The sequence below is a fragment of the Solanum lycopersicum genome, chromosome 9 (assembly GCF_036512215.1).
Source record: "Solanum lycopersicum chromosome 9, SLM_r2.1".
NCBI lineage: Eukaryota > Viridiplantae > Streptophyta > Magnoliopsida > Solanales > Solanaceae > Solanum > Solanum lycopersicum.
This window is the reverse complement of record NC_090808.1, coordinates 68132762-68188175: the sequence shown is the minus strand read 5'-3', so window position 1 is coordinate 68188175 and position 55414 is coordinate 68132762. Positions and strand designations below refer to the sequence as shown.

Below are 55414 nucleotides of genomic sequence, written 5' to 3'. Positions count from 1 at the left end.
TTCTTGACTAACGAGCATCCCACTCTATACAACAAAACTACACGTAAAGCCCCAAAAAGGGTTAAAACCATATAAATTTATTATATATATCTATATACACACGTATTATTATCCTACATTTATGCGAATTAAATTCATGACCTCTTCATCACACATTTAACAACTTTATTTCAAAAGTAACTTACACCTAAATAGATCTAATGAAATAAACTTTCAAAAACCATATTACAATCATTTTTATTATTTTTTAGATACAATCATAAAAAGGGTGATAAGAAAAGAAAAAAGAAAAATATTAGTACTAACTTTAACTTAAGCAGTTAGTGGCGGTTACTAAAGTGGTTAGAGGTTAGGTTAAAATGACAATTTAACCTTAGGACAGAAAAAAAAAACCAAACCACTAACCATTTAACCATAGTTAAAGTAAAGGTGATTTTAGTTGATAAACGGCCGTTAAATTTAACGTTTTCTGTTAACAGCCTCTATATAAACCACCTTCAGAGGCCGTTACGTTGGGCTCAGTGCAACCTTCTTCTCTTTCTTCTTCTTCCTCTGACTCTCTCTTCCTTTTTTTTTTTTGAAAGAGGAAAAATGGCAATGGCTTCGAAGAAATGGCTTTCGTTTAGCTTCAGTTTTCTGCTGATTTTGTTGCTTCTCGTCGGAGTTTACGCCGCCGGTGTGCAGCAGAGCAACGACGGTTCCGACACTAGGTTTGTTCGAATTTCTCTGGGAAAAAAAAGTATAGATATTCGCTTTTTTGTACAGTGTTTGAAGCTTTGTTGGAGTTTTAACAGTGAATTTTAGCTTCTCTGCTACAAAATTCATCTGCATTTTCGGGAAATTTTAACAAAAGTTGTGTTTCAAGGTTTTGTAAGAGTTTTAGCTGTGAAATTCTAGTTGAAGAAGAGTGTGTTATGGCTTTTCTGCTACAAAATTCATCTGCATTTTCGAATTTTTTTAAAATGTTATGTTTCATGGCTTCTTTACAAAGTTCTTCGAATTCCAGCTCGTTAGACTCTCTCCATAGAAATTTTGGCAGATTTCTAGAGAATTCTGCGAAGTTTACTGTTTTCGAGCTTTGATTTCGTAACTTTGAGAACATTTTCTTCGTTTAGAATCTTCTAGAAACACTTTTTTTTGCAGAATTCTTAGATATTTCTACGAGGTGTTCTAAACCACTACATTACACACAAAAACACTACAGTTTAAGCTTTTTCAAGCTGAAATTTCTCTACATTTTACCTAACGAAACGCTACATTTTGGTTTTGGTTAAACAGGACTGTTGAAAAAGAGCAGTTGCTGAGCTCTGAAAACTCAACAATGGCGGTGAGGTATGCAGAAACAATCTTAGCCGTTAGTTTTTCGTTCCAAATGTATTTATTAAATATCCACCGTCGGATCTCACTGTTCTGATCCAAAAGTACTTTGTATTAGAATCAATCTCAACCGTTGAGATCCTTTCTTCCATTAGATCTGAACCGTTTAATTCGTTAAAAACATTCATTCCCCCCACTCTCATTGGATTCCTTCTGCTCTTCTACCAGAAAATCTTCATTGGTTCCTTAACTCCCAAAACTACCCCTGTAAAACTCCTTAATTTACAGATTTTACAAACCAAACAGTTGTATATTTAATGGGTATTTTAGTCATTTTACTCCCTGCTTAACGATTCGCCTCATCTCACAGTTTTTCAGTTGCGGTTTTATGTATAAAAAAATATATACGTATAGAGAGAGAGAGAGAGTGTATGTATAGGTTTATACTGTATCGAGCAGTGTAAAGAAAAGAAAACACACAGTGAAAGTGTAATGTGTGTTACTTTTTTGCTGCGTGAAATAGTGGATAAATGTCGGTTGCTGCCTGAAATTACCAATATACCCCTGTTTTTTTGTTTTTTTTTTAAAATTTAATTATTTTTTTTTAGTTTGGAAGATGTTGAGGAGAAATTAAGCAAACATGCAGTGGATGATCCTGAAGAAGTTGTTGCCATGGTTGCACAGTGAGTTACCTTTTTTTTCTCTCTCAATTTTTTTTTTATTAACGTGCGAAAATGGATCGGGAGACGAAGAAAATAAAAAGTTTGTATTAATAGTGCAGAAACTGATCGGGATACGAAGAATATAAAAAGTTTGCATTAACTCATAATTGGTTTTGGTTGTTAGGAGTAGCTTGTTTTTTGTGGTCCTATTAAACGGCTCCTCTATGGCAGCAGACCTACTCAATCCCCCACATGGTCCAAACATCTCTTGCATTCTCTACCCCAACCACCCCTTCCCTTTTCTGTGGGGTGAATCTATATTTGTGTGTATGTGCTATTTATTGTGTTGGCTAATTTTAGTACTTGTTGGTTCTTGTTTGATTATTAAAAAAATGTAGAGAGACCCCCCTAGTAAGATCTCTACTGTCTCCTTCGTCCTTTTTTTCTATTTCTAATGAAAAAAAACTAATAGTTTCTATTTTGTCCTTTAAAGACAATGAAAAAGGTTTGGGTGGTATTGTTATTTGTGATCTGTGGAAAGTCATTAATTGACTGGTTACACATGGGGGAGTAGTGAGTTTGTGACAGTTTTTGATAGTGCATGTGCATGCAAGAAAAGATATATCAAAATGACAGAGCAAACTGAATGGTGTAATGCCTACTAAAATGCAATTGGATTATAGTCACTCAGATTATACTGTTTCCTTTACATGATTCTTTATATTCTTTTTTTATTTTCATGTGGCAGCAATGCATCACCATTCACCTATGTCCTTGGCTTTTTAAACTTTAGTGACTACAATTATTATTGGTTTGCTTATTTTACCAAGAAAACAAACAACCCAAACCTGTAAAGACCAAAATAGTCCTTGTAGGATGACAAAATCCTTTAATGCATTTTCACTGGCTCCAAACTTATGGTCCCTACACTTGTAGCTATTGCTAGTTATTCCCACCGACACTCTTCAAAGTAATCACAAACACAGTATTTTGAATTTGACTATCTCCTATGAATGAATGAATTCCCCTGTTGTTAAGACACAATAATTTTACTGTAAAGAAAAGAAAGTGACATGTTCCTAAGAAACTGTTCAAAGAATTTACTGTCAATGTGTGAAAATGACTTTGTTTCTTTGGATGCTAAACAGGAGCATTAGGAACAGCACTGAGAGGCGAAAACTAGGATATTTTTCATGTGGGACAGGAAATCCTATTGATGACTGCTGGAGATGTGATCCCAACTGGCAAAAGAACCGCAAGCGTCTTGCAGATTGTGGCATTGGATTTGGGCGCAATGCTATTGGTGGTCGTGATGGTCGTTACTATGTTGTCACTGATAATCGTGACGATGACCCTGTGAACCCCAGGCCTGGTACTATTCGTCATGCTGTTATCCAGGAGGAACCCCTATGGATTGTGTTCAGTCGCGACATGGTCATACAGTTGAAACAGGAGCTCATTATGAACAGTTTCAAGACAATTGATGCACGTGGCTACAATGTTCACATTGCCAATGGAGCTTGTCTCACGATTCAGTTTGTTACCAATATTATTATCCATGGCCTACACATCCATGACTGCAAACCAACTGGAAATGCCATGGTGAGGAGTTCAACAACCCATTTTGGCTGGAGGACAATGGCTGATGGTGATGCCATTTCTATCTTTGGCTCAAGCCACGTATGGGTTGATCATAACTCACTCTCTCACTGTGCTGATGGTCTTGTTGATGCTGTAATGGGATCAACTGCCATTACTATTTCTAACAATCATTTCGCCCATCATAATGAGGTGCTTTTAATTCTTGAAACTAATTTTTAGATTTTTATCTCTGATTTTCAGAGCTGTGGAGCTAACTTCAGGAGCTCTTTTGTTATTGCAAACAGGTCATGCTATTGGGCCACAGTGACTCCTACACTAAAGACAAGCAGATGCAAGTGACAATTGCATACAACCACTTTGGAGAGGGTCTCATTCAAAGAATGCCTAGGTAATTTCTTTTCTTGGACTTCAAAACCCGAACATGTTGAAATTGGCTATATAACTATCCTTCCTTGTCAAACAGAAGATCAGAAGTAAGCATATTGATGTTGAGGCTTTATTTAAAAATTGCAGGTGCAGACATGGCTACTTCCATGTAGTGAACAATGACTACACTCACTGGGAGATGTATGCTATCGGTGGAAGCGCTAACCCCACCATCAACAGCCAAGGAAACAGATACCTCGCCCCAGCTAATCGTTTTGCCAAGGAGGTAACTTAAAAGCCAAAAAGAACTATAGATGATTGCTACTTCATGATGTAGTGAATTTAACAGATATCAATTGAAACACAGGTAACGAAAAGGGTTGACACAGCAGCAGGTCAGTGGAAGGGCTGGAACTGGAGATCATCGGGAGACTTGATGCTTAATGGTGCCTATTTCACTCCATCAGGTGCTGGAGCTTCAGCAAGCTACGCAAGAGCTTCAAGCTTAGGTGCCAAGTCCTCCTCGATGGTTGGTGCCATTACTTCAAGTGCGGGTCCCCTTGCCTGTCGTAGAAGCCGCACTTGCTAGTACAGCCAGCTTCACTCTACTCTATCATTTATACAGATTTACCAAAAGAAAGTGTCCCTTTTTCCTTATTCCACTGTTAGATTTCCATTCTTACTACTAAAAAACACTACCCTATAGTCCTCCCAAATCAAAGTTACATCCCATTGTTTGTCAATCAGTCCATTCCTCTTGGCAAGTGTACATTTTTTACACTGTCAATTCATCAGTTCCTATCTCAAAGCGTTGTGCAACCTCGGCCTGATTTCAATTCAAGAAAAGCCAATGTCTGTTCTTGAAGCAGGTGCAGAAGCGTTGTCCATGCCCATTTTCTTGTTTTCTTTTTTTTCTCGATCTCAAGAGTGCTCGTCTTCCTCATCCATTAGTTTCTTCTAACCACCCACCACCCCCATTCTATCTTTGTGATGCTGTCTTGAGTCTTTTTAGTCTGCTATATTGTGCTTTTGGCTATTGTGTTTTTTTTTTTCCTTTTTATTACTATAGGAGTGAATGATTTTGTTAAGTTTTTTCTTAGCTTTTTTTGAGTCATACAAGCTATATAGTGTGAATTGTCAAGAAAAATGTTATTGGAAGGGAAAGAAAAGAAAGAACCTTTCTGTTTGAAATGATGCAAAGCTACTTACTACCTTTACTTATTACTACCTTTTACTTTCTTGCTTTGTCATTTGTCAATGCAAACATTAATATCATCTTGGTTGTGCCCGTTTTCTATGTTAATTTAATATCAATTACACTTGTCCAAGTTTTTTGCTTTTCATCCTCTTGGTAGTTGCCATAATGGTGATAGCATGTGCTTAAAAATTGCTAAAGAGTGTAAAACTAACTTTAGTAATTACTAATGAGTATGTCTTTTGAAGTAATGAGACACTGTTAAACACTCCACTTAAGCATAATCTAATATTTAATGATGTTCCATCACATGGGGTTACATTTCTTAATTCTCTTTAATTTTGGCAAATCACCAGATAGTTGGAGAGATGATGATGATGTGTCATTTTGGATAAAATTAACTATTGCATTGTTAATATCGAATAACTATTAGTTCGCATCGCCTATATGAAAACTGACTCTTATTGTGTATACGTCGTTCTATTCAAGCTCATCTCAGTCCAATATAATTCGATAAAAAGGAAAACAACTTTTAATTGTTAGTGTGAAAGGAACATAAGTGAATATAGGTGGTGCACCTAACATATATTGCTCCATTAACTTGATAGGACAATAAGCTAAAGCGTCTCAATTTCACATTATGAGGGGAAGAAAAGAATTAAGATATGCATGTGAGGATGGACCCTATAGTTGCATGTGACCTATTCTTTAATTTTGCCCCAATTGAAAACATTGCTTTTGTAGTGTTTGAAAGAGGGGTGGGTGTCTTTCAATATATTATTCTTAATGAGATAACCAACTTACCACATGTATACCCATGTTACATGTTATAGGTAGATTGGAAAAAACATAAAAAAGTTATAAAACCCTAATTTGGAGTTGTCACATTCAATACAATTAAATTCATGGTTGTTCATGTTAATATGTGATACAATTGATTGATTTGAGTTCAAGTGGTATAATTAGTTTCCATCCTTTTTTTATGATAAAAGGCAATATTTATTGATATTAGAAAATATACAAGATCAAATTTGGTTAAACCACAATGATTATGTTGGTGAGTCTATTCTAGCATGAGAGCAAAATGATAAGTAATTGTCATAATTGATAACATAACTAATCATTGGATGCCTTTCAACTTTTGTACAATATGGTACCAATTGTTTTAATTATAGTTTCTTAAACAACACTACTCTTTTCTATGCTATGACAAGAAAGGTCATCTAGACAGGAAAAAAAAAAATTTGTTGTCCAGAGAACATGATCTTGGATGATTTCCGACCTCATAAGCTTAGCTTTTAGGTTGAGTTAGATGTCAGATACAATTTCCTAAGATCGTATCAAGTTAGATCTGTTCATGGTTTACTCAATGTTCACTCCAGATGTCCAGTCCTGAACGTTGCAAGGGAGAATATATGTTGGTTATCAACCTCATATGGTAGGGAGCGATTATCATTTCCTGTTAGCTTCTGGGATTGAGTTAGATCAAATATTCATGTTCCTGAGTCTACCCCATACCAAATGAAACTTGAAATAAAAAGAGAAGATGTGCTAGATCGTAAATTATATAAGCAATAATCATAAGTTCTAAAAATTTCACGTATCTCATCCTTCACGATATTTTATATAGGAGAATAAAAGAAGCTTACATTGTCATCAATTATAGCTCTTGAGCAAGAACATGAAGATCATGTCACTACCGAGGCATAGATTGTAGTCTTAGGTAGTGGAGTCGGTCTGGAAAGTGTATCGAGCCTCAGCAAAGTGTAACTTCACTAGTTCAAGAGCTTTACCTCGGTGAGAAATCTTGTGCTTTTCTTCATTGGGCATCTCAGCGTAACTACAACACAGTTATATAAGTTAGTACTGTCTTCATATCAGATGTTCTTACGTTTCAATAGGAAAACATTCTCAAGGGGGGAGGATTTACGTCTGGTCATAGCCATGAGGTTGAAATATCGGATCCCATCCGAAATCATTGGGTCCCCTAGCTGGTACTATCCTTCCCTGAAGAGCCATGTTCGCAATGTTAGTTCTATTGTTCACATAGTTCAACAAAGAAACATTAAGCAAAAAATCTATCAAGTTTCATGAGTTCCTCATTTTAGGATAGGTTCCAAAATATGTTAATGCAGGGAATTTTCGAATTATACGCTAAAGTATATAAACAGCGGTAACATTGCAAGAAATTCACCGAAAGCTCAAAAATTGAGAGCTTACAGACATGCCTATCTCCTAGAACTATTTTTCGTCGAAAAATCAAGAAGAGAAACCACTTTCACGAAGAATATCGTATATCTCTGGAGTTCTCTTAGTTGAGTGAAAACTAAACTAAGTTCTCTGTGTTGATTTTATGGTGGCGCTGACAGAAAAAGAAGCACCATTGCAAAAATATGGAACTACTTTCCATTTCTCTTCATGATAAAGAAATAACCGGAACTTTGATACTTAATATAAATGAAATAACCGCCAAGGACCATTCTAGTTTGCAACATAGCCCTGATCAACAGAGATAATAATGGAAAAAATTGACCACAAAGTCTAAAGGAAGTATTCATGGATTACAGAAGCAAATACTACCTGCGTTTTTCCTACAAAAGTCATTGGCTCTGCATTTGGCCCAAGAGCTAGAGAAAAGATACACATGGCATATGCTGTTTTATCCTCATAAGCCATCAATAAGTTGTTGAGACCTAGAAAATGTCCGGAAAAAATTTAGAAGCAGAACAGAAAAATAGAGTGATTAACCGAAAAGGAGGACATCAAAGAAGAAGTTCAAGGCAATTGTATATGAGGAAAAACAAGCTTAGCAATTACCTTCATGACCGATCTTCTGCAAAAACCACTTGCTGCAGAACATAATATGGCAAGCAATCCCAGACATAAAGCAACAATTACCAAAGTATATTATGTCAATGGAAAAAGAGAATAATTAACAAGAATTGGAAAATAACAACATAAACAAAATATACAAAAATTTGACATGTCCGCCAAAAGGGAGTTAGGCCGCGTTTTATTAAAATTTAGATTGAATATGATCCAAGAAGGTAAGTTAAATCATTGGAAAGAATTCCAACCTCTTATAAATTCACCTAAATTCGTTAATGCCCAACATTCTCTCCATTTTAAGCGTCAAACTTTGACTGGCCTGAGGTATTAATGTAAGGTTTTAACTTTTATTTAAGTAGTAAAATAAGGGTTAAAAGAATTGGAAATAAAAGAGAAATTTCTAAGAGTAGAATTGCCTCTCATGGCGTGTTTACATTATCAGGATAGCATAAAAAGTGCAGGAAAAAAGTTCTCCATCTAGGTAAATGATATGAGCAGGGTACATTCTCAAAGGTAAGTTCCACAATTTCGCGTGCCACCCACTGTCATAACCAATTTCAATGCGAAAGGGTACCTAAAATCCAATTATTAAAACAAGATTCTGTCCATTAAACAGTGACTAGCGATTGCAACAAATTTATTTTCTTCCTCACAGTTATGCAGTTTTAAGTTCATCCAACAAGCACTCCTTGTTGGACAACAATTGATCTAGAAAACAGTTTCTACCTGTTTGGATTGGCTTTTGGCTTATGACTAATAGAATTTCTAACTTATGACTTTGGCTTATTTTTGTTGTTTTGGCTTTAAAATAGGTGCTTATAAGCATTTTTTAACTTTACCCAAACACTTCAAAACTGCTTGAAAGCTATTTTGGCTTTAAAACACCTCAAATAAGCCAATCCAAACGGGCACTAAGTAAACACTGAAATTTGACTATTGGTCATTTGGTTGAAATAAGTTGAAGTGTTGAACAAGAGTTAACAATTGTAATGACTCACACACATCAATGTAAGTCAGTTTTCCCTATTTGGTGTAAAAAAATCCATCACAAAACATTATCAACAATTTAACACAACCAAACAGTAGAAAATTGTTTCATCAAGGGAAACACTTGTTGTTAGAAAGTATCTTAAAGCATACCAAACACAACTTATAATTCTGAGAACACTTAACTTTATAAACCACATGCCTCGAGGAAGGAAGTAGCTTGTAAGTACTAACTGAAGTCTAAGTGACTGAAATAACTTATCACTATAAACAAACAAAATATTTCACACATATTGAAGTTTATCAGTTCAATTCATCTGTGAACAGAGACAAATTGAGAGCTATAGGCCTCATATTGAGGAAATGGCACAATGGTTTACAATATTGGTCAAGTGCAATTAGCAGAATTGCATAACAAGAATATGACTCTAAATATTATAAGGGATATTATACAAAAAAGTATAAAAAGAAGACAAAACACAAAACTCAAGAGCAGAATGATAAAAGGATGAACTTACATGTAAGGCCCTGCAACAACAAAAAACTCAACACCTTAGTTCATTGTCACAACTCAAATAAAAGCACATACACTGAGATTGAAGCGTGTACATAAGTTTGTTGAGTACCTGGGAGACCCTTAAGAGCGTTGAAACAAAGACAAGTATCCTCAACTAGCACTGGTCCATTCACCTGAGAATATTTCCAACTCAGTCAATTTCCGAACGATCACAAACAATGAATTTAAAATCTATCTCTCATAGATGGGGCGAAAAAAACAAGAGGACAATTATAAAATAAACAAGCGTCATATCTCAATGAGTGGTGGTTCGTGTACTTAGCAACATACTATTAAAATATCAAGATATTAGCGTTATATCACTTGTCTCATATTGAAATATCAAGGCATTGCAAATGTTCAGGTCAAAATATATACAAGATACCATAAAGGTTCAGTATCTCAATAACCTGATTCTAAAGTTGAGGCAGGAACAATAGGATGACAAAATCCTTCAGAAATTAACCAACAGAAACCAGAATTTATTGAATAACCTTTAGAGTGGCATGCAAAGCTACCACGTGCCTGTGTTGGTAGGAGTTAGCAGGTACATGGTGGAATACTTGAGGTGCTCCGGCATTATCCCCCAAAAAAGCCTCAGGAGTGGACTACCAATAGTTATTGGTTGAACGGATGGATACTCTAACGGATTAACATAATACACAGGATAAGAACTTGAAGTACTACACCGATGTTGGTCGACACGGATTCAACTAAAATCTAATGAAAGGGGAACTGGCACCTACATGAAATATCTACTTTGCTATTGCATACAAACAGACAATACACACTTATAAGTTGGACGTATAATGATTTATAAGTTAGGAATAAGTGCTTAAAAGCACCTAAAAGAAGCAAATCCAAACATCCTCTATAGTACTTAGTTGAAAGGATCATTGAAATGGATGCTCTAGAGTATTAATTAATATAACTTTGGCAGACATGGATTCAACTAAAAACTAACAAAGGGAGAATTAGCACCTACATGAACTACCAGTTTTCGGCTTTCACTATTGCATAAACTAGCAACACACACATATATGCAATAATACCAGGGTACAGTACCTCTTTAGCAGCAATTCTTGCTTTTTCTTTGGATATATCTTCAGGCTCACCTTGAAGTTCTGGCACTAAGACCAAATTTTGACACAAAGGGGTTCAATTTCTTAACAGCAAACATTGAAATTAAGCTCAAGTTATATATATGAAATCGAAAACACTGTCAACTTACAGTCAAGCTTAAGGGACTGAAATGGAATAGACTGCCCAAGGATTGTCCTAACTTCCTCCAATTTTTTAGCATTTCCGGTGACAAATGTCACCGACCGCGGCAACACCACCCCAGAACCCACCGTCCTCGCCGCCGCCGCCGCCATTGTCCCTTTCTCGTCGGAGAAAAAATTGCTCAGTCAAATGAGGAAAATTTATGGTCTATGAGTTTGGGGAGTGTAAGCTTAAGTATTAGTATAAACCTTTTTCTTAATCAAATATTTATAATATAATTATAATAATTTGATGGAGAAATTTCATATAAAAAATTTAGAAAATATAATATATTTGAATTATTGAAAGTTGTAAAAGTTAGAAAGAAAATATAATCATACAAAATTGAATCCATAGAGAAATAAATATTTGAAAGATGACTTGACCGAGTCTACGAAGCTTTGCTTTTCTTGTAGTCGGCCCGTAATGTCTCCAGTGGTGCTTGCGGCTTTTCCTATTTCGGCTTGGATTGAAAATACTGGACAGGAAAGGAAAACACGCGCAATTCAGCTCTGGAAAAACTCCCTGAGGTCCAGAGAGAGATGAAGTTTATAGTCAACCTCTGCCTCTCAGATAGCTTTCTTTTCCAACACTTCTATGTGGAGATAGATCTGGAACAACGGCCAACAAAGACCGTAATTACATAGATAACTGCTCTTCCCCCTCTCCTTAAGGCTTTAAGGCGAACCGTATGGCGGCTGGAAAGAAAGACGCCCTCACCGAGTCATCTACAGGGCTAAGAATCTTACCTTTACTTAGAGAGGGGTAGCGGTACCACGCTCTTCCGTGCTCGTAGGTTGACTCACCTATGCATCCCGACTAAGGTCTCACAAACGTGCACTTCCCTTATGCATCCAACCGCTTCACTAATGTGAATAGGTTATACAGAAGGGTAGGTTGGTTATATACTCTTATGCGCCTTCCTTCTTCGAACCTTTTGGTATGTATTGCCCCCTAACTATAGATCAGATCCACCAGACAAGAAACTCAATTCCGCACTGCTGCTGAGTCGTCGGACTTATCCACCAAGGGATTCGTGGAATTTCTGTGGATTGCTCATTTAGTAGACAGCGAGCGAGCTGCAAGCACCTACTCCTATCAAAATGAAAAGCAGCAAGCGGAACTTGAACTTGAAGAAGCGGGCCTCTATCAGAGAAAGCCATTGCGCGCTAGCCCCTTGTATAGGGTTCCAAACCTGCGCACCCCTAAACTACAAGCTTTCTTTGAAGCACTCCACCCCTGTAGAGGATACAACACATTGAAATAAAGGAATTGATTGGTGGATCTCTCCCATCAGACAGATCAACGGCACCGGGCATGGGAGGCGTAGCACGTTCTTTTTTGGGACACATAGGCTATTACAGACGCATCAAAAAAGACTTTTCGAAGCGCGGAATCCGGGAGTTGAAAGCCAATAGGATTGAAGTCAGATTCTTTCTTGCTTGTCAGCTGTCGGGCCAATGATGCTCTTCTAGCTTTACCTACACGGCAAGGGAAAGATCAAAGGCGAGGTGGGAAATGCCCCGCACGAACGAATCTATATCTGTGCACGGAAGTTGCTGGCCGGCGGCCGCTCAACTGTTCGATCATTCTTTTCTGAGTGAACTAGAAAGTTCTTTTTATAGTTATCGAAACTCGAGTTATCTGAATAATGGATTTAGGGGCGAAGATCCCTACTATAATTCTTACATGTCTTACATGTATGATACTCAATATAGTTGGAATAATCACATTAATAGTTGCATTGATAATTATCTTCAGTCTCAAATCTGTATAGATACTTCCATTATAAGTGGTAGTGAGAGTAACGGTGACAGTTACATTTATAGGGCCATTTGTAGTGGTCAAAGTCTAAATAGTAGTGAAAACGAGGGTTCCAGTAGACGAACTCGCACAAAGGACAGTGATTTAACTATAAGAGAAAGTTCTAATGATCTCGAGGTAACTCAAAAATACAAGCATTTGTGGGTTCAATACGAAATAAAATAAGTCTGATAACTTTTGACCATATTTAATTAGCGATAAATTTGTTGATTCACAAATATAAATTTCTAATTAGATATTTTGAAATAAGAAAGTAAAGTGTTTCAAAATTCATCCTACTTTTCTTAAATTGAGTTTATGTTTTTTTACAAACTTAATTTTTTGTTATATTTTAAGTTAATTGAAAATAAGTTTTTTTTATTAAAATTATTATAATCAAGTATAAAAGATCATTTTCACAAAAAGAACATGTGCATACGTTAATATGAAACGATACATAAAGATTAGAGTAATCGCAATTTTTCAATATTGTGTTAGTCATTCTATAGACATCGTATTAAAACTATATAATTGAAAATTATCCAAGAGCTAAGTAGTTGATTTAACTAAAACAAAAAGTGGTGGTTTAATCGAAGCAACCCACGAGGCTCTTACTGGGTCTGGCCGGCACTGACTCGTTATCCTTCCACTGTACAGAGCGGGAACTGTTCGTTGCTCTGTGAAACCAGCCTCACGCGCTCCGCCCAACTTTAGGAGCCCATCAGCCCATTCTTTCGATTGGACCACAAGGCCCAACTCTGTACTTGGACAGGGCAGGCCAGATATAAGCCCATCAGGCCCAACCTTTTTGGACTAGCCCAATATTCCACCACATTATTGCCCCCACTTGGGTTACAAGCTAAAGTTATTGAGCTCGGCGATTAATATTGTCTCATCGTTCTTTAATATATGAATGAAAATAGATTTTCCTTGACGATGTGGGAAAAAAATCATGAATTATTAACTCATGAGAAATAGAAAATAAATTATAAACTTTAAATCATTGACAGAACATATATATTTAATGATTTTATATGTATCATTTATAATGAGAGGATTTTCCCATCGATCTCATTAATCTTTTATCGTCTAGAATAAACATAAAGTACAATTAAAAAATAAAAAATATTTACTTATAAATCACTTGATTTTATCAATATGACATGTAATAAGAACAGATTGTGAAGGGTGACAAGTATGTTATAAGTCGATGCATCTTCTTGCAATTCCTATACCGATGTCGATAATCTAACGATGGGAACAAATAAATATATACCAGTCATTTGCATCCGTTTAAATATTGTGTTAGCACCAACTAGAACATACATGTAATACCTTACAAAAATTTAGATAGTTATTTAACAGTTTCTCATATGCTTTCGTTGTTCAAAATAGATCTTTCAGCCATGAACGAGAAATTTTATAAATTGTAAGAGATATAAAAAGAAAATCTTATACTGAAAATGAGAAATGCTTTTTGTATAGGATTAATTTGTGGCCCATTTCTTTGTTTAGATTATATAGGGATAATGCCCAAGTACCCCCTCAACCTATGCCCGAAATCTCAGAGACACACTTATACTATACTAAGGTCCTATTATCCCCTGAACTATCTTGTGGGCCAAAAGATGGTTGACTTTTTTTTTAAAACTAGTGCCACGTAGGCTAAAAAGGGGTAGAAAATTACTTATAAAATAAGTTCAGGGAGATAATAGGACCTTAGTATAGTATAAGTGTGTCTCTGAGATTTCGGGCATAGATTGGGGGGTACTTGTCCATTTTCCCGATTATATATAATAACGTCCAAAAATTAGCCAAAATATGTCGTTGACTGGATGATTATTCTCAAATAAAGTGTTTTAAAATGATAAAAGAAAAATGGAAGTCACATGATTTGTCATAATAATCATGTGACTTACCCCTAATCCATATTTTAATAAATACTATAATTTTATTTTTATTTATAAATATGCCTTTCTTTTGTATTCCTAATAATTGAAGAAAAGAATCAATACCGCAGACCAATGTTCATAAGTTATTTTTATTTTTTTTTTAACAATATCTATATGAAGACTTGAGTCAAAATTTATTAATTAATTAGCTATTTTAATTTAGTCTAAATATCTTTTATTAATGTCTATGACTATGAGTCTATCTACCTTGCACATAATTATTTTTACCCAAAATAAGTTTCACCTCTTGTTATTTTTCTCATATTCTAAAGTCTCTTTTGCCCCCTTTTTTTTTTGGCTAATTATTGTGACACTTTATATGAAATTTAAATTTCTAAATAATCAAGTCCTACATTTAGGAAAAATCTCTTACGTTTATTTATTAATCAGACAATTATATATTATTTAATATTTGATCACTAGAAATATATTAATATTTATTTAACGAAGTCTTTTATCAGTTTAATCAATATTTGAGTTACTTACATATGTTATGTCCTAATCCAATTTAATTGAGCTTTACACTTAAATGATAAGAGTTGAAACTCCTTATAATTAGAAATATATATATATATATATATATATATATATATATATATATATATATATATATCACCTAAATTGACCTCCAAATCCATATATAAAAGAGAGAAAATCTCATTTTATAAACAATATAATCTATGAAAAATACAATATGAAAATTGTTATAAATATATTACATTATGAATATCTCTTTTAAGTGCTCTTATAACTTTCTAAAGAAGTTAACTGATCAAACAAATAACTATATCTTTATTGCCTTTGTACAATATTAACCTATAATTTTATCCTTCTTGATAAACTTTGCTTTTCGTAATAGTCCACAAAGTTCAATCAAAAAATGCATGCAAATAACATCAAAATAATATCAACTCAGCGATTACTGAAGATGATATCAAACTCAAAATTTCTCCATTCGAATGATATTTTATTCAATCAATTTATCAATCACTGAAAATGATATCAAATTCAAAATTCCTTCATTTGGATGATATCTTATTCAACCAACTTAGCGATCACCGAAGTAATTGATATCTTATATTATGATTTAATAACAAGAATATATATAATACTACTCATTGTCCCTTTTTTTTTATAAGCCAAAGTGTGAATGAGTATATGGTTTTTAGTTGACACTTAGACATAGCAAAACGTGTAAAGATTCCAATAGGTAAGAGTTTTAGTTTTCCAAGGCCACAAATACCCTTATTTTAGGGAAATAGGTTCTTCTTTGCAGCGCCGTTTATCTTTATCTTTTTTGGACCTTATTGTCCAAAAACTTTTCTTTATGGACCAACAATACTATATAGTAAAAAAAAATAATCATGATAATAATTATTTTAAAAAAATAATACTTACTATTTGTGAAAAATTTATTCTTTTCCCCTTTAGGTATACTATGCTTGAAATGTATCATTTTGATAATTTCAAATTTTCATCGATAGATCAGTTAAAAATAGGTTTGTAGAATGTGGTGTACTGATAGGAGTGTTTCGCCTAAATTAGAGGTTTTCGGTTGGAGTCCTGGGTATGTAGAAAATTCCATTGAGAGTCCCATCCTCAAATAGGTCCTACAGAGTGCAATTCGAATTTAGTCAGAGCTCCGGATACCAGATGGGAAACAGAAAAAAGAAAAGGGAGGGTATTGTTATGGGAAAATGAGAGGAAGTGGTCGAGGGCAGAGGTGAAAATAGAATTCACGCCTTTCGTGTGTAAAACTCGTACAATTAGATTTACTAAAGGAATCGAGTGTTACATATGCTAAGATTATTAACAATTTATAGTAGACAGTAGTTATTGGATTATATCGTTTGAGGTATAGACTTATACATAATAAAATATTTTGTATGTTTCAATTTATGTGGAAAAAAAAAACGGATACACCTATTAATTCGAAAAGATTCTATTCTAAACTTCTTAGAATTTTTTTATTAACTATATAAATATTACAAATTCAAAAAACTTTTAGCATACAAAAGCTATGGAATAATTAAGTCCACCTACTTTTAAGTTTTATTTATTTATTTCTTAAATTTCCTATAAATTCAAATTATAACCTCCCCACCACACCTCATCCCCCCCCCCCCCAAATTAAATAAGAAACAATTGAAAAGACAAGTCAAATACTTATAGACAAGTTTCTAATATGAAATTATATAAACAAAAAAAGAAGAAGCATTTCATATATATATATATACACTATAGTTTTTAAAATAAAATATATAGTCCAACTCTAACCAATAAAATAAGAAGAAAATTGCAAGGGGGATTTGGTATATATATGTTGAAGCAATTAGTGGACATAAAATTAATAAATTTGGTGAGATTGTTAAGCTCACGTGAAGTACCCTCAAAATCTGGAATTTTGTTTGCCAAAAGCTATCATTATTCCTACTCAATTCCACTTACTTACAATTTTATATTTGTTTTCTTTCTATTTTTATATTTCACTAGTGATAAGTGATAACAACTCTATGGTCTGGGGCGGATCTAGAAGAGGCGAGGATGTTCACTCGACAAAGAGTTAGTATATTGTATATGTATATAAGGTATTTTTTGTATTTTTAGTTTATGTATAGATTTTGAATCGGTTGAACACAAGATTAATAGCTGACTTTGTTGTTTATAGGGTTCTAAATTCACTTTGAGCTTTCAAATTCAAATTTCAAGTACTATATTTTATTTACCGAATTTCCTTAGTGAAAATCTAAAATTGTCATTGTCTATGACGATCTTTTTTAAAATGAGAAAAAGGACAAATACACCTCTAAACTATCGTAGATGGTATGCAGATATCCTCCATCATACTTTTTGGACCATATATGCCCTTCACTCTAACGGAAGACTAAATAGGGACACATGATGCAATCTTATCCGTCGATAAATATCGGATCGGTGGATAAAATTATGACACGTGTATGTCTGTTAGTATAATATGACGGCAGAGGCAGAAATGTCTCAAAACTATGACAGGTGATATTTACATACCATTTACAATAATTTAGTGACATATTTTTTTCTTTTCCCTTTTAAAATTAAAAAAAAAAAAGTCTAGGACAACTTGGAATTTTTTTTACTTTTTTTTAATTGTGCATTTGATAAATTCACTTCTGTATAATAGCGTAAAAAACATCAAACGAATATGGTGCAATGAACTCGATTGTAAAATATATTAAAAGATAAAATTAATCTCTACCTTTTCTTATAAAATATCGCATGTTACGTCAACTCGATTATTTTCATTGTATTTTGTTTTTATTCTACTCTATTTATTTTTTTCAAACTTTTTTTAAAAAAATTAATTTTCTAGGTTTGATGTTCATTTTAGGAGGCTAATGGAGCCTACATATATAGGTCCCACTCTTTAGATTTGATTTTGACTTTGGTCTACATAATCACAATCAACATGTACGTGTGGGTGGATCTTATAAATTCTCTATGTCCTTTACCTAAATTTCATCTTTTTTTTTTAACAATCATTGTTAGCTAAATTTGAGGAAAGTATTACCAATATTGATTGTTTTGCTCGGAGCGATAAAATTAACCTATGAAAATATATTATGTTTAGTTTTTTAATTATTAAACTAATTATTTCAATATGTTGATATTAGCTTAGCTAAATATTAAGATAGTTGAAACTAAAATGTGTAGTTCAAATTAATTTTATAAAAAAAGTATTGACTTTTTTTTGCTTCATAAAGTTATAAATAGTAGAAACATTTTGTTACTTTTGTTTGATAATAAATAAATTATTATAAAATAAGTAAAATAAATTGAAAGAAACATTAAATTTTAATTTATGACTTTTGACTTATAAATCATAAGTTAAAAGATAATTTCAATCGACTCTAAAAAGTGAAGTAAAATAAATAAATTAAGACAGAGAAAACATTAAAATCTAAATGGGAGAGAAATGAAAGAAAAAATGTTGAAAAGAAAATCATCATCAGGTGGAAAATAAACTATCATTAATTATTAACAAGATGAAAATTAAAATAGTCAATTAATTAAATTATTAAAATTCTTTTATATTCACATTTTTTTTTTTTTGCTTTAAACCGAAATAAAAAGATAATTTTGCCAGTTCTTTTTTTACCATAAGAATGGTTGAATTTTTCTTTTAATATTATTTGGTTTTGATATAAGGTGAACACCAATATTGTACAATCCTTGGGAGTAACAAAATAAAATTAATGAAATTAATTAGTGGAGAATATAGTAAAAAATAAAGATATAATAATTAGTGTCAAATAACTTTTATTTTATTAAATATTCCATCCTTGTGACTCCCATAATTCAGTTTTCTTTTTAACTATATAATAATTTAATTGATATGACACTGCAGACTTTTAACCATAAAACAATAAATAAACACATATAGGATTCCCTAATATTAATTAAACATAATTTTGAAATAGTTATGGCAAGATTTTGTTTCCTAATACATAATTAAAACACAAATTACATTGGATCTTGAAGCAAAATTTTGCTAATATCGATATATGCTCCAACTTTATGTGTGGTAAAATAAACTTTGGAATAGTACTTATTACCCCAATTAACTTACAAAACACATACATGATTTTACGCGCTAATTAAGGTTTAATAAATAATTAGGGTAAATAATTCTTAATTTTTAATTAATTATTAGTTGATGTAATAACTTGATGAAAATAATATATATTATCCAAAGATATCACGCTTATATACGCATGATATTGCATGTTTATGATTAGTTCTCATGTTCACTAAATTAAGTTACATAAACAATGGAAAAACATTAAGGAAAAAAGTGATAATTTTGTGAATTTAAACTGAATGTGCTGTAATAAAAATAACTTTTAGTCGTAATAAATATATACAGTAATAAAGAGTGTGTTAAAGTCTTTATAATCAGCAACATAAGTTAATTGTTATCGAGTCAAATATCGTTAGCTACTAGCTTTATAAATATTTTATAGACGAATTCATAATTTTTTATAAATTCAGCTTAATCCGTCCATTTTACACCTCGATAGCTTTATAGTTCAAAATCATGCTAAACATTTCACTAACATTTAAACATAATACATTATGATAGAACATGGCATGGATTCTTGTGTCCTAGAAATATTTTCCCATCCATTGCTTCAATTTTAAGATATTTAATCCAATAATGTGATTTTTTTTTACGCAAGTAAACAGAAAAATAATACAATAAACTTACAATGTTTTTTGTTTTTGCTTAGCAATGATATAAGGTTAATCAAATTGAAGATATATCATCAAAGATCAAATGACGAAATCAAAATTTTGAGATGATAAAAAATAATTAAGAACATAAGAAAAATCACAAATTTCGATATAAATATCAAAACTCCAATACTTATATTCAACTTATTATCCATAAATAAATAAATGTAAAATATTACACACAAACACTTGGTTTTGGAGCTAACTGCTCTCTCTCACTCTCTTGTGTTTTCTTGTGTCGGCTGTTTCCCCTCTAAGCGTTACTTTTTTCGGGATGGATCTACAGTGTAATTTATATTTTAAAAGTGAATTTAATAATTTTTACATTACCTTATTAATGATTATGAATTTTGTTATTATATATTAACTCACTATCATAAAATAAAGATAAGTTTTTGAGATAATTTTTTCCTTTCTTTTTTTGTTATTTTATATTTACAATATCACATCCTTATATACAACTTAGAATTGTTGGACTACAATGGTATTTTTTTTCTTAATTAGATTACATTTACATAATCACCATTTAAAAAAAAACAATTTACCATCATATTTACTTCATTAATTATAATTTCCTTTTCAATTTCATAGCATCTAACTCTTTGTCCAAATTCTAAATCCGTCAATTAAAGTTATATTAAACACAAATGTATATGTATAAAAAAAGGAAAGATTTTATTTTAATCTAAATAGTTAAACCATAGTTAAAATTAAACAAACAAAACGTAACGGTGTAAATAGAAGTGGAATCACCTTATGTATCTAAAACTCTCTGTCCAAATTCTAAATACGCAAATGAAAGTAAAGTTATATTAAATTCAAATGTATACATATAAAAAGGGAAAGATTTTTTTTTTATCTAAATGGTTAAACCATAGTTAAAGCGGCATAAATCGGACCGGAGTCGGCTTAGGTCAAATAAAATGATTTTTATCTATATATACTACATATCAAACCCTTTTTGACTTGTTCAAGAAAACTCTAACTCCGCCGCTAAGCATGCTTTTTCGATATTTCATAAAAATTCTAACTCCGCCGCTGAAACTCGCCGAGTGCTAATATATCAAAGGAGGGTGGTGGTAGTTGTAGGGATCCTAGGGGAAGATGGTGGAGGTGGATAAGAGAATTGCCAATCTCAATGTATTCTTTGCTTGGTTTATTTGTTAACCATTTTTTTTTATTATTTGCCTTTTATTTGTTTAATTAATCTCCTCTCTTTTCACCTTTTAGCATGTTATTTTAATGTTGTTGTTTTGCAATATCACCAATAGAAAAAAGTTGAAGTTTTTGAAACTCTCAGTTTGAGTAGAAACCAAGAAACTACACAAAAACAGAGCAAAACCCAAGAAACAAAAAAGAAGTGATTTTTACTTGGTTTTTTGATATGCAATTGCAAACCCAAGAAGAAATTTTTGGAATTTGAGGCAAAGATGTCTTCTTCTTCTTCTTCAAATCCCAACAAAAAATACCATTTTTTTCTTTTCTTGATTACCCTTCTCTTCACTTCTTCTTCTTCTTCTTCTGTTACTGATGTTGTTGCACCATTTTCTAGTTGGGACATTCTTGATAACACCCCATGTAAATGGTCTTTCATAAAATGCAACTTCCAAGGTTTTATTACAGAAATCAATATTCAGTCTATTCATCTTGAACTTCCTTTACCTACAAATCTTTCTTCATATAAGTACCTGAAGAAGCTTGTCATTTCTGATGCTAACATCACTGGTGTAATACCCTTTAACATGGGTGACTGTTCTTCACTTGTTACTATTGATTTAAGCTCAAATGGTCTTGTGGGTACTATTCCTTTAAGCATTGGAACACTTGTGAACCTTCAAGATTTGATTTTGAACTCAAATCAGCTTACTGGGAGGATCCCAGTTGAGATTGGGAACTGTAGAAGGTTAAAAAATCTTGTTCTTTTTGATAACAGGCTTAGTGGTGGTTTACCAAGTGAAATGGGGTTGTTATCAAATCTTGAAGTGTTAAGAGCTGGTGGGAATAAAGATATTACTGGGAAAATCCCAAATGAGTTAGGAGATTGTGGGAATTTGACTGTTTTAGGCTTAGCTGATACAAGAATATCTGGTTCTTTGCCTGTTTCTTTGGGTAAGCTTAAGAATCTTGAAACTTTGTCTATTTATACTACAATGTTGTCTGGTGAGATACCTGCTGATTTAGGTAAGTGTACTGAGCTTGTGAACTTGTATTTGTATGAAAACAGTCTTTCTGGTTCAATCCCATCTGAGCTAGGGAACCTTAGAAAGTTAGAAAAGTTGCTTCTTTGGCAGAATAATCTTGTTGGTGTTATACCAGAAGAGATTGGGAATTGTACTAAGCTGATTATGATTGATTTGTCTTTGAACTATTTGTCTGGGAGTATACCATTATCCTTTGGTGGTCTTGTTGTGTTACAAGAGCTTATGCTTAGTAACAACAATATTTCTGGTTCAATCCCTTTTGTTCTTTCACAATGTACAAGTCTTGTGCAGTTGCAGCTTGACACAAATCAGATTTCAGGTTTGATTCCTTCTGAGTTAGGGAATTTGACTAGTCTTGTTGTGTTTTTTGCTTGGGATAATCAACTTGAAGGAAGTGTGCCTTCAACTTTGGGTAGTTGTAGTAACCTTCAGGCACTGGACTTGTCACATAACTCACTTACTGGTAGCATTCCTCCAGGCTTGTTTCAGTTGAAAAACCTTACTAAGCTGCTGTTGATTTCTAACGATATTTCGGGTACTATACCTCGAGAAATTGGATATTGTAGCTCATTAGTGAGGTTAAGACTTGGAAACAACAGGATAGCTGGTGGAATACCGAAAGAAATTGGAGGTCTTAAGAGCTTAAACTTTCTTGATTTGTCCGGGAATCGCCTTTCTGGACCAGTTCCTGATGAGATAAGTAGCTGTACTGAGCTACAAATGGTAGACCTCAGCAGCAATACACTGGAAGGTCCCCTGCCTAACACTCTGTCTTCACTATCAGGGATTCAAGTCTTGGACGTTTCAAATAACCGGTTTGCAGGGCCTATACCGGCTAGTTTTGGGCGTCTTGTGTCGTTGAATAAGCTGATTCTCAGTAAGAATTCGTTCTCAGGGTCTATACCTCCATCTATTGGCATGTGTTCGAGTCTTCAATTGCTTGATCTTAGCAGCAATAAGCTCTCGGGAGGCATACCGATGCAGTTAGGAAAGATTGAGTCCCTTGAAATCACTCTCAACCTTAGTTTAAATGAACTAACAGGTCCAATTCCTGCTGAAATTTCTTCACTAAGCAAGCTGTCGATACTTGACCTTTCGCACAACAACCTTGAAGGGAACTTGAATCCACTAGCGAGGCTCGATAATCTTGTCTCACTGAATGTCTCATACAACAACTTCACTGGTTATCTTCCGGACAATAAGCTCTTTCGACAGTTGCCATCATCAGACCTAGATGGAAATGAAGGTCTATGTTCATTCGGAAGGCCTTCGTGTTTCCTCAGCAATATCGATGGAGTAGGAGTAGCTAAAAACGAAAATGATGAGGGAAGGTCAAAGAAGCTCAAATTAGCCATTGCATTGCTAGTCATCATGACAATAGCAATGGTGATTATGGGAACTATTGCTATCATACGCGCACGAAGGGCGATGAGAAGGGATGATGATTCAGAGATGGGAGATTCTTGGGCTTGGCAGTTTACTCCATTCCAGAAGCTCAATTTTTCAGTGGACGAAATACTCAGATGCCTTGTGGATACTAATGTCATTGGAAAAGGGTGCTCGGGGATGGTTTATCGTGCAGATATGAACAATGGTGATGTCATAGCAGTGAAGAAGCTTTGGCCAATAACCATGACTACAACAAATGGAGGCAATGATGAGAAATGTGGGGTACGTGATTCATTCTCTGCAGAAGTTAAGACACTCGGTTCAATTCGACACAAGAACATTGTCCGATTCTTGGGGTGTTGTTGGAACAGAAGCACAAGATTGCTCATGTATGATTACATGCCTAATGGGAGCTTAGGAAGTCTTCTCCATGAGAGAAGCGGTAACCCTTTGGAATGGGAATTGAGATACCAAATATTGCTCGGGGCAGCACAAGGGCTCGCCTACTTGCACCATGACTGTGCTCCTCCAATTGTTCACAGAGACATCAAGGCCAACAACATTCTCATTGGTCTGGAGTTTGAGCCTTACATTGCAGACTTTGGCCTCGCAAAACTAGTCGATGATGGTGATTTTGGTCGTTCCTCCAATACAGTTGCTGGTTCTTACGGCTACATTGCTCCAGGTAAAATTCTTTTCTATTTCATGTCATCATTTTCCTTACACCTAGCATATTATTCCGAGTATACGTTTTACTTAGTTATATTATAAGCATTGATTGTGTATTGCAACCATAACAACAACATACCCAGTGTAGTCCTGCAGAAAAAGAAGTTACGGATGTGAAAGCCGAACACTAACTACATCAAAATAATGCCTCCTAAAATAATCCAAGTACAAGAAACAAACAGTAGTAACAAAAATCGAAGGACAATGATTGCACATTGCATTTATCTACAAAGAATATCAGTAGTTCTTGATGATCATTGATCGAAAGTGTATCAATATTGTTCATTTTGCATTACACAGAATATGGCTATATGATGAAGATCACTGCAAAGAGCGATGTCTACAGCTACGGAGTAGTTATATTAGAAGTCTTGACAGGTAAGCAGCCAATCGATCCAACAATTCCTGAAGGAGTGCATCTAGTTGATTGGGTAAGACGGAAAAGAGGAGGAATTGAAGTCCTCGATCCAAGTCTACACTCGAGACCAGAATCAGAAATCGAGGAAATGTTACAAGCATTAGGAGTAGCCCTGTTATGTGTCAACTCCACTCCAGATGAAAGGCCTACAATGAAAGATGTTGCAGCAATGCTAAAGGAAATCAAACATGAAAGAGAAGAATATGCAAAAGTCGATGTTTTACTCAAAGGCTCTCCAACAACAACAACAACTACTGATCATAATCAAGAAAACAACAACTCAACAAAGGGTGTTTTAGCAACATCTTCATCAGGACAGAAAGCAAGAAGTATGTATACAATGAGCAATAACACAAGCTTCTCTGCTTCATCATTGCTTTATTATTCATCATCATCATCAAATGCCAAAAGTGGAGTTTAAACTGTTTAAGTGATTAAACAAAACATATTACATTTGCGTTGAATATTGGAGTTTGTCATATTAGTTACTATTAGTTTTAAGTTTCAATAATCCTATGTTTGTTTGTTTGGAATTTTATGTAAAGAGAATTAGAAAGGTGGTAGATATGTGTGACAAGTTGAAACAAAACAAGCCAACTTATGCTAATTTGGCTTTTTGAGCATTTTTAAAGCTTTCATGTAGCTACTAAAGTCAACTTTATTCCTCCTTGTTTTAAGGTTCATTTTTTAAGCTTTCAAACAAATATTTGGGACCTACATATAAATGAGTAAATAATAAAACAAAGTGCATGAAACACTAGTGATTATTGTACATCTTTTGTCCTTGATATAGGTATTTGAATAATGATACTCGAACACCTGATGAATAGGGGCAAAGTTTACGTACATCCATTATTTTCTGACTTTACTTGTGAGATATTGTTGTTGTATACTATAATGAGTTCATTTGGTACGCGGAATAAGGTGGAATATGTCAAAATTAAGTTTGGTATTAAATTTGTACTGAATATCTCACCTTATCTCATTCCATCTTTCAAGTGGAATAAACTAGTTCAAAAATTATAATTACAAAACTATAATTCTGAAATAATTTAGTTTGCGAATCAAATGAACCTAAGACTACTTTACTTTTTTCTTTTGCAACTAAAAAAATCCTCTTTTTCTTGAAAAAATTTGACTATTAATTTATACAATAAACTTCTTAAGGATCATGAACAAACTTTATCAACTTTGTGGATTTGTAGTGGAAAATAAAATTTGGGAGAGACTTTTAGGGGCAAAGCATTCCCCACAAGCCTTTTTTAAGGGTGGGTTTGGTAGGTTGGAAATTATTTTCAAGAGAAAAACATTTTCCACTAAAAGGGGTGTAATTATACTAACTTCTTAATTTGTATCAATATTTTCTTTAATTATAAGTATCTTGATATTTAATTCAATCTTTAATACTCTGATTCTTTTTAGCAAAATACTATGTAGTTTACTATTTGTAATAGTATTGTTCATCATTTGAAAAATAATTCACTCATCAACCAAAATTGAAATTGTTTTTGTGAAAAATGTTTGTCGATCGTATTATAATTTATATATTTTTCAAGTAATAACACTTGTTCTAATTTAATGATTTTCAAGATATAACAAATAGGTATACTGAATAAATTGTAATTGTTTCAAATTTTATCAGATGTGGTGCAGTAGATGAGTTACTTTCTCTTAATCGAAAATCTCAATTTCGAGCTCTGAATATAGAAAAATCTTTATTAAGAAACACTTTTTTTTGATTGAATTTTATGTTTGGACAAACAAATTCAGTTAGTACGACTGTAATACGAGTAATTCGTACTAGGGAAAAAGTATCCTCCATTTATGTGAAATAATAATATGTGACTTAACTTTATTAATCTTATGAAAAATGATTCTCTTACCTGATTTGAACAATAATGTGGTCAAATATGAGTACTGAAACCCAAAGCAATCAATCATGAAAAATTCTCAATACTGAAAAAGTGTAAACAAAAGCTAATAATAATGCCTTTAACTTTGAAAGAGGCATGCATGTGACTGATTTGACATATGTAGTTAGAATCAAATTGTACTATTAGCCCTCTTTTGCCAAATTGTCATGCATGTGTGCCTAAACAATGTAAGTTCTACCCTAGCTCTCACTTTTTTATTTTATTTTAATAACAATGTAATGAAATAATATGAAAGTAGCAATTTCTAGTTTGTCACATCAAAAAATATGATTTTTTATGGTTATTTATAAATTGAATAGTATGTAATGAAACGATATGGAAGTAGCGATTCCTAATTTGTCAGATGGAAAATAATCTTCTATGGTCATTTATAAATCGAATGGCTATGAATGAAACAATATGAAAGTAGTAATTTATAATTTGCCAAATAAATATAATGATCTTTACAAATTGAATAGTATGTTATGAAAGTAGCAATTATTAGTTTGCCAGATAAAAAAAGATGATTTTTTATATGATCATTTACAAATTAAATGATATGTAATGAAACAATATAAAGTATCAATTCCTAGTTTGCCAGATAAAAAAAAAAAGATATCTCCTGATCATTTACAAATTGAATGGTATGTGATGAAACAGAATGAAAGTAGTAATTTCTAGTTTGCTAGATAATTAAAATTGAATAGTATGTAATGAGACAATATGAAAATAAGAAGTTCCTAGTTTGCAACATTAAAAAAAAATCTTATGATCATTTACAAATTAAATGACGTGTTTTGGAACGAGTGTCACGATCGTATTAATCTATAAATGGTAGACACATTAACTGGGATGGAATGTAACATGTTGACATACATTTTGGAACGGATGTCACGATTTGACACATTAACTTGGAACGGGTGTCACGATCTGACACACTAACTTGGAACGAATGTCATGATCCAGCACACTAACAATTTGGGTATGAGTTCCATGAGATGACCACTGACTTGTCATATATGTGTATTATTGAGAATGTGAAATTGTACATTAGTCTTGAAATGATGAGTGATATTGTATTTGTTCGGTATAAGCCTATTTTAATGTTGTTGTGATTATTTGCATATGTTTCACTAATTGGAATAGTCGCGTGATCCTACCAGTGCACTGTGGTTGTGTATTGACACTACACTTGCTCTTTCTTTGTTGAGTACATCTGTACATACATCTTCAAGCTGTTGCGGTTACTGACAGACCTCAACTAGGAGATCTGTGATCAATCAAATTCAAGGGTGAGTCTGTTCTTTCGGGTTGTCATGAGTTCTCTTTTTTGCTTAGTCCATCTTATTCGGCTTAGATCAGTACTTTAGTTATTCTCCGGCTAAATGAGTTGCACCCATTTTCTTAGACTTGTTGTTCGTAGATGTTTTAGTACACTGACTTCCACTTTCTAGGTTAATTATTTTCGTAGTTATTTTTTTAGACTTCGGAGTTTATGAGAATTCCCTATTTTTCCTTTAGACATTTAAATCTACTTCCGTATCTTTAAATGTTTTAGTTTTCGTTAATTTATTTGATTGGGTTGTAGTAACGATTCTCTCGCCGGAGGGTTAGTGTGGATGTCAATCACGACGGTTTGAATCGTGACTGTTACAATAAGAATCCTTTTGTATCTTTACCAAGCAATAATATAATAGTCGAAGTAGAGCAAGACAGGGCCGATGAGTTCATTCAAATTTAGTTTGATGGAAAATTTTATTGTTTATATATAATTAATTATTTTTTGTATACATAGCAGATATTAAACTCTCATAGACTTTTTCACGTGTTTGCGTTTTTATATTTTTAAATCTATTTAATGAAAATCCTAACCCTATACTCACATGATCAAAACGTAATCTTAATTAATTAACATTATATTATATATATAAATCTTTTGAGATAAATCTTCATCACCAATGGGTGGCCAAGTTATTGGGCCTGAGGCTAAACCACAAAGAGGCCCAATTAAAAAACCAAACAATTCAATAATAGATTTGCTTGAGATTTAGATTTGATAAGAGTATAAATGGAGTAAAGTAAAATAAAAGCAAATCTACATTTTTAAAATTATTTAAAACTTCAAAATTTACTTGAGTTAAATTTGGTTAAAATGATATTTTAAAGTATAACCATTGGTTGGGAATATTATTTTCAAAAAAATTATTATTATGTTATAGTTTATATTATATAGTTTATTAAATAAATTTGCAATTGAATAAGCTTGAAACTAGATAAGTTTGCAACTAAACTAAAATAGCTAAAGACAACATAAAATAACTTTTATTTAATATATTAAAAAGTCAAATATTACATCCAATAGAACCATAAAATTTAATTTTTAAGGATCACAACAACAGAATTGACCAAAAGGTGGAACACATTGACCAGACTTATATCCAATTCTTATGCAAAATGCATTACAATCTGGATAGTTCTCACATTTTCCTTGACACACTGGTGATTTTTGTTCACCAACTCTTCCACTTGCCACCATCACTTTGACAAAACAAAAAAAATAAAATGAAATGAGAAATAATAAATGTTGAAATGAACGAGTCTGGTTGAATCAGAATTTTCAACGAAAAGAATCAAATTAGAAAGAAATAAACATTCGTCAAACAAGTGGATTGATTCATATCTACTATAAAATGTAATTTTCTATCAGAGTTCGTAATTCGAATAAGCCCTTTTTATCCTTATAGCTATAAAAACAAATATTTAATTTAAATATTAATAATAAATATATGAAATAGATGAGAGGATTCAATGTGGTAAAACCTAGTTACACCTCCTTAGCTCCGCCCTTGAATATAAGTAATTGATCTATGAACATGCGATGTAAAAAAATTTCTAAAATAATTTTTTGTATTTTTTTATATTAACTTCTGCATCGAATAAGCTTAACCAACGCAAAAAGATATGATCAAATTCAAAACGAACACGATGGATTTTTGTGAATTTATAATCAAATGAATAGAAACAAAAATTTACATATATACTTACCAACTGTGAGAAGCAAGAGAATGAGAAGAGCACTTCTTATGATTTTTTCAGCCATTAGAGAAAAAAGACTGATTTTGATTTATATAATTTAGGGTTTATAAATTGACTTTAGAGTGGTACCATAGTATATATAGGTGGTAACATATATATAGTGAGTTTTATTTTTTGTTTAAGAAAACTTTTTTGTACTATAGTATATTTTGGTCAAAATTTATACTTAAATGAATGACTTTTTTTTTTATGAAATTAATATAAGTTCAATTAACTTGGTCAATCTTTAAAATATTACTTTTAACAAAGATTATCCTTTCACATATTTTTTTAATTTGAGCAATTAATGGTTTGTCACCTCATATGTTAGATTAACGTAATCTTCCTTTATTTTAGAATATTACTTTTAAGTAAAAATTATCCTTCAAATGTTCCTAATTTAAGCATTTTTAACGATTTGTCACTTCCAAAAATCACGTGATAAATTAATCTAATCATTCTTAAAATATTACTTTTAACAAAGATTAATGTTCTAATGTGCTTAATTTAAATACTATTATCTCCGTCCCATTTTATATGTCACATTTCGAATTTCAAGAGTTACACAAGTTTATATTTGATCGTAAATTTTTCATAGATCTTATAAACATTTTGAAATTATTAATTATTGTGACTCATAGTACTTTTTACGTAGTTTACAAATATATAAATTTCATTTCAAAAAATTTGAAGATTTCATGCTCAAATTTTCGATCAAACTTAAACTATTTGACTCTCAAAACTATTTAACGGCTTGTCACCTCACATATAAGATTAATCTGATCATATATATGACTTAAATTATTATTATTAACAAAAACTATCATTCAAATATTACTAATTCTACCACTCTTATTTCGTATCTTTTAGAATAACATAACAAATTCACCTATTACCTTCAAAAAACCTATTTCATATCTGATTAATTCAAATTCATATCGTGTAGTAAGTCACACGCACCACTTAACTAGAATATAGTAGAAGTTCATTAATTATTGATGGGTCAAGAAAGGTAGTTGTTCAAAGTTATGCAACATATTAATGTGTTTTACTGCATTCTAATTGCTAGATGTAACTGGTCGCCTACATTCCAAGTCAGAGAAAATAACTTTGCTTTAATGAGACTGATAAATGTGCTAAATGAAAAATAAAGTATGAAAAATACTTTCAAACGTTTCAATTTATGTGATAATATTTAATTAAAAGTCTATTTAAATTAATTTATTTTAAAATTTTTAAAGTAGTTATGTAGTGTTTTCTTTAGACCGTTGTGTCTAGACCACTTCTCATCAAGCAACAAGTGGTATCAGATAACTCTATTCACCAATGCTAAAGTAGATGGAAGAATCATTTAGTGTTTTTTTTTGTCTTCGCTGAGTTTAATTTGAACCCAGAGTTCTCAACTACTTCATTGACCACTATACTACACCCTCGGATGTATTTAGAAACCCCAAATAATCTGTAACCGCTACAACTTCTGTCACAATCTCTAGCCTTTCGGGTTACTTTTTATGCACTGAACAAATCTCTCAATACCTAATAGCTTCTAAATTATCCAAAAGAAAATGTAAATTGCACTAAGCAAGCCTTGTATACATAACAAACTCAATTTAAAAAGTATTGAAGAAATCAAATATATAAGTCACTTTATAATAGATAATAAAGTGCAATATTCGATATTCTTAATATAATCTGATCAAATTCAATTTAAGTATGTTAACTATAAATCAACGCTTTTAACATGATTTTTTCCCATAAATCCGTATTCGGATCTGATTTATTTACTCGATAATTCATCCAGTGACTTTACATTCGCCAAAGAAGCCCCAAGAAGCATCAAACATTTCCGATGAGATAATTGTCCTACTTAAAAAGCAACAAGTGTCATACAAAGAGCAATAAGAATTACATGCATGGCCTCTGAATGGCTTGAATAACGTGAAATACTTTAAATCATCATATCTTTGGAATTTGTTTTTAATTTTTGGTCCACCTAACTTTGTCATGTCAATAGTCAATACACAGAAAAAAGACTACTCTCGAGATTGTTAGGGCTTTATTTAATACCCTTTCATTTACTATAAAGTATTTACCTTCTTTAATTTCTTCAATTCTCACAACTGTCCCCTCCCTTTTTTTCACCCTATAAATACCCCTCATCACCATTTTTTATTCCACAACAATAGTAGTAAAAAACATTACCTTATATTTTCTTGTGTGAGTGAAAAAATGGCAAGTAATTGGTACATAGTGTTAGCGTTTGCACTTGTAGTACTTGTCCATGTTGTTACTGCAAGAAACATTCCTCAGGTTTGTTGTTTTGCGATAAAAGTTATCTGTTACTATTATTTTTATTATATTATATATATAATAAGAGTAAGAGTGGTGGGAGGGGGGAGATAGAAGGCAAAGTACAGATTTGATGAACTCAATAACTTTTGCTCAAATGATATATATATTTAAATATGTACAAATATTAAGTTTGTAATTGATCCTGTTATTAATTTCAGAATCCTAAATTTTAAAATAATTCTGACTTCATCTATGAATTTTACAATTTTTTTAGTGATTGGATAGTGTAAAAATTAAACTTCTACGTATACTAAACATTATATATTATTGTAGCGTGCATCGTTACGTATTTCTAACAAAAAGAGTTCCTACTTTGTCTGCTTCAGGCTCAGACGGAGGGTGTAACGGTAAACACGGAGATTATAAGTAAAGCTCCAACGCCTAGCAAAGGCCTTGATGACAAAAAGAATTTCATTTCATTTGGTGGAGTTGGTGGTTGGGCAGGAATTGGTGGTGGTTTTGGTGGTGTATTACCTACTTTTGGTGGCATTGGTGGCGCTGGTGGGATAGGCGGTGCTAGTGGTATCGGAGGGCTAGGTGGTCTTGGTGGCGGTGTTGGTGGTGTTGGAGGACTTGGTGGTGGTGGTGGTGGTGGTCTAGGTGTTGGTGGTGGAGTTGGTGGTATTGGTGGCATTGGTGGTATCAAACCCTAGGAGCATTTTAGTTTGTTTGTGTAATTTTGTCTAATGAAACTTTATTTTAGTATTGCATGCATATCTAATTATTATCCTAAGTTTGTATTTTTGAAGTTTTCATGTATTATTAGGTAGTATTTTCCTAAGTTTATTAGGATATGATACTACTTGTTTAGGTTCAATTTTCAAGTAATTGGAAGTCATGTTGGTTTGACTTGTTTCTAAGTTATCATCTACTATATGTTTCTAGCTGAAAATTATTGCTTCCTTTTGTCCTATACAGTATACCCTTCCGTTCTATATTAGTTAATCGTTTTTCATTTGACACGGTGCTTAAGATTAAATCATAAAAAAGAAAATAATTTTACTAATTTATTCCTTAAAAACATCTTGGAAAATTTAAAAACAAATATGAACACTTTCAAAAAGAATTAATTATAAAGATAAATAAGAAAAAAAATAATTTATACTTTCTTGATTTAGTAAGGTGATCAACTTATATGTGACACGAAGGAAGTACTAAACAGAAAGAAAAAAGAACCAAATGCATAAAGGTCCTATCATTCTAATTCGAGTGAGTCCAAACTGGTGAGACGAGAAGATCTAGATCGAAAGCTCTGTTAGGTGATTACATAAAGCTAGCTTTGAAATTTTAAATTTCTAATAACTAAGCTATTACTATAGTAAAATATATAATGCACAAAAACATCATATACAACACTAAATTGTCAAAGCAATATAATCATGAGATGTTATATTGTTATATCATGTTTATGTTTTTTATAATAACATTTCCTTATAGGAATTTAAAAAAAATGCTAGACAAATGAAAACGATAAAATTTCTGTCTAATTATTGTCCAAATTGTGCAAAAGTTCTCTAAGCTCCTGAAATTCTGCTTTTTTTCTTCTTTTTTTTTTTGATTATTTTGCGTCACTTTCTGTTTGTAACACATTATTAGTCGATACACTTTCTTCCTTAATTTCTTTCTTTCTTGTTTTACTTTAGAATTCAATATTCACTTTATAGAATTAAGCAGCTAAGAAGGCAAATATTATGTCACTTTTAACCACAAAAATGGTCTTTTTGGTACGTAAACTATGTTTATATTTGTCAATTCACGTGAGGTACATGGTTTTTTCTATGTATATATATATGTGCATTGTCTACTCAACAATTATAAGCATTCAAGGTGATTTAATTCCTTAAATTTTCATAATTTCAGAGGCATGACTCGATTATTGTTGTTAGTGTTAGCATTTTTTCTCATGATGATGAACATTAATATTCGTCAAATTTCATGCGCTCATCCTGATATAGTGACCATTCCTTCCCCAATAATTAGCCCCGCATCTTCACCATTACCTAGTGGAGATAGCGGTGCAGGAGGTGGAGGAGGAGGAGGAGGTGGAGGTGAAGGAGGTGGTACGAAAGGTGGTTATGGCTATGGAAGTGGTAGTGGCTCAGGATGGGGACGAAGTGGTGGAGGGGGTGGTGGTGGTGGAGGAGGTGGTGGTGGAGGTAGTGATCGAGGACAACGTGGTGGAGGTATTGGTTGCGGTGCGGGTCAGGGTTCTAGTGGTAGCGATGGAAGTGTTCCAATTCCTAGTCCTAGTGTCAAGCCTTGGACGACCAGGAATATTTTCCCAGGCTTTTACTAGTCATGAGTCATGATTAGTAAAAATGTCATTGTACTTACATAATTGTAATATGACGCAATAATATTTTCTTTTGTATTATAGTACAAAAGATAAAAATAAAGATATGATTATGAAATCACTTATGTTTATTATACATGCGTGTTTGAACTTTAATAGTGAATGAGTATTTGTGATCTTTCAATATATATATATATATAATTTCAAATTGATATAGTAATATTGTTGTATTTTGATTAGTAGTGTTTCAAAAAATGTTTTTGGGGCGAGTTTCGTGTACCAAAAACGTTTCGAGGTGTAAATGAAAGACGTATATTTATAAGACGTAAGTTCTAAAATTTGAGGCATAAGTCCCGAGCATAAAAATACAAAAGTATTTTCAGATGAATCGAGACGCTTTATAAAACACAAAAGTATAAAACGCCTCCATTCGGTTTGATTTTGATTTTGGCATAATCTTGACCAAAGTCGCAATTTAGACGCAAGTAAAGGTTTTTTTCCATCTAGTTTCTCGCGAATAAAAAGACTAAAAAAATTTGTTTTGAGTTAAGCTAGAGTATATCTTAAGTTAAGGGATTGACACCCTTATCTTAAAATCATTCAGCTTCGACATAAAAGTTAAGGCTAACCTATATCGTATAAAAAATTTAATGTTATACTCTATTATAAATGTTCATTTGATTATATGATCTTTTTTACGGAGATCGACAACTACTATAGAATCTACAAATTAACACTATAAATACTCACAAAATTATCTTCTTTTATTCAATTTTTTTTTTAAAAAAACATTTTATCCTCAAAATAGTGAATGGACGCAAAAACATAAAAAATAGTAAAAATTGGGGTGCCTGTGCAAATACTAAATCGAACAGGCATCATTATGTAAATAAACTTAAATCAAAGGGTACTAACAAAACTTGTAAATTAATCCAAGTCCCTCTCGTTCTCACTATAAATAATTTTCCTTCCCTAAAGGCGGGAAAAATTGGGAAGAAAAATTTGCACACAGAGAAAAGATGAAGAACTCAAATTCAAAATCCGGCAGAGATCTACAAAGTTTGGTTGAAGCTATCAAATCTTCAGATGTAAGTTTTTTTCTCTAATTTCACTCATTTTGATTCATCTGTTGTATCATTTTTTTTAGAAATTCTTTGTATTTTCAGAATTTATTTCGCCATAGTTTCGTTGTTATGAGTTACAGTTTGATACTGGGAGTAGTTTTACGTTGTTTTTAAGTTTAGTTTCTCACTTAAGGCGCTTGTGGTTATTGTGTAGAGGTCAAATTGACTGATTTTAGTTTGTCATTTGATTCAACTGTTTGCACCGTTTTCTGTGTAAATTTACTCGTTTTCAGATATTAATTCGATAAAATTTCGTTATTATGAGTTGCGTTTGATACTGGAAGTAGTTTTTAGGTTTAGTTTCTCACTTTAGATGCCCTGTGTTGATAGTGTAGAGGTAAAATTGACTGATTTCAGTTTCAGTCATTTGATTCAACTGATTTGCACTGTATTTGATGTAACTTTACTCGTTGTCAGATGTTAATTCGATAAAATTTTGTTCTGAGTTGCAGTTTAATACTGAAAGTAGTTTTACGTTGTTTTTAGGTTTTTTAGGTTTAGTTTCGCACTTTAGATGCTCAATGTTGATTGTGTAGTGGTCAAATTGACTGTTTCAGTTTTAGTCATTTGATTCAACTGATTTTCACTGTTTTCTCTGCAAATTTACTCATTTTCAGAGGTTAATTCACTAAAATTTCGTTATTGTGAGTCACATTTTGATGAAGTTGCTGTTGGAAATAGTGTAAATTGTCATTTAGGGCTTAGTTTCAGTAATTTTTGACTAGATTCTACTTGTTTCCCGCTCTTTGGTGCCCTAGAGCAAACTGACTTATATCATGTTTTGTCATTGGATTCAACTGTCGTATCATTTCCTCATCACGTATTTTAAAGTTTCTGTATAGTTTCAGAAGTTTATTTCCTATAATTTCATTGTTATATGAGGTCTAGTTTGATTATCTAGAAGTTATTCTAGATTAAATGTGAGGCAGGATTGTTGTGTGATGTCCTGTTTGTAGATAATGCGTTGAGTCTGCCAAATTAAAATGTTTTTAGTGAACCTTCTCTATTAAACAGCATGTAGAAATTTCTGTCGCCTTTGTAGCTTTATGGGCATTGTTCCTCCTGTCTAATGTATCTATGTTTTTTTGTTCTTTTCGGATACTTATATACTTGTTTTCTCTTCTTGATGGCTTTCACTAAGTTAAATGTTTTCTTGGATCATACCTAATAACTCTTAGCTTTTTGCAAATCTTAAGTTATTCCTTGATATAATTTGCTAGTTATTTACATCCTAAGCTTGATTCAATAGTGTCGTTTCTATCTCACAGGTGGTTGAAAATCGTGTTGAATTGCTTGATGAACTTGGTGAGCTAGATTTGACTGAGAAATCAGAAGTGGCTTCTCTTATAGAATCCATACAAGTATCCTGATGACTATTAGACATACTTTTCTTGATTTCACCGTGCAATGCATAGGTTAATTGAATTGAGAAAGGAGAATTTAGATTTCCATGTAAAAAGGAATCATGAGTCAAAAACACCAGGCGATTTCTTCCCATCTGTCCTAGCCTCTAGGTAGAGTTAACTGGTTCCTGATGTTGGTGGGAGGTGACAAGTATCCCACAGAATTAGCTGAGGTGCGCGCAAGTTGGTCTGGACACAACAGTTTAAAAAGAAGAAGAGATGAAATAGAGAATTCATTTGTTGTCTGTAAAGAATAATAAACTGGGAACTAGATTATGGTTTTATCATCATTGCTATTGGTGTAGGAATTCCATAATCCAGTTACAAAGAAATAATTATCTATAATCACATAGAGACTACAAAAGAATTTGGTTGATAGAGCTGATCTTCCTAGGCTTGAGATAATTTTCCATGATTTCTTCTTTGCTATGTCTAACTTGTTTATTTTTGTAAGCAAACAGAACTCCTGATAATATGTAAGGGCTTTGGTAGAATGAATAAATGCAAGCTACACTAAACCAAGTCAGCTTTCTTTCTTCATGTTTTATGATTAATGTTGCAACCAAATATATGTATTTTTTCGGAAGATGTGGATCTCATTCTTCTGGTTTAGTAAATCAGCTCGTTTGATCTCATTTTAATAGATGCTCTTTGTTATCTACCTTAACATTTTACTGGACACTCTGGGAAGACTTCACATGTCTTGACATTTCTCAATGCAAATTGAACAAAACCATTTTGCACGTGGCTGCAAAATATTTGCTGTCTGACATATCTGCAAGCTTAGGGCAGTTTCTAGGCCTAGGAGCCAAAGTAAGTGTTGTTTTATTCCTCATCTTCTTAATTATGTAACCAGTATTCATGATTATACATATTGCTTACATTAAGTTCTTAATCACTAGGCTGCTGTATGGTGTAAAAAGCATCTACAGATGACACTCATGTCGACTCAGGACTCACCTGAAGAAGAACATAGCAGCCTCTTTTATCAGGTCAAATCATTACTTTTTAGTGTACTAAAACAATATGACTGATAAATCTGGATTTGGTTATACATTTTTAAGAGAGGTTCTCATCTATCCTTTGAGTCCTTGAGATCAATCTAGTTGCAATTTTCTTTCTATGAGTGTGAACTTTATATCATAGTCATCCATCTGCATAACAATCAGAAGATTATAATTACTTGTCTTGTGAAAGCGGTGAAGGTACTCTCTTTTGTTGCTTTCCCTTGCATGTAGACCTTTTTCCTTTGTAGTATGAATTTTTTCTCCATTAACTTTGATAAATTCGCGGCATTTTCTAGTTACAGTGTCTGGCGTGGCAATGTCAAGTACTAGCACCACATGGATATGCAAGTGTAGTCAACCAAACAAAACTGACCAAACTATCTGTAACACTTTGAACTGAACTGGACCACATGAGTTGAGTTTACCTGTTGATAACATTGTTGTTGTGTGTCATGAAGCTGATTGATTTAACTGGCTAAACATCCAAACTGAACTGTGCAAAGTGGAACCCCCTTGTGGATTCTGTAGTCATGTTTCTAGCATTAGACATTTAGCTGGTGATTGTTTATGTGCCTTTGCATTTCCTTCAAATGTAAGTTTCCTTAACTTTGAAATGCATGTAGCGTCTGACAAGGCTATCAAGTTGTACTTTTCTAACAGATCTTGTTTTTATCAGTTGCTGTTGGATTTGCTTGGCTACTCTGCCTCTATTTTCGCAGCTTTGACCAGATACCCCTCTGCGGTTGACAAGGGGTTAATGTCTATTATTGAAAATTTCATCTTGGAGGAATTAGACCTTATAAAGGGTTGTATTTCAGCAGTGAAGGTATTGATTTCTGATTTATACTGCTCCACATGTTGTGTTTCATGTGAGTACTCTTATTCTAGCTTTTCCCCTCTTCTGGTAAGTACTAGTTTCTCTTACCCCAAAAATGTCATGAAACTCTTCCATCATGGAGCTATAATTGTTATTTGTGATACTCTAAATATTAAATCGTTAGCACTGCATAAAACCACTGTCATTACGATGTCCAAACTTGCTTCAGAACCTTTGTTTGTCCAAGTACCTGCCACCATGCCGTTGCAGCAGTTTAGCATTCGAGTTAAACTTTTATTACATTGGCCATTTTGATATAAAAAACTGGTCAAATGTTTCCAATTTTTTTTATACTACTAAAAAGCAACAGGGTGCGCATCACTTGGTAACTATATCGAGTAACGAGTACTCAAGTAATTGCTTGATTTCGTTGGACTTGTAACAGAAATATAAGTTGGGAGATGTTGACCAAACCTACTGAGTGTTGGTCGAAAGCCAAAGTGATTTGCATATTCTTGAATTGAAAAAAATTTCTCAACCAAATATTAGCAGATAAACTTCTCAAAAACCATAATATTGGATTTAACCATACATTGAACACAATACAGGAATTGGTCGTATAGAAGCAGTCATAGTACTTCCATTAATTAAAAATGAAATGGACAAAAAGAAAGCACTTGTACCGCCTTTTTATGTTTTACTCATATCCTTTGCCCGTCTTTTCTTTCTGAACAACCTCTAGCAAATATGATACAGAAAATGCCTTCTTTTCTCACAAGTAGGTGTAATAGTCAATACATGCAGAATACATACGTAGTTATATGCTGTTATTATCTTTAGCTGAACTTTTAAGGACTGTATGCTTTTGTTATCTTTACTGCTCTAAACTTTCATGATTATCTCCAGGCAATTTCCTCATTTGGTTCAGACGTGCAGAAAATTGCATTGGAAGTTCTTGATGCTCTGATACGATTGTGTAAGGTATATTCCCATGGCGTAAACTGGGATTCTTACCTTAAGATGGAGGAGGAAAGAAAAGTTATGGAAAGTGAAGAGGCTGAAAGTGCAGATCATGTCAACAAGATAATGAAATTAACGGTTGAAAAGTTGTGTGAGTTGGGCATCCTTGCAGCTAATGATGGAGGAAATCTTGTGAGCTTAATTAATCTGTCATGGAAAGGTGTAGTTAGCTTACTTCAGCTTGGCAAGGGTTCTTTGGCTGTAAAGTTGAATATAGGAGACATTATTCTGACTCTTATTTCTCTGGCTAATGGATCTTTGGGATGTGCGGCTGAGACTTGGTCATCCCCATTGAAAGAAGCAGTTTCTGCAATGGAAGCTAGAAGAGTGTTTCTTCCAGTCAAGTTTTACCTGATTAATGCTGTGCGAATTATCTCTCAGTACCCATCCGAGGCATTTTATGTGTTCAAAGATATAATATTATCTGTCATAATGATCTCAACCTTTAGAATATTCCTCATTAAAGATGATCAGCTCAAATTTGCTGGTGATGCAATTTCAGAAATCTTGGAGCCGACATCCTTTCATATGCTTAACTCTTTCCTTAACTCAGCTCAAGTGAAATCAGAGCAGAAGTTTCAAATTTTGGAGTGGTTGTTTGGCGACGAAATTGATTTAGATAATGTCACCATAGGGTGCAATATTAATCAAGCTAGTTGCATGAGTGCAATATTTGCTGTAAGTTCTGGCACTATGCAGGGAGCAAAGATACTATTTATTGGTCGAGTAGCCTTGTTTGTAAATCTTCTGAAAAACTCACCTGATATTGAAGATGATGCAAGACTAGGGGTTGCTAGAAAACTTGGATGGTTATTGTGCATCTGCACTGATAAAGATGTGTATTCTTCCATTCTTGTCTTGGAACTTCCTACAATGTCTCGTACTAGTCAAAAACAAGAATCCAATGAGCCCCTTTTCCATTTCATTATTAATGCCTTGAAAACCTTCATGATAGTGACCTCTTCAAGTCAAGCTTGGTGTGAAATCGAGTCGTTTCTTCTTGAAAACCTTTTTCATCCTCACTTTCTTTGTCGTGAGATTGTTACTGAACTTTGGTGCTTTATCTCACGTCACGCTGACGAAGTTGTGGTAGACGACATTGTTGAAAAGTTCTGCTCATTAATGAAGTACACAGAAGCTCCGGAAGTTGCACTAAATCCTGATAGTCTGGTCAGAAAAATGGCGAGATTTCTCTGTGTGCTTGTTACATCTGGTCCAAATTCTATGGTAGATAAAGTTTATAAGACAGTGGTTGGATTTAACACATCAAACTATTCATCAATTACTTACTTAGCTTTGCTTATGGAGGGATTCCCACTAAATGCACTTTCAGAAAAATTGAGAAGTGATGCAAAGCAACAAATTGTAACTCAATACTTTAACTTCCTTGGGAGTTTTGGGGGTACACTACCGAGAGAAGGCGGCTCTGCTGTTTATGGTGCTCCAGTTTTTGCTCTTTCTGCCGCTCTGCAGTTTCGGTATGTGATCAGCTCTCCTTAGCATGAATTGTCTAATTCTCTCTAACTTAATTGGCTAAATACAAATGTTTAATTCTTGTTAAACAGAAACACGGAATGTTGAAATATACAATTTTAAGCTTATTGCGGACCAGAACTATTTAATTTTTTCTTATTATCTGCATTGAGTGATAAAATAAAAGACTTCGAAAGTTGGTGTTTTAGTTTTAATGCAAATGACTATCAGTGTTAGTGTCTTTTGGCCTCTGCTTTATAATTGCAATAGATGTTCTTTTATAAGACACTATCTATGTTTTTACTATTGATAAGTTCAAATTACCAACTTAGATTCAATATTTCCTTTTTTCCTGTTTTTTTCTTGTTGCAGCCTAATCAGCATATCAGATGCTGAGATGAAGACTATAAAGTTCCTTGTTGCTATTATTCACAAGTACAGAGAATGTTCAGACATCAAAATAAAGGATAAATACCGCAGGCTTCTTAGTGAGACACTAGGAATCATTTCTAACATGAAGCATTTGTATACTTCCAATGAGATGGAAGAAGTCATTTTGGCCCTTCAGAACCTCTTCATCTCTGGACCAGCATTATCAGATGGAAAATTATTTCAATGCAAGCCAAACTTGTCATCTTTTATGGCTGGCCTTGGTGAGATTGAATTGGAAGACCGAGAGGACAATGCAGTGAGTTCAGCTGTGTGGGAGCTGTATCACATGTTGCTTAGAGAGCGACACTGGGCACTTGTTCACCTCGCTATCACAGCCTTTGGATATTTTGCTGCCCGCAGTAGTTGTAATCATCTCTGGAGATATGTACCCGAAGATGCAGCTCTTTCGTTTGATCTGTTAACAGGAAAAGAAGCTGACGAGGAGAGATTTATGTCTGACCTGAAAACATTTCTTGACAAGGAATCCGCATGTCCAAAGATAAAACCTTGTCCGGACACAGTTAGCATGTTTGCTATGGATGGTCAAATGCTGAAAGAGACCTTGAAAAAGATAAAAGATGTTGATCCAAAGCTTATGGTCTGTGATCCTATGGAGGTTGACAATGAAAAGCAACCCAATAGAAAAAGAAAATTTCCTAACAGAGTTACCAAAGGAGTGGAATTACTGAGAGACGGCATGAAGGTTATGGGTGATGCTCTTTCTGAGTGGAAGCATAACCATTTCGACTCCACTGATATTCGTGAAAAATTCTTGACTCACTTCTCTCACCTGGAAGATGTGGTTACCCACTTAGTGAGCCTTGCTGACAGTGGCTAACTTCTACTGGAATAGTTCACTTCTGCAGTGACTGGTGCAAATTATCATCAGGTATTTGCATTGGACTTAATCTATTATGGATAATGGTGCATCTCTAAATTTGTCTATAATTCTCTAAGTTTAGTTTTGGTTGAACTCAGGATAGCACGGTATGATTTTCTTTGTACTTGATTTTACATATAAGTGAAGTAAGTTCAGAATTGACATAGTTAAAACAAAAGTACTTGTACACTGTTGGAGAAAATAAACGTAGTGAACATCTTGAAATTTTGCAAGTCATAGTGGTATTGGGTTATTAGACTTTCAATACATAAAGATCTCTTTGACGAATCCCAGTGCTGAGTCTAGGTCTTATGAATGACCACTAAAAACTATAGGACAAGGACGTATATAATGCTTTGCATATAAGATGAATCCAATTGATAGCGGAAAACTAATGAAGAACATACTAATGATTATCATGTCATAAGCAAAATTCAATTCAACTTTGTTGAAAAGCATTGCTCTTACTCTATATATTCTAGGGAGTTTGAAACTTGCTTACCATATTTCATAGAACATCATATCCAGTATATTTCTACAAGTGGGGGCTGAGGAGGGTGGGGTGTATGCAGCCTTATCCCTACCTTGTAATTATAGAGAAGTTGTTTTCGATAGACCCTCCTCTCTAGTAAACTAGACTAACGGTGCAAAAGATTTCTTTTAATAATGTCTTTCAAAAAAACATTTTAAGAGATGTAGAAATTCATCTACGAAGAAACTACCAAATATTATTCACCTATGAAACAAAGAAATAGTATGAGATTAAATTTCTTCTTCCCACTCATAGAACCTAAGTAGTAGGAAGGCTCCATTCTCATTGATCTGCCAAGTGCATCTTTTGTCAGCACACCTATTCTTATCCCTTTGGTAATCAAAGAAAACCCAACTATCTCCATAATATTGACCAGCTCCATAATCCATAAAGCATGACAATACATAATTACCACCAGGTTTGGGGAGGTCAACGTCGACTGTAAAAGTCTTACTCGTGCCTTGTGTTAGTGTAATTGGTACATATTGCAATCCGTTTAAGTCACACTCTAAGTGTAACTTATTTTTGAAGGATATCGAATCGTAGATATCAATAGTGTATCTCTCTGGTTCAGAAGCTACAAATAAACAAGTGATGAACAAAAAAAATAGAAAAAGGATTGGAATGTTTAGTACTATAGAAGAAGCCATTTGTTCTCTTTTTGGTTTTTCTTCTTCATTCTTTAGGATTATTATATCCTTTATATAGTACATAGTTTTCTTGTTCCCAATCTTTACAATGAATTGATTTCTATGAATATACAGTATCTAATTTGAAAAGGATATCTGTTCTCTTCCAAATTAGGGAAAGTTTTATTTTGTATATCTTTATATATCCAATTTGAAGTTTTTCTCATTTTAGCCAAATATATAATTATTTGATTTCCTTTTTTTTATTTATAAAATTTAGATTTTCTGTAATAGGTGCATTCTTTGTGTATATATTAACTATTATATGAATGAAGTAAAGATTGTGTAGGATTTTTATAGTACTAGATTAGTGTACATGCATTTTTATGCAAGATATCACACCTAGGTTCATCTCTATAAAATTGAACAGTCATGTTACATAAAACAACAGACTATAATCAGCCAGTATTGATTTTAATAGGATATCTATGTATATTGGTACCCGAGACGAGGGTCTCTTAATAAAAAACTCTCTATCTCCACGAGGTAGGGGCAAGGTCTAGTTATATATACTCTACCCTTCACCCTTCGGAGTGGCCTAGGTTTGAGCTTGGGACTTTCATGTTGGAGGTCTGAAGTTCGAAACCCCTTGCCAGCGAAAGTAAGGAGTTTGCTTTCTGGGTCGAGCTCGTCACACCAGGATTGTTTAGTGCGGGTTACCTCTCCTAGGTGGTTTGCGAGCTATTGCATAGGACCTGGGGTTTTACCATGTGCTCACCCAAAGGATAGTGGTTGCGGATTTCCCTTGTCATAAAAAAAAAAATACTCTACCCTTCAATTGGTTAAGTTCTTAATTAATTGAAGTTAAATGGAAGACTATATAAAACACTACATCATAACATATATCATCAGAGAGAACATTACAAGGAGTGCTTCTAGGCCTTCATTTACTAAGAATTTAAAGTACGCTATGATCATCATAGAGTTCATAACATATTGTCATGATGACATTGTCCAATTGAAGATTAGATTCTGTTGTGAGTTAACGAAGAGATATAAACCAGTTGGCATTAGATTCCAAGTGCACCTTTTGTCCTCAATTTCACACCTAGGTATATCTCTACTACAATTCAAAAGGAAGAAAACTTCCAGACCTAGGACCAGAAGTCATGTTACAAAGTAGTGTAGCTTCTGCCTGGGTGCCAACATCAACATAATATTTATGAAAATGAGATTGTCTAAGACTAACTCTTGGTTGAGTAATACCATTAATTGCACAATTCATGTCTAATGGATCGACTAACTCATCGATGACATATACATTGAAGAAAGGCATGAAGAACTTTGTAGTTGTGCCAAAGAAAGGGGAATGATGATAGAAAGAAAAAGAGGCAAACTAAAATTGACAGTGAAGAAGACATTTTTTTCTGTTTAGTAAATAAGTTTTTGGAGTTTTGAGTTCTTTAAATAGGTAAAAACATAAGAAAAAAACTAGATAAAGTGATAAACACAATATAGGTTAGATTGTGTGAACTATCTATTTTGACAAAAAAAACTTTGAAATGATTTCTATTAGAAAAGAACTTTAAATTTGATTATTAACTTAATTCTTTGGAAAATAAGAAATGTTATGAGAAAAATTTAAAGATATTTTTAGGAAAACCTACCAACACTCTTTAATTTATTAGAACATAAATTTTTGAAAAAATAAAATGAAAATATTAAGCTCCGATATAAGCCATAAATTTCTGAGTAAGTCTTTATATGAAAAAGTATTTGTCCTAGCAAAACTAGCTTAACCCAACTCCTTCCGTTTCATTTTATATGTTTCAGAATTGAATATGAATTTTTAAAAAGTAAGGACTAATCCTTAATACTTTTTGTAGATAAATTAAAAAGGAAAGAAAGACAAAATTAAGAATATTATATAGGTTAGAAGTTTTATAGTCAGCAGCTCATAATAATCTTCAAATATGACATAATTCATTTGCTTGAAAAGGTAGAAGTCAATTCAACCTTTAAGCAAATACAAAAATCAATAATAAAATAAAAGAAAACATTTAGCCATCAAAATTAGAGAGCTAAAGAAACCATATTGTAAAACACAATACTTGCTACTACTAATTTACAACCCAATCTCAATGAGTCTACCAATTCTCTATTCACTTAATTTCTAGCAAAATTATTACCACACACGAGAAAAAAAACAAGTACAGTAGATAACAGGCGTGTTCGTTTTGACTCTCAAGCAAGAATCATAAATAGGTGATTGCTGCACTGTCCTTCCTGCTACATATATTATTCTTGATGACTTCTAGATTCATTCAATTGAACTCACGAGGACGAGAAACACCTTTAGGCACGACGACAATGAGCTTTACACATATGTCTACAATCATAATAACAAGGTCCTCCACAATGAAGAGGACAATCCAAACGCATTCCTTTGCATCTATTTTTAACCATGCATTGTGCAAATTCACCTATTTTGTAATCTTGATTATTGTTCACATGCAAATGTTTGTGATGATTATTATGCTCTTTTTGTTTCCTACATCCCCATGCCCACCACCCACCTCCACCTCCTCCCCAACCCCATCCACCACTACCTCCCATACCCCCACCCCCACTCCCACTCCCACCCCCTCCACCACCACCACCACCTCCTCCTTTACCATCGTTTCCACCCCCGCCTCCACCTCCACCACCCCACCAACGTCCACCACCACCACGACCTCCTCCTCCTCCACCTCCCTTATCCGTATCCTTTTTATCGATAACATCCCTAGTAATATTGTAGGAATTGTTGGCATTTGTTGGACCTTGAACATCATTGCTACTTCCATCTACATTTTCATCACCTCTCAAACACACCACAAAAGCAAAAAAGAAAAACAAGAATATTAACGAACTTTGACTAGTAGGAATACAATATTTCTTCATATTGTTGCTTTTGCTTGATTAAGATATTTGCACTATTGTCTTCCTTTTATAGTTGTACCTATAGGCAACTAGATATTGAACATATATTAGGTACCTACTTGGTCTTGTTCTAGTCATGTTGAAGCTATATATCAAAGTTCTAACGAACTATTGTTGACAAATATAATAAGTATATATTTCTAATATACAATTATTTAACTGCCTTGAATTTTACTCTGTCCCCACTATAACACAATTGAATGGTTGGGACTCATTTTTGGCTTGCATGAAAAGGGAAGGCAACTCATGAATGAGGATCCTAGCACTTTCATTTGCCTAACTTTTTATAATATATATAAACATAGCGTGACCAACATGTATAGAAAGTTTGGGCTTCATTAGGTTTTATCAATGGGGCCTACTAGTTTTCTTGTTGGTCCAAGCACTAGTTCGCGTTCAATATTTGTATTGGTATCTCAGTAAACTTAGATATGCGATATAGAAACGTCCATTTAGGGGGGAAACACTTTTTTATCTGAACTTTTTTCAATATCTAAATCAAATTTGAAAACTTTAAGTAAAACTGAAACATAAGTTTTCTTGTTGGTCCAAGTACTGGGTTATTTTTATTTGGTGTTTAGTATTTATATTGCTATACCCAATTAATTTAGATTTACGACAGGTAAAACTCATTTAAGGTGGAGACACTTTTTATCAGAATTTTCAATATCTAAGCTTGAACTTGCGAACTTTAATTAAAAGTAAAGAAATCTTATCCATCCTATTATAACTCTCGATAATTCAACCACTAATTCGTTGGCTGGTAAAGCCTAGCAACTTGAGTACATGCGTAATTACAACCTGAATCTAATGTGATGGTGGTGTTAAAATTTTATATGCTAAATTAATACTATTTTAATAGTACTAAATTTAAGCATCATTTACATATTGTGTATCGCAATTTGATGTATTTGAAAAATAGAATCGAATAACACTCTTATTTTTTACTGATAACATATTTATCGCCTTTTATTGTCCCATCTCATAGTAAGCTTCCTATTGGCTCTCTTTGCAGGTCGCATGCAATTCTTCTATATAACAATTAATTACTTATCTAATTACTTGCTACCATAATGATTTTTTTTAATTTGAGATTTCAAAAGTTACCAATAAATACAATTTTTAAAAAGTTAACCGCTCTGCCATTGAGCTAATGAAAAACAACAACAGATTCGATCTCATAAAGTTTAACTCCCTTAAAACTCATCATTTATAGGTCTATTTCTAAAAGTTGAAAGGCCGTTATAACCATAAAAGCTCGTTAATTTTTTTAAAAATATTTGCAAATAAAAATTATATACTTGTATATCTAAAATTAACTCAAGAGATATTACCACTTTACCCTCATTAATAGTGGAAAACAAAAATATGTTATTAGTCTTGTTTACTAAAATGGTCAAGGCATATTCGATTAGAATATTCCTTTTATTTTTTGAATGTGACAAATATTTTCTTTTTACCAAAGTGACATTATAAAAAGGACCATAGATGAAAAAAAATAACACATAAAAAATAACTTTAATGGCTTCCCAAATTACCCCTGCCTTTTACTTTCTCTTCACTACACTATTTTTCTCCATTAATTTTACTTCTACCATAGCTTATGAAACCTATACTATTCAATTGCACAACAAAATGACACAACCTGTAACAGTCCATTGCATGATGAATGGTAAAATAGATCTTAAAAAAAGGACCATAGGTGCTTTAATATTTATTTATACAATTTATGTTAAATATGCTCATGAACAAACTTATATTTTGTGTGATTTGTGGGCAGATAATAAAACAGGAACATTTGATGTATTTGATTATAAGAGAGATGAGTATCTTTGTGCTGAAAATAAACTTTGTTATTGGATTATTAAAAATGATGGACTTTGTCTTTATAAAAATAATAATGGATGTCTTGTTCATTTTGATTGGTATTGATTTAGGTTTCTAAGTGTTGTTTGTTGATTACGTAGTTAAATAGAAAGAAAGAATATGTATTCTAGATAGGATTTGGCGTATAACGAAAGTTTAGTGCAATGGACTGTCTTTTCCGCTGATTAATAAGTATTATGCTTATTATATATATGCTCTTTTCTTGATGTCGCTCTTTGTTTTGATTTTCCCTTCTATATATATATATACACATAACATTATTTATATAGCGTGTTTGATTAAGTTTTTAAAAAGTTTTTTTGTTTATTTTTTATTTTTTAAAAGCTTGTTTTTAGAAGTTTGAAGTGTTCGATCAAAAATTTATGAAAAAACATGTGTAACTTTTTTGTTAGTTAATTAATTATTTTTGCATTAGTGTTATGTCACCTTGTATATAAAATAAATTCCTTCATAATTTGTACATATTTTAATTATCTAGATTTTTAAATTGCAAACAAAACCTTATATCATTTTTACACATAAATGATTTACCTCTCAATCAATTACTAAACACAATATTACACGAATATCTACCAACTACTACCTAACACAATATTATTTATCTTACATCTAAACCAATTACCAACCATCCCAATATGATTTTTTTTTTCTATAAAAAGGACCAAAGATGAGAAAATAACATATAAAAAATAGTAATAATTTGATGGCTTCCCAAATTACCCCTCACTTTACCTTTTACTCCTCTCAATTTTATGTATAGCGAGAACTTAGTACAGTTGATTGCGGTTTTAATATATTTAACTCAAATTTATAATTTTTGTATCTTTTGTATAGGGTTCTATTTTCGATAAGTACATAGTTGTGTCATATCGTATCCGATCACCTCTCTATTTTTTTTGGCCTATATACTCTACCTAGCACTCCTTATACTCGCAACAGTCAACTTCTCACACCTCTTCATTGAAGGATATATGTTTGTATCTTCTCTTCACATGCTTAAATCATCTTAGTTACCTCACATCTTATTCATTACGGAAGTCACTCTTCGAAAAGCTTTATTCATGATTCTATCTCTCCAAGTATATCTACACAACCATCTCAATTTTCTCATTTTCTCTATTCTCATCTTCTGGACATGCAAATTTTTGATTGGTCAACACTCTGCCACATATTTAATAAGATAAAAGACCAACTATCAGGAATAAATTTCTTGTACTTTAAATATATATTTATAATTTTATTTAATTATAATATTTCTATTAAAAAAGAACTTTTTAATTTTTTAATTTTAGGTGTAAATTTATTCTTTCACTTCAAAATTATCTTATATATAATTTAGTCAAATTTTTATTTGTGTAGGATTTCCTTATACATAAAAAAGGTTTGATATTTCAAGATCAATATAATAATGTGTAACAGTACAATTCCAATATATAATATAGAAGATATGAGTGTTTGATTTTATCCTTAATTAACTCATAATTGATTTCCTTTTGACTAAAATGACTTATAAAAAGGTACCAAAAGAGGAGAAAATAACACATAATTTTTTTTTTTAATGGCTTCCCTAATTACCCATCAATTTACCTTCTACTTTATCCTCACTACACTAATTTTCTCCATTAATTTTTCTTCTTCTATCGGTGAAATTTTTACTCCTAGAATTACAAATACAACACCAAATGTTGTAACAATTCAATGCAAATTAAATGGAATTTCTCTTAAGAAAGAGATAATTAATCCAATGGGGGATGTTTACAAAATTAGTGTTCCAATATATGAAGATAAAGAAAATACCCTTTGGTGTTCAATGTCAACAAAGGATAAATCAGGAAATTTTAAAATATTTGATTATAAAAGAGATCAAATATTTTGTGATGAGAATTATTGTGATTGGTTTATTAGAAATGATAAAATTTGTTTAATGGCTGTTGGTATATTAGATTGTGCTTTATCCTTTAAATGGTGATTTTATGTTTCGAATAATGAGTCATAATCAACTCGTTTGAATTATCAAATTTTTGTCTTACTGTTTCATTTTTTAAAAAAATATATAATAATTTATTTAATTGTATTAAGATAATAAATTATTTGACTGTGATAGAATAAATATGATTTCTCCATCTTTAATTAAATATTTTAAATTTGAGTCGTAGACATAAAAAATATCCCTCATATTGTCCAAAATCATATTAATTATTTTAATCGAACATTATATAAGAAATTAAAAAAATATTCATTATTATTGTTTATTTTGGCCACGAACAATATAATTCTTTATTAGTATGGACATTTCGATATTCATATTTCATACTGATCATTCTTTGTATTAATTTCTTTAATAGACTATTTTTCTTGGTTCATAAATCACAAATTAATGCAACAAGAAGAATCAAGTGAAAATAAGAAGCCATGCGATATTAAATTCTTTAATTAATAGGTTAAATTAATTTAATAAATATACGATATATACTACATTTAAGAATACGTATCACTTAATTATAATTAAGTAATATATAATATTATGTTAATTTATATCAATTCTTCTTCTGTCTATTTTTAATTGTCGTGATTTTCTTTTTCTAGAGTCAAACTCTAATAACTTTGACTGACATTTTTTCATCATATTAATATGCTAAAAAATTACAATTTTAGTACTTTTCATAGTCTTTAAATATCTAATTTTTTTTTGCTTAAAATACCAAAAATCTAATTTTATGTTGAAAATTAGTCAAATTAACTTTTAAAAAATCATTTAATTTTGTGATTCTCGAATTTAACTATTATTGACTTTATCTCTCATTATTTTTTCATTTACTAAACACAAGAAAACGTTCAAAAAACTTTATTACATTTTCCCATAATTTGTACATGAATTTATGAGTCATATACTATATAATTATCATCATATATCAATACTTTTATTTCATTCCCCATTTTATAAACAAATTTGATGGCTTTTCTTACCCATCAATTTGTCTTTTATTTTGTTCTAACAATTTTCTCCATTTTCATTTCTCTTTTAATAGCTGATGATTATGAAATGCATGTTGCAAATCAAACACCAGATATTTTAACCGCGGAATGTTTTATGGACGATAAATCGTTAGGAAAACAAACAATTAAATCAATGGAGATTTACAAATTTAATGTAACTATTGATGGTGAAAACACAAAAGACGTTTGGTGTCCAATGTGGTTAGGGAAAAGGCCTGGATTATTTAAGATATTTGATTATAATAGAGATCAATCTAATTGTGGTGATCAAGTTTGTCATTGGTATGTTAAACAAGATGGAATTTGCCTTTTTAGTGTTTATCAATGTGTTGTACACTATAATTGGGCATGGTGAAATATTAATTAAATTACGTGGGATAAAGTTCATTTAGTTTTTTATGATGTTTAGAAATTTTAATGGTGTTTTGAAGATGTTATGGTTTGCTAGACTTGGATGTATAACGGAAGCTTAATGTATCAGGTTGTCATTTGTTGTACAGGTTTGCGGCTATATATGATGATTTTATCTTTTTTTTTGTTGTATTTCTTCTGTCTCATTTTATATGATATTTTTGATTTTTGAGACTGAAATAAATCTATCTTTGACCGTAAGTTTTTTATTCATTTTTTAAACATTTTGAATTATCAACTATTGTGACTTATATTACTTTTTATGTAGTTTACAAATATATAAATTTCATTATAAAAAATTGAAGATTTCATGTGTGAATTATAAAATACCAGATATATGATTGAGATAATCGTACCTTATAAATAACTTGATTGTATAACAATATTTTTTTTTTACTCTAAAAACATGGAAGTTTCCTACATAATCCTCTTCTTATTAGCTATTTTCTACTCAATTTCATTTTCAAGTGGTCTACCACCACTTATGATAATCAATCATGGCCGTCAAAATTTATCGATAAGATGTCAATCCAACGGCTATAGTTACACAGATCAGATGATTAGACATAATGATGCTTATGATCTTAATAATGTATCTTTAGGGAATGGTACAATAGTTAAAGCATGGTGTACAATGGTATTAGGAGAAAAATGGGGATTTTTTGAAGTGTTTAATACAGGAAGAAAAAGTTTGTTTTGTGTTGAAGGAAATTATTGTGGTTGGTTTGTAAGAGAAGATAGACTTTGTTTGTCTTCTAATCCATTTAGTGGATGTATTAAGAAGTATTTTTGGCCAAAGTTTGAATAATTATTAATATCGTAATGTGTTTTCTCGAGTAATATGACTGTTTTTACTACTGTATTATCATTTTTGTATATTTGATTATTTTATCTGAGTCGAGGTTTATTGAGAATAAAATTGTATGTACATATTTTTTTCAAATCTCACTTGTGAGTAGGACTGTTTAATACCGAATCGAAATTGATAATCTGAACAGAAAAATAATAATTTGTTCATCGTTAGTGAGTTGTTGGTTTAACGGTTTTGATTTATTTTTTATTATCGGGTTAGCGTTCTTAATAGTTTCAGTATTTTTCTTAATGTGTTAATTGATAACTCGATAGTAAATTAATAAATTATATTTATACCGTTTGATATATAAAGTCCTTAACTTAGGATTTAGTTTCTTGTTTTTATTTTTAATAGTCTCAAACCTTTGATTATTCTACAATGTGTTAGTGTTGTTTTTGAAAAAGATACAATCGATCAACTCATGTGCATGATTTATTTAGTTTGTCACCATGTTATTAAGTGATTTTCAAACATTTACTTTTTGTGTCAAATTATAATAACGATCTATAATCAATAATCGATGAGTCAATATATCAATAATTCTTAATAATTTAATATGTCTATAAATAGATAGTCGATAAATCAAACTAATAAACTTTAAAATCGAACCTAAATACTGAATTTGTTACTGTTCATGTCTTTGTCTTTAATTTGGTAAATTGTTTTTACAATAGCCCCCTTGATCTTAAAGCACTTACATACTACTAGAAATTTTAATTAAATTTTAAAATATCGAAGACAATCCACAGCAGTATAAATTGTGACATATTTTTTTGGTAATTAAAAATTTTTAGTAGTGATATTTTATAATTAAAATTCATGCACCTCTCTTTCCTTTTGATATTAATTTCGGTTTCATGGTATATTCCCTTTTTCATGTATTTCCTACACGAAAGCTTACAAATTTATAGTATAATTTTTAAATATTTAAATTATGAAATATTAATTTAATTAATTTTAAAACTGAATTAAATTAACTTCTAATAAATAAAGAAAAATATGAAAATTAGTTTGGGATGATAATATATGATAATCAGTCGTTTACATCAAATCAATAAATACATAATAATATTTGCACGTAAAACTAATAAATTAATTACCAAAAATAATTACATAATACTTATGAGATTATGCTAAAATGGAAAAAAAAATATTTACTTCCTTAATAATGAGATTATTATTTTTCCTTTCACACAATCAATTCACTTATAAACTAAATTACACACCAAATCAAAACCATTATTTTTCAAAATTAAAAAAAAACACCATGTTATCTTCCCTCTTCACTCACTCCACATTATTCCATCTCATTTTACTAATTTTTTCTCCATTTTCAATTTCACAAAAAACCAAAGAACTTAGAATTCACAATTATGGTACTGCTGGAGTTTTGAATGTAAGATGTATGTCCAATGGTTATGATTTAGGTCAACAACAAGTGCCATTTTATTCATCATATGCATTTAACCCTAATTTAAATAAAGATTTGTTAAGAAACAAGAGTACAACATGGTGTTCTTTGCAATTAGCTTCATTTTGGGGAATATTTCTTATGTATAATGATAATAGGACTGAATATTCATGTAGAGGTAAAAGTTGTACTTGGTATGTAAATGCTGATAGGCTTTGTCTTTGGGATGATCTAAGTGATTGTAGTGTTGTGTATAATTGTTCTAGTTGTGCTAGGGCAAAACATTGGCCATTATTGGCTTGAGTTTTTCATTAATCATTCTAATTAATGTCTTGTGTTCTATTGGAATTATCAAGAAAATGGTAAGATTTACTTTGATTGTTTAGAGTATTCTTTCTTTGGTGTCTGAAATTTATTGACTCGACTAATTCAAATTCGCATCATGTAAACCCTAGTTTATGGGGGAAACACCCCTTTAAAAAAATTGCTTCATTCTTATAATTTCGAGTTTTATTAAGGACAGAAGAGTCATAATTCATTCATCTACTGATCTTTCTTTCATGATCGAGTGAACGACTAAAAACATACCTAAAGTATTATGATTAATTATTTGAATTTTATATCTAAACTAAAATGCATGGGATTTCTTCGATACTCCGTTGAATAAATTCATCATAAAATATTAGTTTTCTGTAAACCTTACCCTTACCTCGAACGATTTTTGCAATACTTTTTTATGGTGAAGTTTTAAAATTAAGAGAGGAGTGCTTTGCACATATGAAGAAAATAGAAAGGGAGGAAGAATATTTGCACAATATTTCTTTAACGCCATGAAAAATTACATTAAGTGTCCTAAAAATCGATTTACACTACATGAAAAAAAATGGAAGAAATTGGGGTCTTAGATAATATTGGATATGTACTTTTACTATAAGATATATTTACATAAAATAGATGTATATCCTAGATACATGTGAATACACAAGATATATATATCTGGGATACCAGATGTATCAAGATATATGTGAATCTCTTTAGATGTGATGTATATGAAAAAAAATTACATTAAGTGTCCTTAAAATAGATTTACGCTACATGAAAAAAAATGAAAGAAATTGAGCTCTTAGATATATCGGATATGTACTTTTACTATAAAATACATTTACATAAGATAGATGTATATTCTAGATACATGTGAATACACAAGATATATGTATCTGGGATACCAGATGTATCCAGATATATCTATGAATCTCTTTAGATATAATGTATTTGAAGAAAAAAAATTACATTCATTTTGACCCATATATCTAAAATACATGAATTTGGACATTTGACGATCCAAATTTGGCATGAAATGACAACTTTGAAAATTGAGGAGAA

At 32.1% G+C, this 55414-nt stretch overlaps 7 protein-coding genes across 9 annotated transcripts; 5 read left to right on the top strand and 2 right to left on the bottom strand.

The window, feature by feature from the left end:
- Positions 1-251: 251 nt before the first annotated feature.
- Positions 252-5138, top strand: LOC101254639 (probable pectate lyase 8). The gene is made up of 7 exons (XM_004247775.4): positions 252-710; positions 1279-1332; positions 1926-2000; positions 3128-3770; positions 3866-3969; positions 4095-4233; positions 4315-5138. The coding sequence occupies exons 1-7, from the start codon at positions 592-594 to the stop codon at positions 4534-4536; spliced, it is 1356 nt and encodes a 451-aa protein (XP_004247823.1). The 5' UTR covers positions 252-591; the 3' UTR covers positions 4537-5138.
- Positions 5139-6691: 1553 nt separating this feature from the next.
- LOC101254338 (inosine triphosphate pyrophosphatase) lies at positions 6692-10971 on the bottom strand. The gene is made up of 8 exons (XM_004247774.5): positions 10746-10971; positions 10580-10644; positions 9585-9648; positions 9477-9486; positions 7960-7991; positions 7723-7835; positions 7073-7149; positions 6692-6982 (listed from the first exon to the last, which is right to left on the bottom strand). The coding sequence occupies exons 1-8, from the start codon at positions 10888-10890 to the stop codon at positions 6862-6864; spliced, it is 627 nt and encodes a 208-aa protein (XP_004247822.1). The 5' UTR covers positions 10891-10971; the 3' UTR covers positions 6692-6861.
- Positions 10972-20752: 9781 nt separating this feature from the next.
- LOC101267937 (leucine-rich repeat receptor kinase RGFR1-like protein) lies at positions 20753-25244 on the top strand. Its single transcript, XM_010328510.4, has 2 exons — positions 20753-24078; positions 24423-25244. Exons 1-2 carry the CDS (start codon positions 21234-21236, stop codon positions 24959-24961), a joined length of 3384 nt encoding a protein of 1127 aa, XP_010326812.1. The 5' UTR covers positions 20753-21233; the 3' UTR covers positions 24962-25244.
- A 6441-nt stretch (positions 25245-31685) lies between these two features.
- Positions 31686-32772, top strand: LOC101254035 (glycine-rich protein 23-like). Its single transcript, XM_004247773.5, has 2 exons — positions 31686-31838; positions 32207-32772. The coding sequence occupies exons 1-2, from the start codon at positions 31758-31760 to the stop codon at positions 32531-32533; spliced, it is 408 nt and encodes a 135-aa protein (XP_004247821.2). The 5' UTR covers positions 31686-31757; the 3' UTR covers positions 32534-32772.
- A 972-nt stretch (positions 32773-33744) lies between these two features.
- On the top strand, positions 33745-34176 carry LOC138338657 (putative glycine-rich cell wall structural protein 1). The gene has a single exon (XM_069289635.1). It carries the CDS (start codon positions 33745-33747, stop codon positions 34174-34176), a length of 432 nt encoding a protein of 143 aa, XP_069145736.1.
- A 940-nt stretch (positions 34177-35116) lies between these two features.
- Positions 35117-42568, top strand: LOC101267650 (uncharacterized). Of its 3 annotated transcripts, XM_010328507.4 has the most exons (7): positions 35117-35261; positions 36566-36658; positions 37379-37513; positions 37603-37692; positions 38384-38533; positions 39431-41022; positions 41390-42568. In XM_010328507.4, exons 1-7 carry the CDS (start codon positions 35193-35195, stop codon positions 42285-42287), a joined length of 3027 nt encoding a protein of 1008 aa, XP_010326809.1. In that variant the 5' UTR covers positions 35117-35192; the 3' UTR covers positions 42288-42568. The 3 variants fall into 3 exon arrangements, with proteins under 3 accessions (XP_010326809.1, XP_025888650.1, XP_069144972.1); XM_026032865.2 differs by lacking the exon at positions 36566-36658 and having other exon boundaries at positions 35164-35261; positions 37345-37513; XM_069288871.1 differs by lacking the exons at positions 35117-35261; positions 36566-36658; positions 37379-37513; positions 37603-37692 and adding an exon at positions 37739-38299.
- Positions 42569-45429: 2861 nt separating this feature from the next.
- LOC101267353 (abscisic acid and environmental stress-inducible protein) lies at positions 45430-46433 on the bottom strand. Its single transcript, XM_010328591.4, has one exon. It carries the CDS (start codon positions 46431-46433, stop codon positions 45846-45848), a length of 588 nt encoding a protein of 195 aa, XP_010326893.1. The 3' UTR covers positions 45430-45845.
- Between the last annotated feature and the right edge of the window lie 8981 nt (positions 46434-55414).

What these genes read in the sequence shown, in the direction of transcription:
- LOC101254639 (XM_004247775.4), top strand. Translation starts at nt 592, where the DNA reads ATGGCAATGGCTTCGAAGAAATGGCTTTCGTTTAGCTTCAGTTTTCTG. An exon ending in AACTCAACAATGGCGGTGAG is followed by an intron (nt 1,333 to 1,925) that starts GTATGCAGAAAC and finishes ATTTTTTTTTAG; the next exon opens with TTTGGAAGATGTTGAGGAGA. An exon ending in CTCATTCAAAGAATGCCTAG is followed by an intron (nt 3,970 to 4,094) that starts GTAATTTCTTTT and finishes TAAAAATTGCAG; the next exon opens with GTGCAGACATGGCTACTTCC.
- LOC101254338 (XM_004247774.5), bottom strand. Translation starts at nt 10,890, where the DNA reads ATGGCGGCGGCGGCGGCGAGGACGGTGGGTTCTGGGGTGGTGTTGCCG. An exon ending in TCAGTCCCTTAAGCTTGACT is followed by an intron (nt 10,645 to 10,745) that starts GTAAGTTGACAG and finishes ATTTGGTCTTAG; the next exon opens with TGCCAGAACTTCAAGGTGAG. An exon ending in CTTTTGTAGGAAAAACGCAG is followed by an intron (nt 7,150 to 7,722) that starts GTAGTATTTGCT and finishes ATGGCTCTTCAG; the next exon opens with GGAAGGATAGTACCAGCTAG.
- LOC101267937 (XM_010328510.4), top strand. Translation starts at nt 21,234, where the DNA reads ATGTCTTCTTCTTCTTCTTCAAATCCCAACAAAAAATACCATTTTTTT. An exon ending in TTACGGCTACATTGCTCCAG is followed by an intron (nt 24,079 to 24,422) that starts GTAAAATTCTTT and finishes TGCATTACACAG; the next exon opens with AATATGGCTATATGATGAAG.
- LOC101254035 (XM_004247773.5), top strand. Translation starts at nt 31,758, where the DNA reads ATGGCAAGTAATTGGTACATAGTGTTAGCGTTTGCACTTGTAGTACTT. An exon ending in CTGCAAGAAACATTCCTCAG is followed by an intron (nt 31,839 to 32,206) that starts GTTTGTTGTTTT and finishes TGTCTGCTTCAG; the next exon opens with GCTCAGACGGAGGGTGTAAC.
- LOC138338657 (XM_069289635.1), top strand. Translation starts at nt 33,745, where the DNA reads ATGACTCGATTATTGTTGTTAGTGTTAGCATTTTTTCTCATGATGATG.
- LOC101267650 (XM_010328507.4), top strand. Translation starts at nt 35,193, where the DNA reads ATGAAGAACTCAAATTCAAAATCCGGCAGAGATCTACAAAGTTTGGTT. An exon ending in CTCTTATAGAATCCATACAA is followed by an intron (nt 36,659 to 37,378) that starts GTATCCTGATGA and finishes ACATTTTACTGG; the next exon opens with ACACTCTGGGAAGACTTCAC. An exon ending in TCTGCCGCTCTGCAGTTTCG is followed by an intron (nt 41,023 to 41,389) that starts GTATGTGATCAG and finishes TTCTTGTTGCAG; the next exon opens with CCTAATCAGCATATCAGATG.
- LOC101267353 (XM_010328591.4), bottom strand. Translation starts at nt 46,433, where the DNA reads ATGAAGAAATATTGTATTCCTACTAGTCAAAGTTCGTTAATATTCTTG.